At 38.2% G+C, this 66,036-nt stretch overlaps 2 protein-coding genes, 1 long non-coding RNA gene, 1 other non-coding gene and 2 pseudogenes across 6 annotated transcripts; 1 reads left to right on the top strand and 5 right to left on the bottom strand.

Moving 5' to 3' along the window:
• Positions 1–15,431: 15,431 nt before the first annotated feature.
• LOC143891097 (protein FAR1-RELATED SEQUENCE 5-like) lies at positions 15,432–16,403 on the bottom strand. Its single transcript, XM_077395745.1, has 2 exons — positions 15,800–16,403; positions 15,432–15,634 (listed from the first exon to the last, which is right to left on the bottom strand). The coding sequence occupies exons 1-2, from the start codon at positions 16,401–16,403 to the stop codon at positions 15,432–15,434; spliced, it is 807 nt and encodes a 268-aa protein (XP_077251860.1).
• Positions 16,404–16,457: 54 nt separating this feature from the next.
• On the bottom strand, positions 16,458–19,040 carry LOC143891096 (protein FAR1-RELATED SEQUENCE 5-like). The gene is made up of 3 exons (XM_077395744.1): positions 19,029–19,040; positions 17,324–17,372; positions 16,458–16,921 (listed from the first exon to the last, which is right to left on the bottom strand). The coding sequence occupies exons 1-3, from the start codon at positions 19,038–19,040 to the stop codon at positions 16,458–16,460; spliced, it is 525 nt and encodes a 174-aa protein (XP_077251859.1).
• A 4,543-nt stretch (positions 19,041–23,583) lies between these two features.
• On the bottom strand, positions 23,584–23,690 carry LOC143891507 (small nucleolar RNA R71). The gene has a single exon (XR_013255383.1). It is a non-coding gene; the product is annotated as a small nucleolar RNA R71 (small nucleolar RNA).
• A 7,430-nt stretch (positions 23,691–31,120) lies between these two features.
• Positions 31,121–35,490, bottom strand: LOC143889610 (uncharacterized). Its single transcript, XR_013254868.1, has 3 exons — positions 35,350–35,490; positions 31,601–31,699; positions 31,121–31,399 (listed from the first exon to the last, which is right to left on the bottom strand). It is a non-coding gene; the product is annotated as an uncharacterized LOC143889610 (long non-coding RNA).
• A 526-nt stretch (positions 35,491–36,016) lies between these two features.
• On the top strand, positions 36,017–42,317 carry LOC143889976 (SNAP25 homologous protein SNAP33-like; annotated as a pseudogene). The gene is made up of 6 exons (XR_013255070.1): positions 36,017–36,221; positions 37,162–37,752; positions 39,918–40,011; positions 40,094–40,227; positions 40,369–40,466; positions 42,017–42,317. The product of XR_013255070.1 is annotated as an SNAP25 homologous protein SNAP33-like (transcript).
• An 863-nt stretch (positions 42,318–43,180) lies between these two features.
• Positions 43,181–47,922, bottom strand: LOC143891376 (putative inactive purple acid phosphatase 2; annotated as a pseudogene). Its single transcript, XR_013255299.1, has 2 exons — positions 47,754–47,922; positions 43,181–45,663 (listed from the first exon to the last, which is right to left on the bottom strand). The product of XR_013255299.1 is annotated as a putative inactive purple acid phosphatase 2 (transcript).
• Positions 47,923–66,036: the final 18,114 nt, after the last annotated feature.

Raw genomic sequence — 66,036 nt, 5'->3', positions numbered from 1 at the left:
CGATTGGGAAACCCAAGGGAACCGCCAAAAAGCCGAAGCGCCATACTGAAAGACGTCGCTACCCCTGCCGCTAAGTGACTTCCCCAAGAAGCCATCCCTAAAAAACCCTCACCACGTACGATGGTAAAATGATCGGAACCCTCCACAAGGGCCCGGTATACAAATCCACAAGATGGAAAAGGCCACGTGCGATGGTAAAATCCTCGGAACCCTTCACAAGGGCTCGGCCTACAAATCCACAAGATGGAAAAGGCCACGTGCGATGGTAAAATCCTCGGAACCCTCCACAAGGGCCCGGTATACAAATCCACAAGATGGAAAAGGCCACGTGCGATGGTAAAAGCCTCGGAACCCTTCACGAGGGCCCGGCATACGAATCCATAAGATGGAAAATACCGCATACGGCAATACCACCAAACAAAAGATATGTCAAGCACAGCAAAAGAAAAGCGAACACAAGATACAAGTCATGAACCAAAAAAGAGCCATTCATAAATTACTTGCTTCTGGCCCACTGGCCTACAAAAGGGGGGAGTAAAAAGAAAAAGGCACGCAGGCCCGGGCCCCCAAGGCCCCAACAAAATGAGGCCTCCTCCAAAACCCTGCTCTTCCCGCCACCTCCAGCTCAGAGCGACTGGCCGCTAAAAGAGTTTTCCGCATTGAAGAGCTCCTTATCACTCTGCTCCCCCCTCCGAAGAACTCCCCCAACGGCGATTCTCAGCAAATCGGGCCTGGTCATTTCGCCAACGCACCCGATTCCTCAGCAAATCATTCTCCGCCCGCAAGGCCGCAATCTCCCGATCCATGTCGATCATCCGGCTGCAAACCGCAATTTCCCTATGATGGACATGGGAGGAGAACGACCGGTGGCGATGAACAAAAGCTTCATGGGACTCCCTCTCGTAAAGGGGAGGAAGGGGAGAGCGCAGGGAAAACCCTGGAGGCGGGTTCCTCTCAGGAATCGCTTGCCGGGACCCCAACCCGTCGGGGTTAGTCTCGGGACTGCCGGGAGGACTCCCCTCGGTAGTAACTCCCCCCCCCCCCCCATCACTTATAGAGAGACCCTAGAAAGACGACGACATCTACGACGAGCCCGAAGATAGGCCAAAAGAAAGCCAAAGAAGGAAAAAGAGACGAAGAGGTAATCTGCATACAAAGCAGAAGGACTCGCTCCTTATAAACCTTATGAAAGACCCATGGGCAGGAAGCCGAAGCAACTCGCCTACACGTGTCGGTTGCCCATTTGACGGCCAACCGGCACCACATAATGTCACCGCAGTTCCTCGGGAAGGAGCCGCCGGACGAAACGGCACGCCTTCTCGCACCCCAAGATTCCCATAAATGCTTTCGTCATGATATTCCTTAACCAGGTAAACAAGCTTGCCCCCCTTGGACCAATCAAGGGACCAAAGGTAGTATTATGACGAGACATAAAAAACGGCGCCGCTTTCAGTTTCCGCCGCATGTCACCCGTACACTCATGCAGCCAAACCTCACCACCTCGAAGCACCCCCGACTCTTCTCCACTAAAGGAGAGGGAGGGGCCCAGAGGCAGGAAGGCAAGCAGAAGGGCCCGACCCCAATCCCCCCAAATAAAAACGCGCGACCAGGACCCGGGCCCCGGCACGAGGCCACGACCCACACGGCTGGCAAAGGGAATTAAAAGCGCCAGGAACAGGTTCGAAATCCCCCGCAGGCCCGGACTGACCGTCACAGGTCCTCACGACCAAGATAATTCATATCAAACAAATGGGAAAAACAACACAGAGAGGCACAGCGCGAATTCATAAAGATTACCCATTCACATCATCCTGGCCCACAGGCCTACAAAAAGAAAGGAAAACAAGAAACAAAGCGCAGGGCACGCAGGCCCCGAAATCCCCGACAAGAAAGGGGAAATGCACTAAGAAAAACAAGAAAAGCCAGAGATTAATCGAAGGAAGACTCCTCTCCCGAAGGGTTCCCCTCCTCCTCCCAAGAGCTCTCCAGCAGGGGGTCCACCTCATATTCAAACAGCTGCTCATTGAGAAAGTGAACCTTTTTCTGCAAAGCCTCGTTCTCCCGCTTCAAGTCCTCGATCTCCTTGCCCATCTTCAAAACACGGCCACGCAGTTCCGTTCCCTGGGGATAGGCTCGGGAGAAAAAAGACCACTCCCTGGCGACATGGGACCGAGACGATTTGTCCTCCCTGTGCAAGGAGGAGAGGCGAAGGGGGGGAAGCCCGAGGAAGGGCCCGGGTCTCTCCTAGCCTTCTTCTGACGAGCCGCGAGATCCTCTCCCAGATCAAAGGACAAGTCAGGGTCACTCGACGATTCCTGGAAGAGGCGGGCCTTACCCCTAACTCGCGAAGGAAAACTAAACATGTTGTTGAAAAATGCACGAAAGGACGCCTACTACGAAGCGTCGGGGTAATCCCCCTTTTAAACTCAAGGAGGGAGCCCCGGTGCCTCGAAACAAGGCAACCCATCTAACGACGCCACCGTTTCCCGGGGACGGCCGCTGGATAAAACGGCACGCCTCCTCGCACCCCGAGGCCCTCATAAATATCCTCATCATGACTTCGCTTGAACAAAACGTTACTCCCTTGGCTCAATCAATGGACCAAAGGAGTAAGGGGAAGTTATGATAGGGCACAAATACTGCGTCGTTCTCAGATATCGCCACGTGTCGCCCATGCACGAGGAGAACCCAGCCATCATGAAGAAAGACGTTGGAAAATGATAAAGACCATGCAAACATGACACGCATCGCCATCCAGGCCTCATCATCACAAACTATGGAAGGAGACGGCCGGCGAAGCCACGCGCGCCGGCAAGGCAGGGGACGGCCCAATCCTACAAAGGAAGGCTTTCTCTTCATAATGATGAAAGGAACCGTGCGCCTCCCTTTAAAAAGGAGGGAAAGGAAGAAGAGAAGGATCCCATTTTTCTCTAAAAAAAGGACTTCCCCCATTCTCAGCTCCGCCAGGACAACCGGAAAAAGAGGCGAGGCAACAACAGAGGAAGCTAGGAACTCAATCCTATTCTCCCTGCTAGTCCCCTCCGACCCACTCATTCACAGACCCAAAAAAGAATCCGCACGCTGGCCCTGGTAACCCTGATTGAAACCCCTTTCCCCTCTCGTTGTTCTTTATATTGATTGGTCGAAGGATCTGACTTGGGTGTCGAAGTGGTCGTCCGGGACCCACCCCAGACCCCCTTTGTTTGTGATTGCAGACCCCGCGGAGGCCCTCTACCGACCGCGCGATCGCAGACCCGAATTCAGACGCCATCAGGGATCTCATCTAAAATCTAGGATTCTTGAGAGATTTAGAAAGAGACAAACCAGGAGGAGAAAATCTGAAACCCTAAAAAACCCTAACTTCTCTCCCATTTTTTGATCTTCTCCGATCCGATTCTGGCAAATCTCTGGTTAAGATCTTTCTTCTATCATTTTCCTACTTTTGCTTCTTGTGCTTCTCAAGCCATGTTTTGTCTATGAACCCTAGCACAAGTGAGGAATCTTAGATCCAAGGGTAAAATTTTAGATCCTTCCCTCTCTTTAACAGATCTAGCTTAGATTTAGCTTTTGTTACCTGAAATTCTAATTTGTCAAAGCAAGGTATAGATTGTAACGATCGAGGAAAAGTTGAAGAGTTCAGACAAGTAAGGAAAGAAGAAAAGAAGAGAAGAGGCCATCGATTCTTTGCAAAGTGTATTGATTTGTGAAGATCCTTGCTGATTTGAAGGTTTATTGAGAAGGAAAGGACTTTGAGGAAGGATCTCGGATTTTAGGTATTGTTCTTTTACAATTTGATCATATCTGCTTGGATCCTTAGTAATTACTTAAGGTCTTGTTAGTGATCGTTGCATTTATAGATCATCGTGTTTCAATTGAGCATTTTTTTAAGCTAGTTCTTGCATGTGTTGATTTAAGCTAATTCATGAATATGTGCTCCGATGATGAGATTATCGAGATTTCTTTGGTTCCATTCATGAATGTTAATTTCAAAATTTTAAAATAACATATTTGTATGTTTCGCTTCTGATTTTAGCCTATCATAGAGATGTCACTTGAATCATGCCCTTATCATTAATTTTGTTGAATTTTGGTGTTAATTTTATCCTCATGAGTATGTGATTGCTGATCTTCATAAGAGGGCTTTAATCTCATGATAATGATTTTTTAATTAGCTCCTAATAATTGAATTCTCTGAAGCCTGATGATGACTCATTTCTTTAAGCATGTGATGACTGATTCAAATGGTATTCCTTTGATTTCGTTTTTCAAATGGTATACTTTGTGATGGCTGTTTATTTGTTAATAGAAATAATTCCAAGTTTTTTTTATGGAGTCAAATTAAATATGTACGGTTTGTTATCTAATTTTCCCTTGTTTGTAAGCACAAATAGGAATATAAATGTTTAGGTTATCTAAGTCAGAAGATGTATATATAATTTTCTTTAGTTCAGCCATCATTTCCTCATGGTAGTTTGCAGAGCTTTAAGCTTAGTGTTATGTGTATGTGTGTGTAGGGTCGACTCGTGCATGGAATGCCATCCCGGCATCCAAGCTGCCTACGTACACAAGCCTCAGTGGGATCAAAGTCGACGTAATTCGGTGGCCTAAACAAAGCTACATGCCTAAGACGTCTAAGACACCGATCTAGACTGGAAGAATTGTTTCAACAGTTTAAGAGAAATTATTTAATTCAAGTTAAATAGATTTTATTATCCTAGGACTTCATCTAAAATGTTATATGGTCCTATCTAAGTGCAAGACAATCCTTTAGACTAATGCAGGTGGGCCCTACATCCTAGGTTAACTAGGTTTGTCCTATAAGGGAAAGTGATTGAATAGTGAAACTAATCTAAGCGTCAATTGTTAATAATAGCAACCGGCCGTGATGAAGCTAGACTCCTAACTCTAGGACTCTAACAAGGTAGGACCGCAATCCAACGGTTCCGATCAACTTGAATTTGGGTTGGCCCAACCCAAATTCATTAAATTAATGATTTTCAATTGTTTTAAGGTTTCATCTAAAACCTATGACTCTAAGGTTCCACCATTCTCGTGCTTGGGTTTCAATCATGACAAAGAATTATGCCCTCAACCCCTTAACAATTTAACATATAAGTTATAATATATTATTGCATGGCATATTCTCAGGATTTTAGTGGAGAAAGACCTCGGAGCCAATAATATATTATAATTTAGACGCTAAATCATCCAAGGATCGTTCGCAATGAATAATCAATCGTGAACTCAAACCTAGCACTTAAACAAACCTAAGATAGCAGTTTTACAGAGGAAGTATGTGACATTTAGGGTTTCTGTTTACGTTGCTTAAGAATTGAATATATGATGAAAAATTAAAGTATTCTAGAAATTTTCATGAGGTTTTGAATTGATTTCAATTTTTAAGTGAATTTATTAAAATCGGACCAGATTCATGATTTTACAAAGCAACTTAAAGCAAACTAAGTTCTATGTTTCAGAAACTTTAGTATATAATGTCTTGTGTACAATTACAACTTTCTTGATTTTTTCATGATTTTAGAGATTAAATTCAATTTTTATTGATTTTTTCCAAAATCAGACAAGAATCAAGACATTACAAAGACACTTATAGCAAATGAATTCCAACTCAAACAAAAATTTTACAGTGACATGGTGATTAGGGATAAAGTATACTGTAAAAATGTTATCCGATAATATTATGATTTACTATGTATTCCAGATTTAACAAATAATGGCAATTTCAGAAGAAGACATCAAAAGGCATGCATAATAGAATTCTAAAATCATGTTAAAATTAAAGTATACTGAATATGAATCATAATATTTTCTATCCAAATTTTAGAACTCGAAAGTTAATAGTTCTCCAGAAACTCAATTTTTAAGGGTATAAAAAGTAACCCCCAATCAGTTGTCGACACGTGACCCACAAGAGAGAGGGCCCACTAACAGGTTAACACCACTCCTAGGGGTAACTAGGTAATCTGCTAAGGGCAGGTAAAATTTGGCCCACTCATGGGCTGACACCTGTCCAGGGGCAGGTGATCCAACTACCCAAGGCCCTCACTATAAATAGCCTCAACAAATGCCAAGGTAGAGGACCGAATCCTTAAAAGACCATTCATAGCTTTGGTTTTCCCTTTTTGTGCCCATTACTGACTTGAGTGTCGAAGGTCCCATCCGGAGCTACGACACCGGGTTGGTCTTCTGACCTTGTGTTCTTCTGTGCAGGACTCAATTCTCTAATAAGTCAGCAACTTGGACCCACCAAATCAACTCCTCTGTCACTGCCTTATCTGTTACCAATTTTGGGCGAAACAGATTGGCACCATCCGTGGGACCCAGCACTAAAAGTCGTTTTAGGTCTCAAGAAAAATGGCACAGCGGAGGACTGCTCGAATACCCCCTGCGCGGGTGACCCGACCTGAGACGCAGCGCAGGGCTCGAAGTGAGCGAATTGCCTCATAGGTTGTAGCTCATTCAGCAGCTGCAGAACAGAGCCTAGCTCACTCGGAGCATCTGAATCCTGCTCCTACCCCCGAACAAATTCAAACTCATTTTCAACAAATGACAACCCTTGTTGATTAGTACCAAAACCTGATCCAGCAAGCGCCTCAACAACACCTCCCAAAGGTTTCCCGACCTGCGCAAGAAAGGTTGGACCCTCCTAGAGAAGAACCAGTACCTCTGCATCGTGATCAGATCCATCACTCCATTTCAAGACGAGTTCATCACTCTCGAACGAGGCACGCTCAAACAGAGCCTCACCACAGACGCCGATCTCAATCTCCTTTAGTGCATAGACACCTAGCTCGAGATGACAGTGCGGAGAGGACAAGATCTTGGCATCATCGAAGGAGCTCAGAGAGTCATTCAGGATCGGTAGCAAGTCCCCCTGAGGAAAGGAGAAACAAACCGCTCGCCCGTGAAAGAAGAGAAGCCGATTCAATGCTACGAAGGTTTGAAAAGATAGATCATCGAATCAAAGAGCTGGCCAAAGACCGTAATCGGCCCATCACAAAATCATTCTCGAGCAGACCACCCTTTACGGATGGAGTTCTGCGCGCACCCGCGCCCAAAGACTTTAAGATGCCATCGGTTCCGCAATATGATGGAACCACCGATCCCTTGGACAACTTAGAGACGTTCAGGACCATGATGCTCCTCCACGGTGCTTCTGATGGGTTCCTTTGCAGAGCCTTCCCAACCACTCTAATAGGAGCTGCAAGAGACTGGTACTCACGCCTTAAACCGAACTCTATGGACAAATTTGAAGAGTTCGGGGATGATCTGATCCGACACTTCATGAGTAGTCGAAGGCCACGGAAGACGGCGGCATCACTAATGGCCCTGAGACAAGGTGACAGCGAGTCACAAAAAATGTTCGTAAACCAGTTTAATAGAGAAGCTCTTCAGGTACCAAACCTTGACCCTTCCGTCGCCATGAATGCACTCCTCACAGGTGCTAAATCTAATGAATTTCAGCGATCGGTAGCCCATCAAAATCCGCACTCCTTAGCTGACCTGATGGCAGGAGCCGAGGAGTACATATCTATGGAAGAAACTCTAACTGCCCTGGACTCGAGCAGGAAGAGGACGTCAGAAGAAGAAAAAAACCTACCAAGCAGTGTAGGGATGATAAGCCTCCAAAAAGAGAAAGAAACGCCCCCCCCCCCCCAAGGAGAGAGAATTACACACCTTTGAACACATCTAGAATGTGTATCCTGGCCGCAATCCGAGAAGAAGGCTTCATTAGATGGCCGGCCAAAATGATTTCAAAGGGGAAGAGGGACAAGTCCAAATAATGCAGGTTCCACAGGGAGCACGGCCACAACACTAATGAATGCAGACACCTGAAAGAAGAAATCGAGTTGCTGATTAACAGAAGATACCTCAAGAAGTATGTTAAAGATGATGACCACAGAAGGGAATGCAAGGAGAGAAGCCCTCAGGACAGGAGCCCTCGGCGATCCCAGCCGTCCCCTGCGCAACATGAATCTCTTGCCCTGACAAGCCCGCATCCTGAAATGCGCCAACCCCAACCTAATGGGATCATAAACACCATCATTGGAGGGCTAGCGGCTGCAGGGACTTCATCGGTGGCTCATAAAGCTTACGCCCGTCGAATCAATGTCGTCCATACTGTGGGACCCGATCCCACGAGAGGGGCGGCGCAACCCGTCTCCCGCTCTCTTGATCTCTCGTACCCCCACGAATGACGTATGCTTTTTATTATTAATTTAATTCATCTTTTCCGTGAACTTTGGATCACTAAAGCAATCTGAATTTCACACAAAAGAGAATGACCAGAGTCGCCACCTAGGTAAGGGACCTAGGAACCATAAGTGACATTGCAATGATCTGCGGTCCTATAAGTCTAGATTCGTTACTTGATTACGAGAATGGAAGGTATAGGGAATTACCACCACATGCACCATTCTTGCCCGGTAATCTGGTCTTCAATTCCAAAAGTTAACTCTCTTGAATTTCTTTTAAATGGCTCATTTAAACTCTTTTGATGTGCGAACTATGTGACATGCATCCTAAAATCTAATTTCAATAAAATTCATAAATGTGGATCTTGATTTTCTTGATTTGTTGAGATTCAATATATGTGAAAGTTCACCTAAAATTCTAATTTGAGGAAAATCCTAAGTGATTTAATCAATTTAATTTAGGATTTTAAATGAGAAAAGTAATTAAAAAAAACTACCCTGAAACCCCCACTGTTTGTGTGTGGATCCGATTCGTGCGAGGAATGTCATCTAAACATCCAAGCTGCCTATGTACCCAAGCATGACTGGGATCAGAGTCGACGTAGTTCGGTGTCTGAACTAAGCTACATGCCTAAGACATCTAGGACACCAATCTAAACTGGATTGACTATTTCAACAATTTTCAAGAGATTATTTAATTCAAGTTGAGTCAATTTTATTATCCTAAGACTCCATCTAAGATGTTATATGGTCCTATCTAAGTGCAAGACATCCATTAGACTAATGCAGGTGAACCTACATCCTAGGTAACTAGGCTTGTCCTATGGGAAAAAGGGGTAACTAGTGTAACTAGATCTATGACTCAATTGCTAATAATAGCAATCGGTCATGATGAGGCTGAACTTCCTAACTCTAGGACACCCTAAAACCTAGAATGTGATGTAAGTGTTCATAATTGGTTCTAAAGGTTCCTACGAAGTGATACCTTTATTCAACGGGTTCCAAAAGCATGGATCAAATGAACTTAATTTGTTTAATTGCTGATTTTTAATTCGTTAAAGGTTCCTAATGTCTAAAATTTAAGAAAAACCTAAGACTCTAAGGGCTGACATATTCTTATGCTTAAGTTGCCTTCATGGAAGGGAATCGTACTTTCCACTCTTTCACAATTTAGCATATAAATTATAACACCTTGTTGTCTGGCATGTTCTCAAGATTTTCGTGGACGAAAGACATCGGATCCAACAATGTGCTATAGTTTAGATGCCTAAACTATACAAGATGAATGTAATTAATGAACGATTATGAACTCAACCTTTGCACTTAGAATAACCGAACACTCTAAATTCCAAAGGAAACTATTAACATATATTGCTTCTGTTTAAATGGTTTGAGAATCACATTCTTACTTAAAAGTTTAGATATTTTGAAAATTCTCATAGTTTTTGAACTAATTTCAATTTTCTTAAGGATTTTAAAGGTTTCAGTCCAGATTATAGATTTTCAAAGCAATCTATAGTAATTCTAATCCAATTAAGCTTAAATGTTTACAGTAGCTTTGTCTTGACCAGAGAAGGTTACTATAAAACTTTCATGAATTGTCAAGGTGATTTACTATCAATTTTCTAATTTTGAATATATCTGTCCAGATTATAAATTTACACAGTAACTTATAGCGAATCGAATCTAAATGATCTCAAAAATTTACAGTAGTTTCATCTTGACCATAGAAGATTACTTTAAACGTTTCATGAATTTTCTAGGTAATTTACTATCAATATTTGATCTCACAAAAATCAGACTATGTCGAAAGAAAAATCACACACATGATTGCTAATATCCTAAAATGATGGAAAAATCACTTGATATAAATGAATTATAAGATTTTATATCAAAATTTTAGAATCTAAAAATTAAAATTCCTCCATAAAATCAATTTTAAAAGGAAAAAAGATCAATATGTTTTCTTGGAATCAAAACCCGTTTATTATGAATAAATCAAAAACTATATCAAAACTTTGTAAAAACCTTTGAAACTTTTTATCTAATGTTCCAGTAACCTATGTTACTGGTTTGTAAAGAAAAAATTTGAAAATTATTTAATTTGATATAAAAAAATTTATGGCACGCAAAACTGAGCATTCGATTAGAAAACAGTAAAGAAAAAAAATATTCAAAGTTTTCTTTCATGAAAAATTCAATTTATCATTAAACTTAAACTTTGAAAATTTTCAATAATTTTCAAAATCATTTGATATTCATTAAAAATCCTAAAAAACCACTGGAAATAAAATTTTACGAACACTGTACTTAATTTGATATACTTTTGGTTTCATTCATCGAGAAATAACCCTTTTCAGGGTTATTTTTCGAAAAATAGAATGAAAGATGAAACGATCAAACCGTGGCTGAAAATTAAGTTTGCATTGTTTTTTTAATTTTATATTAAACTCAAAAAATATCATTTTTTTTAGAAAACCCATGTTTTCAAACACTTGCTTTGAAAACCCGATTCAAGTCCATATTGAATAAAGAATGAAAGAAAATCATATTAAATGGAGAAAAATTAATTTTCCCAATAAAATTCTGGATTTTGAAAACTTATTCTTTATTTTATAACATTCTGAAATTTCATTGAAAAATTCACTGATTTAAACCATATACAAAAATAAAAACCCTAGCATATTTTTCTACTTTTGATATTACAAAGCTGAAGGAACCTACCATTGATCGTGAATCCTTCTCTCTAGGGCTGGTATTCCGAGATATACGCTTTGTGCAGCCCTTATAATCACAAAAGAACCTCAAAGAATGATTGTATAACCTCAAATATGTTGAATCTATAAGAACTTAAAGAGATATTAGTACTCATTGGAGAAAATGATGTGTAAAACACCAAAAACCAAGAGGGAGGAATTATTAGACATTTTTTCAGAGGGACAGCAGGTTGGATGAATTTCAAGAGGAGAAAAGCCTTGGGTGGGTTTACTTTTATAGGCACAAGTCTAGGTTTGAGTGAATTTGGAAGTTTCCAATGTGAGCTCTCTCCTTTTGGCTTGTTTCCAATTTGTGCTTTGACTTTCTCATTCTTTGATTTTTCATATTGAACTTATTTTTAAACCCTTCCTCCCGTTGGTTTTTTCAAGCTTAATTTTGATGGTGCTTCTTTTGGGAATCCGGATGCAGCTGGAAATGGTGGTCTTCTTAGGAATGATAAAGGTGAAGTGGTTTGGGCTTTTTTTTATCCAATCGGTATAAGCGATTCTTCTGAAGCAGAAGTAAAAACGGCTTTTTCAAGAATATTTCATTTAGATAATCTCATCCTGGACAAGGTGATAATAGAAGGGGACTCGGCAAATGTGGTAAAGTGGCTTTCAGGTTCTGCTCCGGGAGATTCCTCGGTATTATGGATGAGATCTCTGATTATGTTTCTAATTCGGCTGCAGTTTTCTCACATATTTGGAGATCAGCAAATGGCGAATCTGATTCCCTGGCCAAATCTGGGGTTAGCAGGGCTAGTTTAGAGTGGTTTGATTATCTCCCTCCGTAAATTGTATTTTCGTTTTCCTTTTCTTTGTATTTTGTGGACCTTGTCGGTTCTTTCCTTCAATATATTAATATTTCAAAAAAAATAATATTTATATTTTGTGTAGGTTTGTTTCATCCCCTCATATTAAAAGATGCTAACCTTTCAAGAATATTTATATTTTTTGTTAGTTTTATTCATCCCCGTCATATTAAGATGAATGACAAATCTGGTCTCACCATCAGTTTCTTGTCTTATTTGCACTTTTTCTTCTGATACAGGGCTACATATCTTCCAATCAAAAAGGTACTCCATTGGATGACTGGGATCTTCAAGAAGTGGGGGTATCTGAAACGTCCGAGGTATTTTTCTTTCTTCTCCCACCATATTCTTACATTGTCATGCTTTTATAAGAAAATTCTACTAAATTTCTTTTCATAACCTTTCTAAATTTTCCTGCTAATTGATGTTGTTAAAATATGATAGTGCAATTGTTTGTTATCGTGTATTCCATTACATACTTACTCTGTGAGATTCAACTTATAACCTTATACTGAAACAACAAACTAGTAAAAGTCTAGTAAAAGTCTAATGGCTTTATACTCATGTCAGTTTTGGACACTGTTACTAAGCATCCAATGTATATTTTCCAAAATGTGCATTATGTGGATATTGTAGTGTATAAATCTATTGTTTGCTAGATATTATTATAGAAACTTCAAATAATTTACCCTGTGATTGAATGCTGGACATGCTCATCCAAATTGCTTTGTTTCCCTGTTTTGGCATATTTTGTTAATACAGCTATCTGACATATGGACCCTAAGTGGGCAAAGAGTCACCCCTTTAGAAATGTATTTCTTTCATGAGGTACTGTGCCATTTGGAATTTAGTGGCTCTTTAACTTATTTCTGGGAAAGAAGTTTTCTGTGACTAATCGAAAAGTTGTTTGAAATTTTACTGGTATAAAATATAAGATGTCTCAAAAAAAAACAAAAAAAACCATGGGTGTCAAATATGACTGTTGATAAGTGATGCCAACTATGATTACTCAAATATGTTGAGAAAGGGTTAGCTACGGATCACTTTAGGTCTGGACTTTACACTGTCATGTTTGCTGAATGACATCTGTGAAAACAGAGTGGAACTTCTAGATGTAGTTTCAGTATTTTTTTCCCCAAATGGTTGAAATAATTTCAGTGTTGGGAATAGGAAGAAAATAATTTCAGTGTTTAGAGAGCTCGGCACTGTTAAGGCAATTCCAATACCTAATAACGACTGCTTCACAGGAAAATTGGTCTCACAATCGAAACGGATCACAAAAAAAATCTAACAAAATCCAAAAAAACACAATATTGCAGATGAATCCAAAACAAATGTCTCAAAAAGGAAATTTTATTCATTAAACCCATCATCAAGTGTTCCTTAAGATTGACGAAACCTGTGTACATATATCAAATCTGAGAACAGGTCAGAGAAAGATGGGGTAGCAGATAAAGTGAGGCCATTAACACGACGAATAAAAGAAGGAAGTGATATTCACCCCCATTTTCTTCCCAGGGCCAGAGGGGAAAAATCATTACCAGCAAAAAGAAAAAAATCATCATCAATATAAAAACAGCAGAATTGAGAAGGTATAGATAGACTTAAGAGGCATGTATTCGTATCTTTGCCTAACTAGAAAATTAATAGCAACTAACACATATCTTCCAGAATAGAAGTCCCTTTTTTGGCGAACAAACATATCTAATGCAATCATGACATGTCAACATGTCTATAACAAGCATCTCTAAGCATACAGACCATTGAACGAGTGAAACATCATGGACGATGAGGAACAACATATACCCAAGAGTCTCAAAAGTCATTGCTCCAGAAGGATGAATCTCAGGATAATTTTGTTTTGTTAAGTTTGGGTTAATATTAGGAAAAAAAGAATTTTTTTAAATACATAAAAAATAAAAAATAAATTAAGAACAAAGTTTGGGATAATATCATGAATTTATCAGTAAACAATAAAATATAAAGATATCTTAAATGATTTTTCAAATTTTCAAGATTATGTGAGAGATGGTTGTGACTACACTAAAAGGAACTCTTGTCATCACTGAAAATCGAAACATGGATTCAAGTAATACGCATCTAGAGAGAAAATATCAGAAGTCAAGCAAAATCAAAGACAAATATCTCTTTCCAAAAGAGGAAAAATCCAATGTTGGACATGGGAAAATCCATCTTTCGATCAAGTATTGGAAGGATGAAATTCAAAGCACGGTAAATCACACACCTGGGAACAGAAAAGACAAAATAGGAAACGAGAAAAAATTAACATAAAAAGTGAACCCACATTATCATGAACAATAGAATTAAAGAATGAGAACATTACACGATATGATAACAATAGAATTAAAGAACAAGAACATTACGGGCTAAAGAGATAACCCCAAGCTATAAGGTGAGGCCACAACAGAAACAGAAACACATCGTCAAGATAAATAACAGAAGATTTGAAGAGTAAGAACCTATCAACCCTCGAGATACCAATCTTGCAGTCTTGAAGTTCAGCCCCTTCGTAAAGTAGCAGAAAACCGGGAAAACTGAAGAACATACTGATGAAATTCAACAAAATCCAATTCACCGTACAATGAGAAACAATAGCCATTAACAAACAACATCTGAGCATGTCCTTTGCAGAACAATATAATAAATCCAACTATGATCGGCAATGAATCATAACTGCCAACCTAAAAAACAAGACCTTTGCAAAGATTTTGTCACCCAATAGAATCAGACAACATCCGTGATCAGAGTCATGGCACACTTGGACATGTCAACTAAGAACACAATTCGAAGAAAATAAAGAACCCTATTAAACATAGTCATGACATGATCCAAACAAAATCAAGACAACTCAAAATTAGATTTCATATTCATCATCATCATGACAAGAGCCTTTGCCCATGGATATATATTCCTCATTCGAGATAAACAAATCTAAAACAGGAGAAATTATATGGTGCCCGACCGTGAAGTCCCGTCAAGGTGGTACATCACAGGTACCACCCTTAAGGAACAGAAACATCAACATAACTTAGAAGAGTTAAAAAAGAAATTCTCATAGACTCGAGATACCCCCCTTACATTCTTGACATCCTTCACAAATCAGCAACACTGGAAAACCGAGAGAGCCAAGAGAATATGAATATATATGGAGGAAAAGGATTGTACACTGGAGCAGTTTTCCTAAAAAGTCCCCTTTGCCTGTTGGGAAATAACAAGCCCCGAACACCGTCTAAAATTTCATGTGTTACTGTCACTCGTAATTCTCCTTAATAAACAACAAAAAATCCTTCACCAATTAATTATAAAGGGGAACCCAAAAAAAGAGTTGAAATAAAAACCTTCCCATGCATCCATCAGGCCATAAACCAGATAAGAGAAGGATTTTCATAAATCTATATTTTACCTCTTTGTTAAGTAATTCAGGTACCTGGTGCATAAAAAATAAATTTATAAGAAGTCTTTCAAATTTCATCCGTTGTTAGCAAAATGATATATTGCATTACACTGAAGTGTAAACTAAACTAAAATTCTATAAAATCTTCTTCGGCAGCTCTCACATGCAACAGCCCATTCATGAAATTTTTTTTGGTAGAAGACAGAATTCATATTGAATGAGTAAGAACTGCTTTTCAATTCTCTTCTTCCAATGGGCTATTCGTTTGCATCTTAGGAATTGAATATTTTGACTTGAAATCTTCTTCGGCTTCGGTTTTACGGCGTTGAACAAGTGCCCTTTCATAAGCATTCAAGAACTCATGTAACCCGGTGTTGTTGTTCACATATCCGTCGAAGAAGGAATTCATACTTTCGCTGCGCTGACTTGATTTCATGCCTGCAGTGAAAGTGGTTCTCCAATATGCCCGCATCCAATGCTTTTGTTGCTCCCACATCCTAGACAACCATTCATTCCCACAAATTTCATATTTGAAGACCAAATCTTGCCATTTGTCCTCACACTCCTCTATTTTTTTCGAATGAAAAAATCAATTATAATTACGGTAAAAATCACTATCGGTATCCCGCATTTGTACAACTTTCTCAACTAGATGCTTCCATATGTGCCACTCCCAAAACATATGACGTGTATCTGGAAAAACTCTTTTAATTGCATTTTTCATAGCCAAGTCCATATCAGTAATTATTACACCCGGAGCTCTAGTATGCATGCACGTTAACCACTGCTTAAATACCCAACAAAATGTCTCATCCGTCTCGTCGGCTAGCAGTGCAGATCCGAAAAGGGTTGACTGTTTGTGGTGGTTCAATCCTGTAAACGGTGCAAATGGCAGAGAGAGTCTATTTGTTTTATAGGTAACATAAAAAACAATGACATCGTTGAATGTCATGTACGCATCTCTCGCCCTAGCGTCAGCCCAGAACATGGATCGGAAGGTCCCATCCGTGTCTAACTCCATCGAGAAAAAGAAGTTTGGGTCTTCCGATCGTTTCTTTTGCAGATGGTTGGCCACTAAGACTGCTTCTTGCCCCAAATTGTTCTTCCTTTTTGCTCTCAAATGGGCAATAACTTGATTTGTTGAGAGCCCACTTGTTACTCCATCGTGGGTCGAATTAATGGCCTTTGCGATCTTAGATATAGGCATTTGTGTCTCATTGAGACAATCTATCAAAGCCTTAGTACATTCACTCTTATGAAATCAGTTATGGGAACGAAGCATTTTGGTTTTCAGTGGGGAGGTCAGCTCATGAGAATGGATGTCTTCAAAAGTTTTCACTATCCACTTCTCATCTCTATGTTTGATGATCATCCTAGCTTTACAATTTAGTCGCACAATGCAACGCTCCCTCATTTCCTTGCCATTATCTATCTTGCCCTTATTCCTTTCCCTTTTCACCCCCTCTCTGTCACATACAAACGCCCTCGATATGACCTCATTTGTCTTCATCGAAGAGGATGTACTAGACTTCCGTATCCCAAAGCCAGTGTCCAATCCATAAGCATTGTAAAAATGATACGCAGATTCCCATCTATCAAACGCATGTCCCACAAAAGGCGTATTCACAACACCCTTCTCACCATCAACCTTTTTGGGTGTACTAAATGTATCACTGCCAACCTCATCTATGTCATTCACATATGTCTCTGCCCATTCAAGATGATCTTCATCCAGATTTAACATCATCAACCATAAGTAAACCATGAGCATCAACTTCTTCAATAGCTAGGCCGCATGCTTGCGACAAAGCATCGTCAACCAAACCACAGGGTCTACCATCACCTCGCTCAATAGGTACCCCACTTGGTTGCGAAGAAGTTTGATACATTTTAGCTATCTAAAAACATGGAAATTTGATAAATATATCCGTCAAACAACATGAAAATTAATCAAAGATACATCAAAGAAAGCAACTTGAAACCTTAGATTTAAGAAACCCTCAAAATAGTAACATGATTTAAGAAATCAATTGGAAGAACCCTAAATCCATAAATCCATACAAGAATCTTTGAAAAACCATTGAAGGAAAAGAGAAAGAAAATGAGTAAGAAGAAGAATAAACGTACCTCTGTGGACAAGACCATGAGTAGAAGGCGTGAGCTTCGCAAAAGAAACCTAAAAAAAACACAAAAACGAAACCTTAGATCACAAAAGAAACAAATGAAACAGGTTTTGAATACCCTAAAAAAATTACAGACCTACATCCACAAAGAAACAGAAAAAAAAGCCCTAGAATAGTCCTAAAGAGCTTTTTGGGTTTTTTAGGTTTTCTATCCTCCACAGTTCAGATCTTTTTCTCCTCCTCCACAGTTCAGAGCTTTTTGGGTTTTTTGGGTTTGGGTTTAGGTTTGGGAGAGAGAGCTTCGGCGATCGTCGGAGAGAGGGAGAGAGCCCGCTGGAGCTTCTGTCGAGAGAGGGAGAGAGAGCTTCGTACAGGTTTTGGGTTTGGGTTTTTCTTCAAAAAAAAAATCAAAAACCCATACCTGTGAGGTGTACGAAGGCGGCGCCCGGAGAAGGAGGTGGCGGCGGCCCGGAGAAGGAGCCGGCAAGAAAAAACCCTTCGTGGGTTTTGGCTTTTGGCTTTTTTTTTTTCAAAACACCTTCTGTTTGGGTTTTTCTTCTTCAGAAAAAAAAAATTCAAAAACTCATACTTGTGAGGTGTACGAAGGTGGTGCCCTTCGTAGAAGGAGGTGGCGCCTGGAGAAGGAGGCGGCGGCGGCCCGGAGAAGGAGCCGGCAAGAAAAAACCCTTCGTGGGTTTTCGGTTTTGGGTTTTTTTTTTCAAGACACCTTCTGTTTCGACGAAGGGTTTTGGGTTTTTTTCTTTCAAAAACAGCTTCTGTTTGAACTCCTTTTATACCGCACCCATTTTTTTAACTCTACCGCACCAAATTTTTATACGCTCGACCGTCTAGTCCTTTTCCTCATATATATATATATATATATATATATATATATATATATGAGGAACCTGTTGGTGAGCTTAAGCTCACCAAACTTATGGTGAGCTAGCTTGCCCAATCACATGGGTCCCACATTTTGGGGAGTGATCCAAACCATTCATTTGCAAAATGGACAGACACAAATCTGCCCCATTTTTGTCCTCCATAAATGGAGGGGTTAGGATGATCCTATGGAGCTGATTTTTTGTACACCCCCCATCTATGTAAGGGACTTTCAAATGAATGCTTTGGATCATCCTAACAAAGTGGGCCCCCATGTGATTGGGCAAGCTAGCTCACCAACAGTTTCCTCATATATATATATATATATATATATATATATATATATATATATATATATATATATATATATATATATATATGAGAGAACGGTCCCTACACATATGTGTAGATAAGTTATCTACACACTAGCTTAAAATACAGTGGGGGCCACATTATTTGGGTGATCCAAACCATTCATTTTTAAGGCCCTCACATAGATAAGGTGTCCACAAAAAATCAGATCCATAGGATCATCCTAACAATTCGAACTGTGGAGGCAAAAAATGGACTAATTTGTGAAGGTTTAAAGACATCCATTTTACCTCCACAAATCGTAGGGTTGGGATGATCCTATGGATCTGATTTTTTGTAGACACCCTATCTATGTGAGGGCCTTTAAAATGGATGGCTTGGATCACCCAAACAATGTGGGCCCCCACTGTATTTTAAACTAGTGTGTAGAGAACTCTCTACACATATGTGTAGGAACCGTTTTCTCTATATATATATGAGAAAACGGTTCCTGCGGGTAACCTCAGGAAACTTACCTGCGGTTGCATGTAATAAGGATTCTCATTGGCTGTTAGATGTGGGCCCTGTTGCGCTGAAAATTCTTAACACAAAATTCGAAAATGACAGTCGAGCCCCCCTCTTTTACACTTAAAAATACAAAAAGACTTTCGTATCCTGTTTTTACATTTTCTCTTAATCGTGTCTCTCTCTCGCTCCGGAGAAAGAGAAAACCCAACGAAGGAGCTAGGGCTTCTTCCAAGGTTCTCCCTCTTCCCTCTTTCCTTCGCTGCTCACGAGCTTCTCTCCCCCATCGTCTCTCCCACACGAGCTTCTCTACCGATTTAGGAGAAAACAACCACAAAGGTCAGTCCTCTCTTCTTCAAACCTTTTGGATTTTGATTTTTTTCTTGGGTGGAAAGAGTGAACCCAGAAATCTAAGCATCTGGATTTCGATTTTTTCTTGGCTTTTATTTTGGGTTTCAATGAAATGTTGAGATTTTGGCTTTTATGTTGGGTTTCAATTCCAGCATAAGCTGAGATTGTGGTTTTCTCTTCCAAACGAAAAAACAATCTAGTTAAGCCGGTTGAAAGAGAAAACCCAACAAAGGAGCTAGGGTTTGTGCCTCTTCTTCAACCCAAACAGCAGATTCGTCCTCTTCTTCAACCCAAAAAGGTCAGTCCTCTCTTTCTTTACTCTATTTTGCTTTTTTTTTTACCTCTAGGGTTGGGTTTATTCCATTATTCCGTTTTTTTCCTCCCCTTTCCGTTATTCCAGATGTTACAAGAACAGTGAGAAGTCCATTTCTTAGGGGTTCGACTCTCATTTTCGTTTTGCGAGGTTTTCATCCTTTTTTCAGCTATTTTTCATCATATTCTTTTTTCGTTTTAGGCTTTAGGGCTTATGAACAGTGAGAAGTCCAAATCTTATTTTCGTTTTAGGCTTTAGGGCTTTATGGTTTTCAACATCATAAAAAAGGGTCGTTTTTTCATTGTGGTATTGGATTGTTCATTTGGCCGAGTGAAACATTGTTTTTTGGGTTAAAAAGAAAATAAGGCTGATCTTTTCTAATCTTAAGATGACATGAAAGGGACTAGACAAGATTTTAATTTTTTGCTGACCTATATTAGTTTTCTCCTATAAATCCCACTTCCTTTCATTTATCTTCAACACCATCTTTATGGTGAAGAGATGCATGCCAGTAACCCCTAATAGATGAAAACCCTACTTAATAAATGAAATAAGTAGGGTTACTCATTGTTTCTGTTTAATTGAGATACATGGATTTGGTCTGGAATGTAAGTGTCATTTCCTTTACCTTGGCTTAGTTTATTTCATAATGCTTTCTAAGGGATATATACATATGTTTTAATACAGGGAAAGAATGGTTGCAGTTATTTCAAATGGGTAGATGAAATGCAAAGAGGTGTGGGACGTGAAGTTGAAGACGATGGGGTAGCCGGTACCTATACCAAGAGCACGAGAAAATCAACACTCTGTGGAGAAGTACTTGATGAGAATCATATATTCCATCATGTTTCTTATGTTGATAATAATTATCTTTTTGTACTCGTTGATGAACACATTTATGTGTGAATGGTAGTGATAGGAAACACACATATTTTGTCCTTTAAAGCAGTGCTACTAAGGTATTTTCTTGTTTTTGGTGTTTCAGGGTTCTAAGTGGATTTTTGAAGGAATTGAAGCTAAAAGATGAAATATTGAAGAGAAATAACCAATTTCCAATGTTGGCTGAATTTCACAAGAGACCAAGAGGGTGGAAATTTTGACTATATATGATGATCCAGACCATTTGTTGGGCAACCCAACTGTTGGATTTGTTGATATATCCGGACAAGATCATATTATTGGAATTGTAATGTCCCAATAAAGTGAATGGTTTGGATCGGCCGTGGGAAATGATTTGAGGGGTTTTACTAACATTCATTAAAATTGATGGTTCGGATCAAGTTATGGAGATGAATTAGAGGAGTACAACCAATTTACATTATCGCCCACTATTTGGACGGTTAGATTGCTCTATGAAAACCACTATGGAGACTTTCATATTGGTGGTTTGGATCATGCCATGATGCGCAATTCATTTTCTCTAAAAGAGGGAACTACATTAGCATTTTTAGAAAGTGATGGAATTTTTAGAAAGTGATGGATCAAGAAAAAGTAAACATTCTCGAACATGGAAAATAGCATATCTATTCTTTGATAAATAGAAGCTTCACTTTTATAATTTGGGCCCACTTGAGGTTTGCCTCAATTCAGAAAACGTTGGGAAAAAGGGGTTGTGGTTACTAATTTGAAAATTCTAAAAACTTTGGAATTGTTGACCATGGCAGTGAGCAAGATGCCATGTATAGAATTTTCTTGTTCTATTCTTGCTTCAAGAAATCACATGCAGCCACTTTTTGGAAGGCAATATTTCCTAATTGCTACACATGCATACTCACGTGGGACCCACTTGGACATGGGTAAAAATATAGCATGCATGCAGCCCACGTTTTTGAATTTGTAAGAAAAGAAATACTTTGCAATTTTCTACATGCAATGGTGGGACCCACGTGTGGCTCTCTCTATTGGATTGGGAAAGCATCCCACGTTTTTGGTTTTTGGCTTGCAATATATATTATATAATATAAGTGGAACCCACCAAAGAAGGAAACAAAGAGTTGCCAAATTCTCCACCTTTCCCACGTATTTTCTAATTGCATGTAATTTATATATATTCAATTATGTGGGACCCACTTGCATTTGCTAAAATTCATTCCCTTTATGTATGAGATTTTATATGGTGTATAATATATGCATAATCATTCTATTTCGTCTTGTAGCAAAAATCTTAACCCATATTCCTACGTTGGAAGGTCAAAAAGGAAGAGACAACTTACCAAAAATGGGTGCTAAGTTGCTGAAATTGTGAAGAAAGAAAAGAGTAAGTTTGCTCTTACCAACAAATACTAAAAGTTTCAGAAATTGCCAAAGACAGGTGGGGTTGCCAAAAATACAAAAGATGCCAAGATTGTGTCTTTTCTTGGAGATAAAAATAGAAGGGGAAGAAAGCTACATATGGGAAAAAAGAAGACATTCTTTTCACTCTATTTTTTTCTCTTTTTCTCTCCACTACTCTCAAGCTCTCTCCCTTAGGTTTTCTTGTTCTTTTCTTTTTCTTTTTCTTTTCAACTCTCAATCCAAGGCATCATCACCACCATTCAAACTCAAGGTGACATTAAAGCTTGAAGGAGGAAGATGCAACCAAAGTTGGAGGAGAAAAAGACTAAGTTCTATTTAATTTTTGTTATTTATTTTAAGTTCAATTTCATGTAATTTTGTTTCAATTCAAGTTAGTGAAGAAGTAATTAGTTTTTGTTTAATTTTCTTTCAAGTTCTATATGGCAATTCTTCTCCCATCTATCTCGTTTATTTTTGTTTTTCTTCCCTTCTTCATGAGTAACTAAATCCTATTTACTTAGGGTTTAGTTGAAACCATGGGGAAGGAGAAATAACTACAATTAAATCAATCTACTCAATTGAAAAATTGTGTAGGAGTTTGTGTTTGGAAAATCCCAATCATTCATGCCATTGGCTTTTCCCTTTCGTATGAATAATTGTTGATTAACAAATATAAAGTTCTATATAATCAATGTAAATTGGAGAGTGGGTTTGATTAATTACTTATAAGGAATGACATCCCTTTGATCTTATTCTTTATTGACTAGTTAATCGAATTTTCAACCCAATTCAAGAGTTGTTTTAATTAATCAATTTAATCCAAACCCATGGTGGATTCTAACCCTAAGTAATCTTTTATATTGAATTAAGGTTTTTACACTATTCTAAATTACTTTTGCAATTTTTCAATTAACTTAGGCCTTTAGAATTTTAGTTTTCTAATTAGATTAGATAAGTAGTTAATCAAGATCATTAGAATTTTGGTACACTTTGCCTAAATTAAGATTTCCAAATCAAGATCATAGTTGAATTTGATTCTTAGATTGAATAGAATATAAGCTTATATATAGTGTTGGCTCCGAGGTCTAAGTCCACGGAAATCCTGAGTCTATTCCAGGCAACATTATATCATAGCTAGTATTCTAATCGGTAAAAGAATAGGATTGACAACTAGATTTCTCTTCCTTGAGTTCGACCCGTATTTACACGATCCGTGCACTTGCGGTTATTTAATATTTCAATCAAGTCTCTCTTCCCCGGCAGCGGCGCCAAAAAGTTTACGCGATCGCTTCTATCCGGCCCGAACCGCGCAACCTTCTTGCATTAGATTGCCAGTTGCGCAGGGCAATAATTTTGAGCTAAAATCGCAATTTATTTCTTTGCTTCCTCATTTTCATGGCCTCCCTTCGGAGGATGCTTATTTATTTTTGCGTGAGTTTGAAGATGTATGTGCTTTAATTAAGATGCAACAACTTACCGATGATGCGGTAAAGTTGCGGTTTATTACGTTTTCACTCAAGGAGGGAGCTAAAAAGTGGCTCTATGGCTTACCAACGAACTCCATCACCACTTGGGAGGAGTTCGCCGTCGCTTTCCTAAAAAAGTTTTTTCCATTACATAAAACTAATAAGCTTAGGAATGATATTTTACAATTCAAACAAAAGCCATTAGAGTCATTTTCTAAGTTTATGGAGAGGTTCAAGGACCTACTCCAAGAGTGTCCTCACCATGGAATTGATGTGTGGCATTTATGCCAAATTATTTATGAGGGCATAGATTACCAAACAAAGCAACTTCTTGAGTCCATGTGTCCTAACGGTTTTACATCTTTCACAGATGAGGCCGCGGCATGGAACTTCTTACTTGATTTGGCGGAAAAAACAAGAGAGTGGGAATCCACTCAAGAAGGTGAGAGAGCCAACACAGGTAAGGGATTTCTAATAGAGGGTGCCGTGGCTAAGGAGGCCCATCTTGATAGCCTAATCAAAAGGCTAGAAGCAATAGTTGTCAAAGGACCTTCACAGGTCCATCAAATTGCACATAGTGTTCCTATGTGCAATTGGTGTCAAGCCACGGACCATGTCATGGAAGAGTGCCCAACTCTTGCTAAATTTGGTAATTCTAATGAAAATGCAAGTGCCATGTTTTTAAATAATCCATATAGTAGCACATATAATCCGGGATGGAGGAATCATCCCAACTTTTCTTGGAATCAAGGGAATTATCAAGGAGGGCCATCAAATTTCCAAGGTCAAGGCCAATTTGGCCAACCTGGGCCCACCTTCCCTTCTATGAATGTTCGACCACCCCTAACCACACCTCCACCTTTTCAAAACCCAATTTTAAATAATGTTTCAAATCAGCAACCACCGGGTTTTCCAAAACAAGGGGAGTCGGCACGCATAACTTCCTTAGAAAAGAGCATAGAACTTCTCACTAGCACTTTCATGACAAGCCAACACAATATGGAGAAACAAATCTCCCAACTTGCCATGGCCTTGCATGAAAGGGAAAAGGGGAAGATGCCAAGTCAACCAGTTCCTAATCCAAGGAATGTGGCCATAAATGGGAATCAACAACCACAGGTAAATCAGTTGAATGCCATGCAACCAAACTTGCCGCAGCAGGAGCCCTCCGATCACTGTAACACTGTATTTGCTTTAAGGAGTGGCAGAGAATATCAAAGGGAGGAGGGCAGATCCGAACCTTCTAAAGATGCTCAAGAATCTCCACTTAAGGTAAGTAAAGAGTCATCCTCCATTGGTTCCGAAGAAGAGCCCGAACAGGTAAGTACAGAGCAGGCAGTTTCTCCACCTGAAAAAGAGTATGTGCCTAAAGCTCCTTTTCCAAGGAGACTTGCTAATAATAAAAATGTGGCTGCTAAGGAGAAAATTTTAAATATGTTTAAACAAGTGCAAATTAATATTCCATTGTTAGATGCGATTTCCGAAGTCCCGACTTATGCCAAAGTTTTAAAAGACTTGTGCACACAAAAGCGCAAGTCTAATGTACCCAAGAAGGCATTCTTGGCTGCAAACATTAGTTCCATCTTGTCTCAACAGATGGTGGCTAAGTACAAGGACCCGGGATGTCCTACCATTGCATGCACTATTGGAAATACTCATATTAATCATGCTCTTTTAGATTTAGGGGCCAGTGTGAATTTATTACCTCTTTCTGTTTTTAAACAATTAGGATTAGGAGAACTCAAACCCACCACCGTCACTCTTCAGTTGGCGGATAGATCAATGAAGAAACCGAAAGGGATGGTTGAGGATGTCTTAGTTAAAGTAGGAGAGTTCTTATTTCCTGTAGATTTCATTGTGCTAGAAACTGAGCCCGTTGCTAATATCAAGGATCAAATTCCTATAATTCTTGGTAGGCCTTTCCTTGCTACGAGCAACGCCTTAATTGATTGTAGAAATGGTTTAATGAAATTAACTTTTGGGAATGCTTCCATGGACTTTAATGTTTTTAGATTAGGTAAGCAACCTAATTTACAAGAAGAAATTAATATGTTGCACTCCTCTCCTGAGACTAATTGTGAAAATATTTTGAATGCAGGATTTGAAGAAGCTCTGGATGAAGAAGGCTTGGAGAATGTAAGAGATATAGGGGACTCCTTTTCTGATGACCTTAGCATCCAACAAATAGAATTTGGAGCATCCCTATTTCCGCCCCTTCCCAAGTCTCCACCCAAAAAGGCCCCACAGTTAAATTTGCCGCCTTTGCATTCAAATTTAAGAAAAGCATATTTGGGTAAGACTTGCACATCTCCTGTGACAATCAAAATGGACTTAAACTCGACCCAACAAGAAGAGTTAATTAATTTTTTAAAAGAAAATAAGGACTCTACTTGGAAGGACAAGTTTCATTTACTCAGATTGAAGTCCTTTGTTGAGTTACCAAGATCTAATTTAGAAGAGGTCATGGATCTTCATGAGCCTCTTTATTCAAATCTCTCTTAAAAGAAAAAGGTATGCCCCTCTCTTCTCTTTATTGTCCTTGTTTCTATTTTTGCATGCATTGAGGACACTGCATGATTCAAGTATGGGGGGGTAGCTTTTAGAAACTTTCTTTTCTAATCTTTTCTATAGTTAAAGTTAGAAAATTTCCTTTCTTTTTATTTTTGGTAATTTTTCGCAAATTAGAAAGAACTTGGTATTCTTAGAAAGAAAGTTGTTCTCTTATTTTAAGAAATAAAGTTAGTGGATATTTTAATTTTGGAATTTGAAAAATTAGAAAGAATACTTTCCTTTCTTAGTTTTGTTTTCTTTTGGAATCTTTCTTTTTAAAAGGATTTGAATAAGAAATAGAAATAGAAACTTGCTTTTTATATGGTATGGATAAAAAGGAAAGAAAGGTTGAAACAAAGAAAGAATGAATGATTTTTAGAAAGTTTGCTTCTTGATTATAGTTTTGATTTGTAGCCTTGTTGACTTGAGCTATTAAGTCTGAAGGGTTTTTATGCCTAGTTCCTTAAAGCCAACTGGCTTCAGAGCAACTGACTGAAAACTCCATACATGGGTCAATTAGAAAGCTTAATAAATCAAAGCATTGCACGTAATCAAAAGTAAAGCTTGAACTCATATGCATCAATGTCTATGACATATGCAAATCAAAGATTAGTCGGACACTGCTTAGTAGCCTGGGTGTCTGGTGCATGCCCTGCATGTCATTCACGCCAAAAGCAGTAGAGGATTACAAAAAAAAAAAAAAAAGAGTTCTATTCTTAGAAACTATGGGAAAAGTTGAAAGTATGGTGGACCATATAAATTTGTAAGTTTTCTACGAAGTTTCCGAATCAAATTTCTTTTATGGTACGATTACATTAGAGGCAAGTTTAAGGGAGCAAAGTATGACAAATTCAAAAGAGGATTCCTTGATTAAAATATTTTTCTAATTTTTTTCAACTTGGGATAGGATGCAAAGTTTAAGTATGGGGGTATTCTTGTTCTTCTATTTTGAGCAATTTATCAAAGAAAAAGGATTGAAATTTTTTTTTGGCTTTACTCTATAGTGGGATTTGAAAGAAAAGTTTATTTTTAGAATTTTGGGTGTATATTCACTGCAAACACTCACGAGACAAAACTCGTCCACTAGGGTAACCTAGGGGTTTAAAGGCTTATTGCACCTGCTAAGTGCAATCGTGATTCCTACGAAAGTGAGTTAGGATTTTATTTTATTCCTATTTTGTTTTAGTTTTTCTTTTTGTTTGCTTGAGGACAAGCAAAGCTCAAGTATGGGGGAATTTGATGAACACATTTATGTGTGAATGGTAGTGATAGGAAACACACATATTTTGTCCTTTAAAGCAGTGCTACTAAGGTATTTTCTTGTTTTTGGTGTTTCAGGGTTCTAAGTGGATTTTTGAAGGAATTGAAGCTAAAAGATGAAATATTGAAGAGAAATAACCAATTTCCAATGTTGGCTGAATTTCACAAGAGACCAAGAGGGTGGAAATTTTGACTATATATGATGATCCAGACCATTTGTTGGGCAACCCAACTGTTGGATTTGTTGATATATCCGGACAAGATCATATTATTGGAATTGTAATGTCCCAATAAAGTGAATGGTTTGGATCGGCCGTGGGAAATGATTTGAGGGGTTTTACTAACATTCATTAAAATTGATGGTTCGGATCAAGTTATGGAGATGAATTAGAGGAGTACAACCAATTTACATTATCGCCCACTATTTGGACGGTTAGATTGCTCTATGAAAACCACTATGGAGACTTTCATATTGGTGGTTTGGATCATGCCATGATGCGCAATTCATTTTCTCTAAAAGAGGGAACTACATTAGCATTTTTAGAAAGTGATGGAATTTTTAGAAAGTGATGGATCAAGAAAAAGTAAACATTCTCGAACATGGAAAATAGCATATCTATTCTTTGATAAATAGAAGCTTCACTTTTATAATTTGGGCCCACTTGAGGTTTGCCTCAATTCAGAAAACGTTGGGAAAAAGGGGTTGTGGTTACTAATTTGAAAATTCTAAAAACTTTGGAATTGTTGACCATGGCAGTGAGCAAGATGCCATGTATAGAATTTTCTTGTTCTATTCTTGCTTCAAGAAATCACATGCAGCCACTTTTTGGAAGGCAATATTTCCTAATTGCTACACATGCATACTCACGTGGGACCCACTTGGACATGGGTAAAAATATAGCATGCATGCAGCCCACGTTTTTGAATTTGTAAGAAAAGAAATACTTTGCAATTTTCTACATGCAATGGTGGGACCCACGTGTGGCTCTCTCTATTGGATTGGGAAAGCATCCCACGTTTTTGGTTTTTGGCTTGCAATATATATTATATAATATAAGTGGAACCCACCAAAGAAGGAAACAAAGAGTTGCCAAATTCTCCACCTTTCCCACGTATTTTCTAATTGCATGTAATTTATATATATTCAATTATGTGGGACCCACTTGCATTTGCTAAAATTCATTCCCTTTATGTATGAGATTTTATATGGTGTATAATATATGCATAATCATTCTATTTCGTCTTGTAGCAAAAATCTTAACCCATATTCCTACGTTGGAAGGTCAAAAAGGAAGAGACAACTTACCAAAAATGGGTGCTAAGTTGCTGAAATTGTGAAGAAAGAAAAGAGTAAGTTTGCTCTTACCAACAAATACTAAAAGTTTCAGAAATTGCCAAAGACAGGTGGGGTTGCCAAAAATACAAAAGATGCCAAGATTGTGTCTTTTCTTGGAGATAAAAATAGAAGGGGAAGAAAGCTACATATGGGAAAAAAGAAGACATTCTTTTCACTCTATTTTTTTCTCTTTTTCTCTCCACTACTCTCAAGCTCTCTCCCTTAGGTTTTCTTGTTCTTTTCTTTTTCTTTTTCTTTTCAACTCTCAATCCAAGGCATCATCACCACCATTCAAACTCAAGGTGACATTAAAGCTTGAAGGAGGAAGATGCAACCAAAGTTGGAGGAGAAAAAGACTAAGTTCTATTTAATTTTTGTTATTTATTTTAAGTTCAATTTCATGTAATTTTGTTTCAATTCAAGTTAGTGAAGAAGTAATTAGTTTTTGTTTAATTTTCTTTCAAGTTCTATATGGCAATTCTTCTCCCATCTATCTCGTTTATTTTTGTTTTTCTTCCCTTCTTCATGAGTAACTAAATCCTATTTACTTAGGGTTTAGTTGAAACCATGGGGAAGGAGAAATAACTACAATTAAATCAATCTACTCAATTGAAAAATTGTGTAGGAGTTTGTGTTTGGAAAATCCCAATCATTCATGCCATTGGCTTTTCCCTTTCGTATGAATAATTGTTGATTAACAAATATAAAGTTCTATATAATCAATGTAAATTGGAGAGTGGGTTTGATTAATTACTTATAAGGAATGACATCCCTTTGATCTTATTCTTTATTGACTAGTTAATCGAATTTTCAACCCAATTCAAGAGTTGTTTTAATTAATCAATTTAATCCAAACCCATGGTGGATTCTAACCCTAAGTAATCTTTTATATTGAATTAAGGTTTTTACACTATTCTAAATTACTTTTGCAATTTTTCAATTAACTTAGGCCTTTAGAATTTTAGTTTTCTAATTAGATTAGATAAGTAGTTAATCAAGATCATTAGAATTTTGGTACACTTTGCCTAAATTAAGATTTCCAAATCAAGATCATAGTTGAATTTGATTCTTAGATTGAATAGAATATAAGCTTATATATAGTGTTGGCTCCGAGGTCTAAGTCCACGGAAATCCTGAGTCTATTCCAGGCAACATTATATCATAGCTAGTATTCTAATCGGTAAAAGAATAGGATTGACAACTAGATTTCTCTTCCTTGAGTTCGACCCGTATTTACACGATCCGTGCACTTGCGGTTATTTAATATTTCAATCACTCGTTATTGTAAATTACGAATGAAGACTCAATGAGATGGATGAAATCTTTCCTGTACTTGTTGTATGAAGTGTTTGAAACTTTTGGAGATAGCTACTTGTCTTTAAAAACTTGGATCAATGTTTAATGTGGTGGATGAAATCTTATGTTTGAAGAAACTTTGTTTGTGTTTGTCATGGGGGATGCATGGTGTCTCTTACAGATATAATCTTTAAGGAGTTGAGATGCTACATGTTCGAATAAATTCCAGGTTCGAATATGTTTGCAATTATTCTTGGAATGATTTGTAGCAGCTCGGATGGGCCATAATATGCAAGTCATCTAATGTATTGAATATTTGCACTCAAATACTTGATTTTAAATGCCCCATCTGTTGGGTCCAACTCTGAATGACTAGCGACCTAGAAATTACCCTGTTTTGTCCATGTTACACTAGTCAGAATGGGTGGTGCTTGATTGTTGTCTACCAACAAGAAATGGTAACTAAAGACAGCATAAACACTGCAAGTGTGATGTGGCATCCAATTGAAGTGACAGTGGTGAAAGTGTAGTAAGGGACCCCCTGTCATGTGTTTATAAGATTCTGTTATCTGTTTTCTCAATATGGTGGGCCCTGCATATGAGGGACCATAGTCTTGCAAATCATACTTATTGGAAGATCTTAGCCATCAAATTAATAAGATTTTATTTAGTCCAGCTTAAAGAAAAAAGAAGAAAAGACTCACTCCATCAAACTTGGAATGCACATTAAAGACACCCATAACATAGAAACATGGTTAAGGCCATATAGTGACGAGAAGTCGAATTGGAAAGAAAATGATTCAGAGAAGAGTCCAATTGGAAAGAAAATGATACCTGTAAGGCTATACCAGAGAAATCCATCCCCGGCGTTTGGTAAACCATTTTTTTGGAGTGATTCTTTAATTCCGGAGTACCTTCTAGTGCATTATGGCCAATATTTTTGAAGCTATGTGGAGTCAATTCTGCACTATGTATGATTCTTCAAGTATTGTGGGGAACTTCAAATATTTGAGTCACCAAACAGGTGTCTATTTTCGAAACCACTCTGGAGAGTGCAAAATACATGCAAGTGATTCTAGAGTTTTAGAAACAGAGAGATAAGAATAGTTAGCAAATGCAATCTCAGATTTTAGAAATCCAATCTTTTCTCTCTCTTTTCTTTCTTTTTTTTAACCTGCTTCAAAAAAAGTTTGGAAGCTGATTCACCCCCAATCTCAAGAACATTAACTATAAGATGTAAAGGAATTAGAGGGCTTTCTCCTTGGATTGTTCAATATTTTCATGCAGTGCAACCCAATGGTAGGAAAATGTCAAATCCCAACAAGAAATGGTAACCTGTTGAAAGTTCAATTACAAAATGTCAAAAGATGTACAAATTGGATTCTCTCTACTCTAAATTATACAAAACAACTTGCTAATCCACTAATCCGAGTCATTTTCATTGAAATAGCCTTCAGATAGCCTTCAAGGAGCCTTCAAAACCAACCCTGAAACAGCCTTGGAGCTTCATCATCCATTCCATGCCACTTGTACTACCTGCATTGAGAAAAAAACCAGGAAAAAATATTATTACTCTCTAATGAACAGGTTGTACATTTCAATGGTTCTCAAATTCTAAAACATACAGGGACAGAAATCTAATAATGCACTGAAATTTACATTGTTCAATGGTTCTCAAAACCAAAACAAAGTAGGAATCAGAGAGCAATATCACATAACTAGAGCAATATCACATACCTAGCTAAATAAGCAATATTAGGATGCAATATCTTCTTCTTCCTCTTCCTCTTCCTCCTCCCCCTCCTCCCTTGTACTCATCTCCTCCATTATACGCATCTATAGGCAGTAATAAACATTAACTCACATGGTTTAAAATTTTACAACATAAAAGAAGACAATCTTTACATTTGTAAATTTTTTAAAAAAAAAGCCTCCAAACCTTCTGTTTCTTTCGTTTTTGTTCGTTCTTAACTTTATTCTCACAAGTTGTTAAATAATGACCCATTTTCCCACAATAAGAGCACTTCCATTTCTTTCGTTCTTCTTGGGAGGTCTCTATTGAAGATTTCATCCGTGAAGCAATCTTCGGGCGGCCCTTGGTCTTCACAACTGGTGGGTCTCGGATAGTTATCTCCGGTATTTGACTACAAACAAAGTTTGACTGCACTTGGCTGCCAATGATTTCTGACTGACTTTGCTTCTTTTTCTTCTTTTGATCGACTTCCGCCAACAATGCATCGCACATTTCTTCCATCTTGTTGAAAAGAGTCTCATCATTATAAGATTCCTCGTCCAGTCTTCGTTGTTTTGCCTTTAGACACCACCTCCTTAACGGGGTTACGCCACTTTCCCTACCTTCTTCCCTTGTAGGAACTTTACCCAACACTTGATATCGTGCATCAACTGTCCATCTCCTAACTATGTAACCCTCAGGAATAACAATTAAACACTTTTTCTCGAATATTTTAAGTATATGTCTGCATAATATGCCTGAAGTCTCGAACATCACGCAGTCACAAGTCGCATTTACACATTCAGCATCGCTATATAGAACAATATGTCCTTTTTTGGTTTCAAAATCACCATCCATGCGTACTACATTGTATGTTGTGACATTCCCATCCTTACTAGCTTCTTACACTAATAATCATAACTTCTCTTAAGCTCCACCTGAAATAGCCCAAAAATAGCCCTTGTATAGTATTTTCCAGCCTCCTTTTCCAATGGGCTTAATGTTATCATTGTAGCCTTTGAATTTTTCGACTTAAAATCTTCCTCTGTTTCCTTCCTACGACGGTCAGCAAGCGCTTTCTCGTATTGCTCTAGGAAATCATGCAGAGAAGTCTTTTGGTTTACAAAACCATCGAAGTAAGCATTCATGCTTTCACTGCGCTGACTAGAAGTCATGCCTGCAGTGAAAGTACCTCGCCAATATGCTGGCACCCAATGAATCCTAAGCTCCCACATCTTGGAAAGCCAATGTTTCTCATCAATCTTATGCTTCTCAACTAATTTAGCCCATTCAATCTCACATTCATTTATTTCATTTGAGTAAAACCAACGATTGTAGTCTTTCAAAAACTCACTCTCTGACTCTCTCATTGTTGCAACATTCTCAACTAAGTGCCTCCTAATGTGCCACGAACAGAATTGGTGACGAGTATTTGGGAATACAGTCTTAATCGCATTCCGCATTGCCCCTTCCATATCAGTAATGATAGCTCCTGGAGCTTTTCCATACATGCATGTGAGCCACTGCTCAAATAACCACGTGAATGTCTCCCCGGTCTCATCAGCTAGGAGTGCACATCCAAACAGGATAGACTGCCTATGATGGTTGACTCCTGTAAATGGTGCGAAAGGCATTAAATATCGGTTGGTCTTGTACGTCACATCAAACACAATAACATCACTGAAGGTAATGTAAGAATCTCTCGCCCTCGCATCTGCCCAGAACATGGACCTCATCGTCCCATCTATGTCTAACTCCATAGAAAAAAAGAAATCTGGGTCTTCAGCTCGTCTCCGCTGGAAATGGTTGGCCACATTGACAGCGTCTTGGCCCATATTGCTCTTCCTCTTTACTTTCAAATGGGATTGCACCTGGTTCGTTGAAAGAACACCTAGGTCTCTATCAGATACAACATTAACACTCTTCACAATACCAGCAGGCATCATCCCTATGCCATGGAAAGAATTTATCAAATTCTTAACAGTCTCTGTCTTATGGAGTTGGTTATGAGAACGATGTAGGGATCTTCTAAGAGGAGAGGTATGTTCATGGCAATGTTTGTCTTGAAAGGTTGTTACTAACCACTTCTTATCTCTTAATTTTATGACCATCCTCGCTTCACAACCAACTCTGAGAATGCGACGTTCTTTTACTTCCTTACCAGCACTTCGCTTGTCATTTGGATCTTTTTTTCCCTCCTTCTCACATACGTATAACCTAGAAATCACATCTCCTGTTACCTTTGACTTGGTTGTACTGGATTTTCGTACTCCAAAACCTTTAGCCAAACCATACGCATTATAATACTGATATGCATCCTCACATCTGTCAAATACCTGGCCAAGAAAAGGCTTATTTTTTACCGTCTCCTCGTCATTTCCATTGTTGTCAACATCTATTGCATTATCTTCACCCCCATCCTCTAAAATTAACCTATTTGCATCTATGTCACTGATAGTTAAGCCGCAAGATTGCGACACGATGTCATTGACAAAACATGAGGACGTAGCACCAACATCTTCACTATGAAACCCACAACCATGTGATGAAGAATCAGCCATTTTAGGTACCTTAAGACAACAATGCGCACAAGATTCTAATTAAAATTAACAACGAATTCAGCATTTATAGATCCATTTCCTACAACTAGGGGTGTCAATGGATCCAGACGGTCCGATGGATCATCCGAATCCAAACGTTAATGAACGGGATCTAAACATATGAATCGGATCCATGGGCATATTTCGGATCATCAAATATGAGATCTGAAGAACAATCCGACTCTAGCCCGACCGATAAGGAATTTGAATGGATTGTGACTGTGACATAGGTGGATCCGACCCGAAGTGGATCCGTTGACACCCCTACCTACAACGACAAGGAAACCAAAATCACGCAACAGAACCCCAGAATTCATATAACCAGCTAATTCAAAGAAGAAAAAAAATGATGAAACAAAATAGAGAAGAAAGAAGAAGAAAGAGAAACCCTCAGTCATCAATCAAGAAATCACAAATCAAAAGGGGAAAAACAACAGATAAAGAAATTAAGAGAGAAAAGAGAGAGACCTGAGAGATCAACCAGTCCGGATCCATGCGCTTAACAAAATTAGAAGAACTTTCATAAGAATCGACCATAGAAGCCCTAACACCACAGAAACCCTACAAACAGAAACCCTAGACATGGGAGACATAGTTCCGTGGATGCACTCACAATCTCAAGAAAAAACCAAGAAAAAATTGAAACCTAGAAATAAAAGCCAAGAAATAAATTGAAACCCACAAATTAAAAACAAGAAAAAAAATCAAGAAATCGTAACCCAAAATAACTTTTCATTGGAATTGAAACCTAGCTCCTTCGTTGGGTTTTCTCTTTCAACCGCATAAACCCTAGATTATTTTTTTCGTTTGGAAGAGAAACCCACAATCTCAGCTTATGCTGGAATTGAAACCCAACATAAAAGCCAAAATCTCAACTTTTCATTGAAACCCAAAATAAAAGCCAAGAAAAAATCGTTGGGTTTTCTCTTTCAACCGGCTTAACTAGATTGTTTTTTCGTTTGGAAGAGAAACCCACAATCTCAGCTTATGCTGGAATTGAAACCCAACATAAAAGCCAAAATCTCAACTTTTCATTGAAACCCAAAATAAAAGCCAAGAAAAAATCGAAATCCAGATGCTTAGATTTCTGGGTTCACTCTTTCCACCCAAGAAAAAAATCAAAATCCAAAAGGTTTGAAGAAGAGAGGACTGACCTTTGTGGTTGTTTTCTCCTAAATCGGTAGAGAAGCTCGTGTGGGAGAGACGATGGGGGAGAGAAGCTCGTGAGCAGCGAAGGAAAGAGGGAAGAGGGAGAACCTTGGAAGAAGCCCTAGCTCCTTCGTTGGGTTTTCTCTTTCTCCGGAGCGAGAGAGAGACACGATTAAGAGAAAAATGTAAAAACAGGATACGATAGTCTTTTTGTATTTTTAAGTGTAAAAGAGGGGGGCTCGACTGTCATTTTCGATTTTTGTGTTAAGAATTTTCAGCGCAACAGGGCCCACATCTAACAGCCAATGAGAATCCTTATTACATGCAACCGCAGGTAAGTTTCCTGAGGTTACCCGCAGGAATCGTTTTCTCTCTCTCTCTCTCTCTCTCTCTATATATATATATATATATATATATATATATATATATATAAAAGAAAGAATTCAATTAAAAAAAAAAGAGAAAACTGTTGGTGTGCTTAAGCTTACCATTTTTTTTGGTGCGCTTAAGTTGTTATAACGCCTCCCATTCGTTTAAATGTTTGGGTCCCGCGTAAGTGCACCGATGGGACGCGTTATAACAACAAAATGGTGCGCTCAAGCTCATCAACAGTTTTCTCAAAAAAATAAAAATAATAATAAATAAAAAATAAAAAAAATAATAGCCAGACGGTCCAATTCTTCTCACCGATAAATCTATGCTGTCCTCTCCCATGTTTCCTTTTACCTTCTCTCTTCCCACCATCTCATTTAATCCATAGGTAGGAAACTCTTTGAATTTCTGCCTAAAAAAGGAGAGCCCTCTTCCCCTTTTTCATTTCCCTCATCTCTCTCATTCTCTACTAATACTTACAATCCTCTCCTCTTGAGGATTTCAGGTACCCTTATTCTAAACCATCCTCTGTCATTTCAATTTTTCTGCTTCTGGGTTTTGATTTCACCCCTCTATCATCTTAGGTTTTTATGTTTTTTCGTATTGTTTTTTTTATCCCCACGCCTTTTATTTGTGGGTTTTTAGAGATTTTAATCTTTGCTTCCTCTTTTTCTTAATTTCCTTTGTGGGCTTCCAAATCTTTTGTTTTTGCAATCTAGTCCTTTTTTTGGGAAATTTAGGGTACTGTTTTTTGTCGCTCGATTGTTTTTGTTCTAGGAAGCATAAATTTCAATTCTGTTTGGTTTTTTAATCTTTGCATCCTTCTTTTTTCTTAATTGCCTTTGTGGGTTTCCAAATTTCTTTGATTTTTCTGCCTCTTGATTGTTTTTGTTCCTGCAATTCGGCCCTTTTTGGGAATTTTAGGGTTCCATTTTTTTGTTGTTTGATTGTTTTTGTTCTAGGAAGCATAAATTTCAATTTTGTTTTCTTATTTCTAGGTTTTGATTATTGTATTCTTTTATATTGGTTCTTGCAACTCTGTAATCTAGTACTAGTTGTATTTTTGCAATCTTTTAATTTTCAGTACTTTTGTATTTGTGCTCTTATCTCCTTATAGAAATCCACTTTCTCCTCTTTGTTAGGTCATTTATGCGTTTTTCTATCTTGACCGTTTGCGAATTTCAAGACTTCTTTTCTAATATCTCCATTCATTTCAGTTTTTCCTCTGGCTTTTCAATTTTACTATGGTATTCTTTTATGTTTATTTCTACAATTTATTTTTTAATTGTTCTTTTTGAGTTCCATCCCATTGGTTTTAGGTATATGCCCCCTGCTTCTTTTTTTCTTTTTCTGGTCTTCTCTTCATTATCTTTTGTGTTGATTCTTGAGCATTTTTTCTTCTTTTTGTTTATCCGCTGTTTAATTTAGATCATTGATATTCTTAGGTACCTTGAAGATTACTGCATTGGTTCAAGTTTCAGAATTGTAGGACTCCTATTTGATTTTTGCAATCTCTTCTTTTGACCATCACATGTCTAAAACTGGGATAATGAAAACAGCTATGAATAAAACCACAAATCAACAGTCTGCCAATCCCGGGTTAACTGGTTCTAACCCTTTTGATTCTGTGACTCTGATTCTGATCAGAACCAAACTTTAAAACCCACAAGAACATCTGCTCATGTTCCCAGTAAAGAAAATCTCAGAACAGTCTTCTTAGTTACAATGAAGAAGAGGAGAGAGGTGCTTATTCCTCTGCCTCATCGCCTTCACATTCAGTTTCTTTGGCTGCAAAAAACCAATACAAGAATGATTTTCGTGACTCGGGTGGGTTACAAAACCAAACTGTGACAGAACTGGAAGGTTTTGCAGTGTACAAGGCCGAAGAGACCACGAAGCAAGTTAACAGCTGCCTGAAGATTGCTGAAGATATTAGAGAAGATGCTACGAAGACTCTGATAACCTTGCATCAACAGGGTGAGCAAATTACGCGAACCCATATGGTTGCTGCCGACATGGATCAGGACCTCAGTAGGGTAATGTTCTCTTTCCTTAATTCAATCTTGTGTTATATATTTATAGCATGTTGAACAAGAAATTATGCAACCATGTATATCTATGTAACATGAAATTCCATATTTTGAAAGATTGCCAACTGGGACATGTATTGAGAATTTGACACAGCTTCTAGGGCAATGCTTTATTCTATCTTTCCTTTTTTCTAGTTTTTTTAGTATTGTTTAATGCATTTCTATTTATCTGGGTACACATCCATACTTCTTATTTATGTAATGTTTGATATAATTATCTCTTCCCTGATGACACTTCAGAGTTCAGATATTCTTATTTCTGTAATGTTTGATATAATATCTCTTCCAAGATAACACTTCAGAGTTCAGATGTCTGAGTGTGGTTAGTGAGATTGCCGAGAATGACACCTGCTGTCCATGTCTGATGCAGACCAATAAAGGGTGTACTGTTTGGTTAATATATTTTCTGTTTATTTTGTCTTTCCCTTTGTGCCTACAGTGTTAAGTGATTGACTAGAAGGTATTACTTGTTGTCCTTTGTTATTGTTTTGTGATTGTATTTTATTTTCATTTAAACTGAGAAATAGTTTCTTCCATTTTGATATGGGATTTGGGAGTTGTTTCAAATTTAAATCATCATTTTTCAACAGTAGATAATCATCCCCGCAGAAGTGGAGTGATAAATATTACAAGGATCATTCTCACAGGAATGGACTAATAAATGTTCACCGCTCATCAGTTTCTTAAGGAATGCTACTGTAGAAACTCCTATTTCTAAATATTGGGGTTCACTGTGATTTGTGACTTTGGTTCATGTGTTTTTTAAGCCAAACCAATCATGTTTATACCCTAAGTTATCATGATTACTTCCTAGCTCTTATGCTGTTGCGATCTGTGTCTGCGTGTTCTGCTATCCAAAATGTCAATTCACTCTGTGTAACCCCAATTTAAAAAGCACAGTCTTTCTATTGTTTTGGGTTCAAAAAGCACAGCTTCTAACCCAATGAATTCCCAAAATCCGTATCCTTTAAGAGCACAATGGAAGCTCCTCATCGGACTGCTCAGAAGTTGTTTCTCCCTATGTTTCAGGACCTTCTTTCTGAAAATGTGTAAATGAAATTTGATTTGATATTAGGGACCATACATCCTAGTTTCCTGTTGTCATGTTGACTTGAAGAGCCTGAAGATTGGCTCAAACTCGCAGCTTCTCGGGCTCATATGACATTAACTGGTATATGGATGCAGTGTGTAACTGTCTATTATGCTTTTCCAATGCTTTTGTTGTCCTACGATACCTTCTCTTCCATATATAGGAGCTTGAGCTTTTGGTTATCCCACCCTTAACTGTGAAAGTGCAGGGAGGTGCAGCATCATTGTCACTCCTTTTTAAATCGGAGGATTTTTCATGTTCCTCTTGTTCTCATGTAGCCATTGTAATTTTCCTGTGTACATGTGTTTCATTTGTCCTCTATATGGATAATGTGGATATCCATATTTATGTGTTCCACATTGTTAATTGATTCTGTATTGATCCATCATTTAGATCCGAAGTTATCATTATGTTTAAAAAGTCATTGACTCCAGGTGCTGGAAAATATTGAGATAAATTGAGAGAGCGGGAGAGTGGGAGAGGGAGAGAATTGAGACGGGAGTGAAAAGATGGTCTGAAGTGGTTAAAATATTAGGGATAAAAACTCTATTTTGAGTAGAGTTTTTCTTTTGCTTGTTTTCAGCCGTTTCTCATCCTCTCCTCACTCGTGTCCTCTCAATTCTCTCCCTCTCCCACCCTCCTTGTCCATCTGCTGTGACTGGATAAACTAATATTCAATGAAAAATAATTCATGGCTGCCAAACATGGCCTAAATGTTATGCATCATTTATAAAGTTTTATTGGATAGGCTGTTGTAGTTAGGCTGCAGAAGACGGATTCTGTTGTTTATTCATAAATGTGCTTGACTGCGCCTTTAAAAAAAAAAATAATGAATGTGCTTGTTTAGTTATGCGTTATTTGTAAAGTTTTATTGGATAGGCTGTTGTAGTTATGCTACAAAAGACAAAATTCTGTTGTTTATTGGCTTTCTAATAACAATACCCAGCATTTACACATGCAGACCTAGTAAGCTATAATTCATAACAGGGAACACCCTCCTGATTTTTTGATGTTATTTTAGGGTGAGAAACTTTTGGGAAGTCTTGGGGGCCTTTTCTCCAAGACTTGGAAGCCAAAGAAAACTCGTACAATTTCTGGCCCTGTGATGACACGAGGCAAGTTTATTAGAACTTTGGTTGGTGAATTTGTTTTACCTTATCTATGTCTGTATTTGATTTTCGGTTGATTGATTTGCAGATGATCCAATCCAAAGAAAAGGAAATCACTTAGAACAGAAGGAAAGGTTGGGAATAGGACGGAGTGCTCCTATGGGGCAATCTAATCCTTGACAATATGCTTCTGAACCATCGAATGCACTAGAGAAAGTTGAGGTCTGTGTTGGTATTTTTATTGATTAAATCAAATTTAGATCACTATCTATTTGTGCACTAGGGGACCATACAGGACAACAACATTTGTGCGATTTATCTGTTTCTCTTGTTTGTTTCTTTTTTATTTTTTTCTAATAACAGGTAGAGAAGGCAAAGCAAGATGATGCTCTTTCTGATTTAAGCAATGTGTTGGGGCAGCTGAAGGATATGGCTGTTGACATGGGATCTGAGATAGAAAGGTCATTCCCTTTGCATGACATGAAATCGCAACATCCTTTTCCATTTATTCATTTAACAAGTCACGAATCTCATGATAACGTGAAATTACCCTATCGATTCAAAGATGCTCCTGACCAAATAAACCTTTTTCATCCAATCAATACTGACGGTAGGAAGACTACTTGGAACAGAATGAAAGAAACAAAAACAGAACTCCGCAAAAAACTAAAAAAGAACACAATAAATAATGTTGTAGTTGAGATTTTGTGACCACTGACCACCATTGCTATTCTCATAATCCATAATATAGAATCATCATTTGTGATAAGCTATTTCCTAACTGCTGCTATTTTCATAATTCAAAATATAGAATCATCAGTTGTGAGCATGGTTTTAAATTTTGACCGAAATTCGAAATTTAGGATTTCAGTCAGCCCCGAAACCGAAATCAGCAATAACCGAAACATTACAGGTTTTCGACTGAATTTTCGAAATTTCGTCCAAAATTTAAGGAAGTTCAACCCAAAAATCTCGATTATTTAAATTGTATAATATTTTTCCCGAAATTTCGACCGAAAGTACTGAAATTTAGGCCGAAATTTTGTATTAAATAAAATATTGTTTTTAATGGTTTTGTCAGATTTCGGCCGAAATTTCGGTTTCGGTGAGGGCTGAAACGCATACAGAAACCGAAATTTAAAACCATGGTTGTGAGAAGCTATTACCCTTGAATACTGTGATAATCCTTGATCTGACTAGTGTATACATATCAGACATTCTAATTTATTGTTTTATTTATTCTTTTTGTGATTATGAATTTGAAGAAAATATTGATATTTTGCGATTTAAAAAAAGAAAAGAAAATATTGATACAATGCTGGATGTTCTCATCAACCCTTAGTTAAATACCCAAGGTTATATTTTTTTTATTGTTTTTCGTTGATTGATTCTGTAGACACCCAATTTTGTAAAAACCGGCTCCCACAGATTCATACACAAAATCAAGGGTTCGACTAATCAATGTCTCTACACATAGTGGAAATTCATTTTCTTAATCTGTATCTTCAATTTTTGCAAGTCATATAAAACAAGGTTAAAAGTTAAAAACACACAGAATGCAGAGGATTATATGACAGTATTTTGATTCTGTTGGTTTTAAGGAAACATCAGTTGGGTCCCTTTCTTTATGGAGGTACTAGAGAACTGGATCCATTGAGGGACTGGATCACCAAAACATGCATATGCTACACGTCGATTGGTTGTACCATCAAGAGAGAGGATCTCTTTAAAGTTTAATCGAGCTCGTGGTTTTTCTTTCTGTCAGTTTGATAATATCTTTCAGATTTGTGTCTCATTTTCTATAATTATTTTCTTTTCTTTTTTCCCAGAAAAAAACAAACCTTTAACTCAGCATACTATTTACAAAACTGTAGGGTGCCAATAAGAGCTTGTTATGAATTTGCTTCGCTTTGTTATATCTTCTTCAAAGTTGTATTCAGACACTGTTATTTGTTCATTTGTTTCATTTCTGATCCTGTTCTGAAATGTCTTGTTTCTTTTATAATTGCAGGCAGAACACAGGTCTGGATCCATGATGATGTGGAGGAATTGAACTTCAGAGTGAAAGGTGTAAACCAACGTGGGCGTCGTCTGCTCGGGAAATAGACCATTGATTGAAGAGCAGTAGCTGGTTTTCAGCTACTTTTGCTGAGCTTCACCTGATTTCTTTATGCTTCCCTTACATGTATTGATTGTCTAGAATTTGGTTATACTGGCATTTTAGATGGGTCTCATGATATTTTACAGGGTTCTTCCTTTTTCTGGCATACAGTAAACCAAATGGAATTGTCTTAGACATTTACATATTGGTTCCTCTTCTCTGGCAAACAGCAAACCAAGTGGAATTGTGCCTATTTGTGTGCATGAGAGAGAGAAAGAGAGAGATCATACCAACTGATCGATTACTGGTTTCAGGTCACGATTCAGGGAAAACTTTTCAATGTTTTAAGCTTTTAGGCCCTGTTTGGATTAAAAGAAAAAATTTTCTGAATCAAATTTTTTTTCCCTTTCACAATTTCGAGAGAAATAATATGATTATTTAGAGGGATATAATCATAAATTGAAGGACCCCCTAAATAAAAATTGATTAGGGTTGGTTAAAATTATCTCTCGACCTGTGCAAAACAAAAAGGAAATCTTGAAATCCAAACAGAGCCAAATTAGCAGCACATCCGAATTAGCAGCAATCAGTTGCCTAACAGGTGAAACAGAGCAGTATAAAGTGATCATCTTTATGCAGCTCACAATTCTGAAATCAGAGCGGGCAGAATGGGTCAGACTTACCAAACACCATTCTCTGTTTTCTCTTTCTCTGATATAGGAAAAGTGCAGAAGCACTACCAAGAAGGGTTAAAGAACAAGGCCTAAGACGATGCTCATCTTTCCAATCGGACTCTTATTGGCCGTTGACAGCTTGTAAAAGTGTGAGATAAAGGAGGCAGTGCCAATATCAGAACAGGATTCTAGACATAAGCGCCCATTTCTAACATAGAAATATGCAGATACTCCATTTTATAAATGAAAGAGACCCATAATATATCAAGGTGGGGAGAACTAAGTGTGTCCAAAAGCATATCATGGGGTCCCATCCCCCTTCCACCAACGAGAGTACACAAATCACAACAAATCCAATTTTCTGAAATAAAGCCACATATACACACAAATATACGTATATTTAGTATTTACAAAGCTCCTAGAGAGAGATCAAGCCCCAGCCACACAGCCAAGTTCAATCCAAGCTTTACCCAGATGATTAAAACTTCTGTATAGGACTAAGAAGCTTTTTTTTTTTTTTTTTTTGAAAGGTAACCAAACTTTATTAATAAGAAGATATGTACAAAAACAGGGGACAAGAGGTCCCCCCAAAAAAGAAATTACATCTCCACAAAAGAAAGGATCCAAGCTTCAGGGAGATTAACACCCTCCTTGGCTAAAGAATCTGCCACGTCGTTAGCCGATCTCCGCCTATGCTCGAAACAGGGTTTGATCTCCCTGATGAGGTCGCGACTCTCATCGAGCACACTCTGCAGATGCCAAGGTCCTGATTTGCGCCAAGTAGCCCACGCAATTGCATTGCTTGAGTCACCTTCGATGATAATAGGCCTCAGAAAATTTTGGACAAGCCATTTAAGGCCAAACAAGAGAGCCCTAGCCTCCGCTTCGTTTGCATTGCAAATGCCACACGGACCAGAATAGGACATGACATTGTTGCCAGAGGCCTTTCAGATGATTCCTCCAATACCTGCTCTTCCCGGGTTCCCAAACGAACTGCCATCAAAATTCAACCCATCTAGGTAAGATACAATTGACTCTCCTTCTTTCGGTTGCAACCGTACCCCAATGGCGCAGGGTCATCTCCACAGTGTATGGGATACCAGCTTTAGCGCGGCACCAAGAAATTAATGAGATACGGATGTCCAGGAGTAAATGCATCAGAGATTTGCGCTTATTCTGGAAAATACGACGATTGCGTTCAGCCCATAGGTGCCTGATAACTGAGAAAGGAAACGCCCTCCACATAGATTGACCCATACACCCGTTAAAAGCGCCTTTCCAGTTTAATAATATCTCAGAGATGTTTTCCTGCAAAACCCATTCAAAACCGAACGCCTTAAACATAGCCATCCAAATCCGATGCGCAAATGAACATGTGACGAATAGATGGTCAATGATTCCTCGGAAGAATAGCACATCACACACCAGCTAGCAAGATGCATTCCTCGGCGTTTGAGTCGATCACAGGTGTTAATACACCTATGCCCCACCGTCCAGGCAAAGGCTGAGACTCGAGGCGGGGGAATTTTATACCAAATACGTGATTGGGGAGATGCCGGCTCAGCAACTCCATTCAATTGACGAAAAAAGGAGCAAACAGAGAAACCCCCTTGAGAATTTCCACATGCTGAGTTAAATCAATTTGCATTAAGATCACTGACCAGACATCAGTTGCAGACTTATGCTTCGTCGATCTTCACCAGAATCCAATTCTTCCTCGAAGCAGCTTCTCTCCTGGAATGTGATATGAAGCCATGAACATAACCCAAAAAGGCTCCAAGCAACAAAACACTCCCTCCTTCAACATACCATGAGAATCCAAAAGCCTTGCCCCCTCCGAGGTAGGCCAGAAGGGATCTCCACCATGTCATGGACTTTGCCATCATGATTTCCTATATAGGTAAGCGTTAGCTTCTCTCGAGTTGCGACTATCCTAGTGTATCCAAACTCGCCCCCACTGTACATCAACCAATTGGGTTGGGGGTAGATTGGATCTGTTGGGTGATCGGGCCTCGGTTGCCAGATGGGTTGAAAGTCTTATCCCGCCATCCCAATCACAATGTGAACAGGTAGGCCCACGCCCATGTCCCCACAAGTGAAGTTGCTTACAGGGCAGAATCTCTCATACCTATGGACATGTCCCCACAGTGCAAGGGTCACCTTGTTCTTCACCAACAGAGGATCCAAGTGCTCAAGCATCTTCCCTCTCAATGGGGTATCCCAGATCTCATTGCTTGTCGTGTACATAGGACGGTGCCCTTGGACGACAACAAATGGGGTCTTCTTCCTATTGACACTCTCCAAATCATGCTTGAGAAAATTATACTGGTCACTTCCTATAAGGAAATTAGTTTCAGTCGATAAGTACACGAAATGGACGACCCCTGCATCGAACGAGTAGTAAAGGTTCCGGGTGTCGGGAGCCCCAGTTCCAGTTGGTAAAGATGAGTTTCCGGGCATGTTAAGTTTGAGACTATAAGGGACCCCACATTCCCCACCTCCATCTGTACAGTACGCAGCCCACGATGGTTTCCATGGCTGTGAAGGCCAGTCATATTCGTGATTGCCTATGCATACGTGGTATGGGACCTTGGAAGCGAGAGGTTCAATCTGAGTGAAGAAGGCGTCCCACAGCCATGAAAAGCCTCTTGCATAACTGATATCGCCGATGTGTGAAATAAAGGCGGGCTTATTACCAAGGGCTTCGATGTCACGGAGAATCCACTTCACTGTAGATATGCTTTCTTCTTGGGTATGGATAAAGGTCGCATATGGCACTGAAGTGCCCATATCTCCAAATAGAAATGCAACTGTCTCATCAGAGTCACTGTCCCGAGAAACAAAGCTATGAGTCGCACTCCAACCTCCTGCATTGCTACCAACCTGACAATACAAAAATGGAGAATATATAGTATTATGAAGTTAGGCCTTTTTTATGCTAATTACAAATATAAATGCAAATGAACAGGCTGTTTTTTAATCTTTAGATTACAGAAACCCGAATATAAGAATTGAAGGTGTGACGCATCAAACAAAAGAAGGATGCATAATATGATAAATTAACAAAGGTTGAATTTGGATATGGAAAAACAGATTTCTCTCATTCATAAGAACAGCATGATTAAATAGAGAAGCGATAACCTGGTTCTATTATGATAAAACCATTTAAACTAGTCTCAATGCAGCAGTATGAATGAAATAATATAACTTAAGACCGGCATTCTAAATCACAGACATGAGTGTGCCTTTACCCTGTCATAGATGAGGTTTACAAATCAAAACAAAAACAGATCAGAGTATTAAGGTACTTCCCGTATCCATTTTAGACTAAGGTAGCAAAGCCAAGATGAGTAGCAATGAGAATTCGAAAACCAAGGGTAAAATTGAGAAAAAAATCCCACGACAACAGCAAAACACTAGGAAGAATATACACATGAACACCCATATATACAAATGCAACACAAGTATGTGCACACAAATGACCAGCCAATTGCATACACATACTCTGCTGGTACAATGTCAAAAATTAGAGATAGAGCTAGGCAAGCAGCCTGCCAGTGAACTACGGATGAAGGCCCAACAGCATTGGATTTTGATTTTTAAAATTGTAGTGAACTAAAAGCAGGGAAGCTTACTCATAACCAAAAAGTAGCCACTTGTCTTGTCCGAAGGCAAGGCAAGAAGGGTGGCTGGTTTAACTATGGGTCTTGTCTGAAAGGAAAAACAAGGGAATAGATTGTCACAGGAAATACTACGTGGCTTGGTGGTAAGTTATAAGCCTCATTAACTTACTTAATATCAAGCTTGGGAGCAAATGACAAGAAGATGAATTGTGAGAAATGTTTGGGGAGCTTAGCAGTAAATATGAATCGCTAAAGGGTTCTCCGCATAGAAAAGATTTATAACAGTTAAGAATGTTTGTATATAAATTTAAAAGAAAAAAAGGATATACTGGTGATTCAAATTAAGTGACAACAGATGATAGGAAAGGTAACTTGCAATCCTATAATATGAACGGTCAACTTTTATGGAGAAAATCTCTCTATCAGAATTTACAGCAATAAAAAAGAAAACTGAAAAAAGACAGATCCAGAAACCTAAAGAGTAACTTTTAAAAAGTTATAGTATTTTGGATTTATTTTTCAGTTGCACTTTAGTAGTTGATGCCAACAATAGTGATAATTTGCGGGTTCTAGTTTGCATGACTATAAAACAGAAAAGTAATACATGTTGTTGTATGCCCATGCATGATAAATATATTGAGACATCCGAGTAGGTCAAAGGAGTAAGATTAAAGATGGTGTAACGAAGAGGAATTAAAAAATGCACAAGACTGGTCAGTCAAAGAAATAAGTAATACTTCATGAAATGAGCCCTTGACAGCTTGCTGGATCTTTGGAGCTAACTTTGAAAATCATTGGCAAGTGGTGAGTGATAACTAACTGAAATGTCCGGCTTGGTCAACTTTGGTGCCTGAGATTAATTCTTTCTAATCCAAAGACATGAAACCTACTTAAGGCGTGAGAAAGAGGGATATCCGACGCTATTATGAACCACTACCCACACAGAAAGCACTTTAAAAAAAAAAGACAAACAGCATCAACAAATCAAATAAAGACAATTAACTCCATCTGAAAAAAGTATTTTTTGAATGGCTAAGAGCAAACTATTATTCAAAACAAAGAGAAGGCCAGCGGGCGAGATTGTTGAGGCTACAAGAAAAGGAAATACATAAAACACGAGGAACTAACATCATGGCAGTAAAAAATCACAAAATCCCAACTCAGCCCTCCCGACCTAGCATGGGCCAACCTATCACCCTCTCCATTGGCTGATCTTTTAACATGAACCACCAATTCTCTCTTGAATCTCATCTATCAACTCAACGAATCTCCAAGCATGAGAATGACTTCCACACAACCACCAGATTACATTAAGGGAATCTCCCTCAACAGTCAGAGAACTAAGAATACCTTCATCCACTATTCTGGTAGCTTATACGACTGATCTTAATCCAGCTTCATTGGAGTTTGTAATCCCGATTGGCTCAGAGAAAGCCCACCTTTTCGACCCCCTGTCGTCCGTTTGAAACCCATTTCAAAAAGTAAAGGCTTTTTTTTACAAACAAATCCCTAATTTGAAGAAGAGGGATGCTAGATACACAGGCGCCCTTGCATAATTAAGAGGAAAGGGCGACTTCATTGGTCCACCTCATTTTAACGCAACTGGGATTACATAACAGCCGGTTATTTTTTTTCCCTTTAAGCGAGCATTAGAGCATTAATTACAGGATTCTAAGCTTATCGTTTTAGGAACCTCCCATTTAATTCATAACTCTCTCTTCAGATTTAGAGTAAAAAACTTGAAAAAACAGATGGAGAGCAACGGGTAGACGCAATCTCCTGGCAATATAATGTCGTGCCCCACTACAGCATAGTGGGTCACACCTTTCCAAACATCGACTTAATTGGCCTTGCTTTCTACCTCCTATGGCCTCAAAATGAACGGTCAAAACTACATGTTCACATTCAACAACAGTACACATTAGTGGATGTTATAAATGCATGATTTTGGGTCAGGAGGTCCAAAGCAAGGGCAATCAAATGAATGGTTGAGATCAATCAAAGGCAGATCAATCAATTGTGTTTAATTTTGCAAGGAATAATCAGTGTTGGCAGCAAAATCAGTTCTCAAAATCGAAAATAAAATGGGCAAAGTGATCCCGAAATGCCTTGCGTGTTTATCCGAGGATTAGTAATCCTCTAATGCCTTGGATTTTTACATAACATGTTTTCCTTTTAGATTTTCTCATACGATGTATTTACAAGCAGTCCATTTGTTCAGAAGATTGAAATTTTAGAAAATTAGCAGTCAAGTCATTAAACTTTGAGATTAAACAATAAAATTATGGACAAAATGTGACCCGGCAACCATTTACTTCTTCAATGGAGTAGGGTTTTAGTAAGTTGTGAATTCATGCATGTATTGTAATCGGAAAAGGAGAGAAGCTGACGAGGTTAAAAGACCTCAATTCACAGCTGTTTTATATTTTCTTGGTGGCTTAACCAATTGGGGAGAGAGAGAGAATTAAATGGGAGGTTACTAAAATGATGAGCTAGATTTTAATGGTATGGTTAAAATGCAATTAGAATCCCGTAATTAATGCTCGCTTAAAGAGAAACTATAACCTGCGGAACTTGTAATGCCGATTGCGTTAAAATGATGTGGACCAATGAAGTCGCCCTTTCCTCTTTATTATGCAAGGGCGCCTGTGTATCTAGCATCCCTCTTTGAAGAATATTTCCCAATTAGTCATTATGAAATGGACAAAAAGTTCGACCTTCTGAAAAATATTTCCAGAATGTCTATAAATAGAGCCCACTAACCCAATGACACGAAGGAGGCTTAAGGCGTGAGAGAGAGATCCCACGCTATTACAAATCCTAAGCACACACAAAAAAACTTAAATAAAAAAGAAAAGAAAATAGACAAACAGCATAAACAAATTAAACGAAGACAGCTAACTCCCTTTCGAAACTTAGGATTTTTTTTACCAAAAATATTCCTCAATTAGTCATTATGAAATGGACAGAAAGTTCAAGCTTTTGAAAAATAATTCCAAATTGCTCATAAACACTAAACCTTACCATTGTTGATCAAAATGCCTTCCATTGACATCTAAAATTGTGATATTTTCCCCTAAGATTTCTAGTCATAATGCTACTTATATTTAAAAAAATTCATATGAAAAAAAAAAAAATTTCATGGGAAAAAAGCATGCTTTTAGAGTTACACAAAGGACATTTTGTACAAAAAAAAAAAAAAAAACATAATTTCTAATGGTAACATAGTTAGATTTTAGTGGCTTTTTTTTAATGTTGAACGTTACGGCAAAATCATGATTCTTTGTGACATTGAAAAATGTTTTACAGGATAGGATTTATAGTACCAAAACCAAGGGCCACTTACCATTCAAATGAAAAAGACTAAGGACCTCTTTTAGGGGTGTAAACGAGCCGAGCCGACGGCTCGTTAAGCTCAAAAGCTCGGCTCGGGCTCAAACCAAGCTCGGCTCAGCTTGGCTCGGTCAGGCTCGCGAGCTTTATCGAGCTCGAATTATATTAATTTCACACCCCTCATCTTCCCTGGATAGCCCTATCTAGTGTTTTTTTACTACTCTTTTTACACTACGGGAGGTGGTCCAAGTAACAAATGGGGTTCCAAAAAAGAAGTGACATATTTTGCCTCCCCCTTTCACTCCCTAGACAACCCTTTTAGTGTATATATTAATATATAATATATATATTTAAATATATTAAATTCTTAACGAGCCTTAACAAGCCGAGCCGAGCCGAGCCTGGCCAACCGGCTCGGCTCGGCTCGTTAAGGATTCAAGCCGAGCTTTTTTCGAGCCGAGCTCGAGCGAGCTTCCGAGCCCGAGCCAAAATTGACACCCTTAACCTCTTTGGATGCCACCAAAATAGCTCTTTATTTGCAAATAAGATTATTTTAATTTAAACTTATTAGCAAATAGGACATTAAGGCATCTTTGGAAGCCAGTAAGTATTTTATTTCTAATGCATATTATAAGCATTATTTGTGAATGATCACATACAACCTCACAACCCTTCGCATGTAAGATTATATGAAAAATTGGAAATAATTTTAACACAAATTAATCCCAAACTATGAGACACAAGTAATGACTGAATATACACCCAATTCAAGAAATGAACAGGTTAACCCGAAGCACAACGACAAGCAACTTCTTTTTTATTCGAGGGAAGTTCAGAGGGAAGTTCTTATCAACGCCCGACCAGATTTTTCGGCACTTCAGATTTCAGACATTCTAGCCATGTGTTGTGAAGAGTTGTGTAATGGCTATTATGACATGAAATTCCTTTATACAACACAACATCTCAAAGCAACACATTAGTCCATAATTGCTAATCAATTTATGTTTCCTAGCATCAAAACAAGAGGTAAGGTGAATGATTAGACCCATGGAAACCCTTGGGCTTACACTCTTTCCCTTTTTTATGATTGCAAACAAATTGATTAGGGAGGAAGGAGATATCAAGATAATAAGACATTAAACATGAATATGATATAAACAATAGAGTAATACTCCCCTTTACTATATGCACAAGTATAATATATGAATGTAAAGCATGAGGTGCATATAACCATGGACTATCTAATCAATTCTCAAAACTCTCCCCCTTTTGACAACATAAAAAAAGAAGGAATACAACTTGTAAGAGTGCAAGTGGGCTGTCAAGGTGATTAATAGCTTGTCTAAGCTATGTGCCTAGTATATGATATATCATTCAAGCTTATATGATGCTTATCAAGGAGAAATTAAAGTAAAGTGTATGATAAGACATCATTCATTTTTTTTATCTAATGATTTGCTAGTTAAGCACAACTATAGGGGCAATAAACCATGTGAGAAATTACATTGGTCTATATAATCATGACTATATAACCATTTGGCTCTCTCCTTATGAATTTGTCAGTGGCCCTAGGTGAAACCTATGTAATATGGCATAACAGGGTGATGTGATTAAAAATAATGAATGATTTCAACACTTGGGTAACATTTCCATCCTTGAAGCAGACAAGTCTCGTCCTGAGCATGAGCATGAATATGCTCAGATCTATAACATAATTGTTTAAGTTCACAAGTTGCTTCATATAGGGGTTTACTTAGCAAAATGCAGACAAGTCACTTCCAGAGCATGAATATGCTCTGAACTATAATATAACTTTTGAGTTTAAGTTGCTTGCCATTTAAAAGTTTGCACATATGAAAGTGAATGCTCCCCCTAACTATGTTCATCTAATCTAAACGTAAAAAATCTAAGCACGTAGGCCCCATGATTTGAACGTAATCACTTTTAAACCACTCAATAGTTGCTCCATTCACAATTTGATAATCACAATTTGAATGTGAATGGATGATTATTAGACAAGACACGATAATAAAGAATAGAGCACAGTCTAAGAAACACATGGATACAGGAACATGACAAACAATAGAAGTGTACATCCATGGCAAAAAGAAAGATCATGTATATATAGATAGGGCAAAATGAGGCTCCATATACATGCATAGAGAATGGAAGAGACACCCTCTTCTCATCCTGTCAAATAATCATCAGAGATACATAAATGGGTGTGAAAAACAAGGACTCATCACCAAGGAGCAACTGAACTACTAGATACTCTGAAGATGATATAAAAAAGAAAACATAAAAGCCCCTTTGGGCAACTATCCTGTACATCCATAATTATGCCATACATGGCATATCCATCCACTTATAAAAGCAACCAAAAGCCCCTACTGGGGACCATCAACATCCATCAACAGAGAGTATAAAGCCCATACTAGACATCCAAAACAAAATATCCACAAGCCCATCCAGTGTAACATCCACAGTAGTCATAAAACCCATACTGGGCATATCCATCCAAGCATAAAGCTGACATCGGGCATGAACAGGATCCATGAAGACAAGAAAATATAAACATAGTCCCAAATCCCAAACTGGACAAGAGAAGAAATCACAAAGATGTAATCAACTGCAACTGCTACCGAGAAGGTGCTGGTCATCTATCTGTCTTGAGGAGGGCCCTCATCACGAGGTGGAGTTCTGGTATAGTATCTAGTGGTCTGACTCCTCTGATAAGCTCGCATCATCTCAGCATGCTGCTGTGCTTGAACTCGTAGCATCTCAGCATGTTCATCTGCTCGAGTTTGCCCTTGGGCAACTAGAAGCTCCATCATCTGAGTATGATCAATGGCTCTCTGACTCTCAGCAGTCGTGAATCCAGTAGAGAGGGTATCGAGTCCAGTGGAGAGGGTGTCGACTCTAGTGGTGAGATTTTCTAATCCAGTCCTCATGTTTCTAACATCTCTGACAAGCTCCTCATATGAGCCAGTGGTAGGACCATGGCGCTGCTGCTCATGAGATCGAGTCTGCTCCTGCGTCCTGGCCACTTCCTCAGCTTCTGTCATGGCCTCATCAATCTCATCTGGTGTGACCCCACTAGGACCATCTCCACGGGGTATAGGGATTGTCATAAGAGTAAGGGTGGTGTGGTTGAGTACAAGATAAGGGTTTTCAGAGAATGCATTTGCCAGGTTGATCTTATTACGTTTTAGGAGCTTAGTAATTTGGATCCCATAAGGAATACCACCTTGTCCTCTCTTGACCGCCTCATCCATATAACCCATCATAATGAAACCTAGGTTTAGCTTGATCTTGACTGCCCTGGGAGTGATGTTGTAGGCTACAATCTTGTGAATGACTTGGGCTGTATAATTCATTAGACTCACATTGATGCTAAGTTTGTCTTGAGGAGGAGGGATGGTTTCTAAGGTTTTATAAACATCCATCCTTAAAAAGTGTTTTTCTATCTCATCCTTTTTTCAAAAGAAAATCCTTCTCCCTTCATTCGGTACATCAAGGCAAGCACAAAAATTCTTCAAATTTAACCCAAATTTGTCTCCTTGAAGGTGGGGGTTCATTATTATTCCTCCATGAGAAATATCCAAATTGGCATAAAAATACCTAACCATCTCAGGATAAACCACGGCGCTATAAATGAGAAAGAAAGACAAACTTTGGAATTAAAAAAGTGGTAAAAGATCGAATCTATCAAAATCTTGAAAGATGACTTTTCTTCCAGAGATGACTATTCGATTCACGAATGCCTTGTAACGATCCTTGGCCTGCTTGTTGAAGAAGTATTCGATGGGGAACACCTCCTCCTCCGGTTCATTTGTAGCCCGTTTTCCCTTTTGCGTGGTGGTTTTTCTTGAAGTCAACATTTTCAGAAATAGGGTTTTGAGAGAAAGTGGAGGAATAAAGAAGAAACGTGAGATTATGATGAAGGGTGATGGTGTGGGACCCGATCCCGCGAGAGGGGTGGGGCGCGAGCCGCCACGATCTCTCTTGGTCTCTCGTACCCACGCGATTGGCGTGTGCATTTTTATTATTGATTTTAATTCATCTTTTATGTGAACTTGGGATCACTAAGGCAATCCGAATTCCACACAAAAGAGAGTGACAGAGTCGCCACCTAGATGTGGGATCTAGGACCCATAATTAACCAGAAATCTAGACTCGTTACCTGGTTACAAGAATGGAAGGTATGGGGAGTTATCCACCACATGCACCATTCCTGCCCGATAATCGGTCTCCAATTCCAGAAGTTAACTCTTTTAAATTTATTTTAAATGGCTCATTCAACTCTTTGTTAATGTGCGAACTATGTGACATGCATCCTATGATCTAATTTCAATGTAGATCCTAAATGTGTATCTTGACTTCTTAATTTGTTTGAATTCAATCTAAGTGAATGTTCTCCTAAAATTCTAATTTCATGGAAAATCCTAAGTGATTTAATTAAGAATTTACAAGAAAATTAATATACAAAACCCCACAATTTGTTGTGGAGCCGACTCGTGATTGGTATGCCATCAAGCATCCAACCTGCCTACGTACCCAACCCTCACTGGGATCAGAGTTGACGTAGTTCGGTGCACCTAAGCTAAGCTACTTATGCCTAACTCAACTAAGACACCGATCTAGACGGGATTGACTGTTTCAACAGTTTTAAAAGAAGTTATTTTAATTCAGTTGAGAATTTTACTATCCTAGGATTTCATCTAAGATGCTACATGATTCTTATCTAAATGCAAGTTGTTCCTTAGACTAATGCAGGTTAGCCTACATCCTAGTTTACTAGGCTTGTCCTAGGGAAAGATTGGGTGACTAGTGTAACTAAACCTATGGCACGGTTGCTATTCATAGCAAGCGTCGGTGATGAGGCTGGACTCCTAACTCTAGGACTCCCTAAAACCTAAGACTCCTTAAAACCTAGGACACGACCTGACACCAGTGTTCCTAAATTGGGCTCTAATGGTTCTTATGACGGAAACCGTAATCCAACGGTTCCGAAAGACACAAGACAAATCGATTTAAGTTCTCGAGGTTAATGAATTTCAGATTTCAAGGATTTTCAGTTTCTGGACATTTAAGGAATACCAATGGTTCTAGGGTTCACCAATTTCGGCCCATAATAGCATCCAAGGAAGGGAATTGTGCGCTCTTTCCTTGTGCAATTTAATACTTAGGTTATAACATCTTATTGCCTGTCATATCTCAGGATTTCCGTGGACAGTAACCTCGGAGCCAACAACATGCTATAGCTTAAATATTCAAATTGTCAAAGATCGGTTGCAATTGGGATACAATTATGGATGCACTGGCCATTTTTCCAGGGGAGTCTAAAGATCCTAAAATTTCCGTTTCAATGGATTAAGGAGTGAACATGTGACATAATTTTAAGGTTCTTTAGAAGCTTTATGATGATTTTTAATTAATTTCAGTTTTTTTTAATGGATTTTATCAATTTTAAACCATATGAGTGATTTTACAAGTGAAATTGTTGCAAACGAATTCGAAATGATTTGAAATTTCCGCAGCAATAAGATGTGATAGAATGTAGCTTACTGGAAGAGTTTTGCAGATTTTTACATTAAGCTCATATTTAATTTTGATTTAACAATAATAAGACCAGATTGCAAAAATAACACAGAAACTACTAGAAATAGAAATTTAAATTCATTGAAATTTCTACAGTAATAAGATATAAGTAAACATAGCATGCTGTGAGATTTTCATAAATTTTAAAGACTATTCACTACCAATTTTGGATTTTTTAATTTTAAGACCAGATTATGAATTAATACTACATCCCTTATGAAACAAGATCCAAATCACTTGAAACTTTTACAGAAGCAAGAAATATGAAATATAAGATTACTGTAAAACTTTTGAGAATTTTAATGGGGATCTGATGTCAGTAAAAATTCTCACAAAATCTGATAATTTTCAAAGCAAGCATTAAATAATATACCAAACAAAATCCAAAAATCTTTAAAAATTCATAGAATAATGTATCAGATTGTATTATTTTTTCACGAAATTTCATTAATTTTGGAATATGTTTAGTATATATTTTATTTTTCTTCGTCAAAAAGATGTTTTTGAAGAGTTTTCTATTTTTAAAACACGATTTTCGAGAAAATTACGACTCCGGAAAATGTCCTTTAATCTTGTTCTGATATGATGAACACAAGAAAATTTTAAAATTCCAAAGAATAGATCATCCTGAGATGGCTATTTTTTCGAATTTCGTAATTTCTCAGCCATTATTTTAAATAAAATTCCGCTCTTCACTCAAATTCTAAAAAACCTTTGATCCAATGTCCGATCCGATCCGATAGTTATTTTAGTCTATTTAACTAGATCATTGCATTAAATTTCGGGACGAAACAGAATTGAAACACCCATGCAGATCATGATTTTAAGCACATACATTTAATATTCAATTAAATTCAAATAAATGGTAAAAAATCATGCAAAAATATAAAAAAATACCAAATCATCCTGAAAAAATTTGAGAATTGAGCACCTATCTGTGATTGAGATCCTCGCCGAATCCAAGAACCGAAAACTCCGAAAAATCCCGCCGACGCTCGATCCGATACTCTTCCTTCTCTTTCTTTCTTTTGCTTTTTTTTTCTTTGTTGTTTCCACTGTGAATGAGAAGATAGAGATAGGGAGGGAGATTATTCGAGAGAGAGAGAGAGAGAGAGAGAGAGAGAGAGAGAGAGATAGAAAGATTAATGGATAAGGTGAGAGTGAGATAAAGAGTATAAGAGAGGTAGAGAGAGGTAGAAAGGCTATTGTGTTTGATAGAAAAATGAGGTGGAGATAGAAAAACGATCCTCTGTTTCTGTTCTTTTTCTTTTTTTTAATCTTCTATATGTGAGTGGGTTGAAGAGGGTGAGATTAATGGAGAAATAGTGGGAGAGTGGGAATGAGAACAAAGGAACAGAACGAGAGGGGGAGGACAGAAGGTGAGTGAGAGTACGTGAAAAACAGAGTGAGAGAAGGAGAGGGAACCGTGGGGAGGGTGATATGTGCGAAAAAACAACACTCTGTTTTTTTTTCACCACATGCACGAGTGAGAGAGGGAGAGAGATGAGATGAAACCGAAATGAATAAAGCAATACGCAGAGAGGGAGACCGTGAAAGAAAAAAAAAATAGAAACAGAGTATGAGATACTCTGTTTTGCTTCTTTCGTTCTTTTTTTTTTTTTTTTTTTTGTTGTTGTTTTTCTTTGGCTGTTTTTTTTTCTTTCTTAATGGGCTATTCAAGGTTGAGTGTAGATGAGAGGTAGAGATATGCTGTAGGGAGAAGATATGGGGAAGATGGGCAGAAAAATGGAGGGAGGGGAATCCTGCGAGAGTGATAGATAGAGGGATGGAAAAAACCGAGAGAGAGAGTCTGTGAAAGGGATTGATAGAGCGTGAGATCCATAGAGGGATGAGAGTGAAGGAGAATTACCAGAGAAGGGAGAAAGAATTGCTCTTTTCTTTTCTTTTCTTTTTTGTCCGTGAGAAAGAAAACCACCCTCTGTCCCCAAACCGAGAGAGCCCTCGTCACTTCTCTTTTCATCCAAACTTGCTCTTTTTCTTTCTTTTATTATAAATCTGTTGTGGGAAAGTTGCTGATATTTTTCATGAATTATCCTCCCCTTCCTTAAAACAGATTCCTTCCCCATCTTTTGTTTCTTTTTTCCTTTTATTGTGCTATATTTGTCTCATTCTGCAAATGGAATTGTTTCAAGACCGACAGCTTATAGAAGGTACAGCCGCTCCATTCGTTCCTTCTTTCTTCTCTTTTTTTTTTTTTAATAATTCCTAACATGTCCCTTTCAATTATAATATTATCCCCTTCTAAAGATAGAATTCTATTTGGGAAACCCAATCCCAAACGATTAGCTCATCATTTGGGAATATTCGAATAAGGCCCGGCCCACACATGGTGGCCCAACTTGGGACGAAGCCCATTTGGAATGATCCAAACAGTCTACTTAATTTAGCCGCCACGCAAATGAGTTGTACCCTTGAAATTAGCTCCATAAGATGATCTGCACTACTAAATTGATGGGTCACAACACAGATGGTCATACCCCACAAATCAGCCATTGGATGAGCCAATCCGCCCAATTAGTGTGTCGCAATACAAATGGGTTGGGCCCACAAATCATTTTTCATGGGATAATCCGAGCGACTATTGGATTGAGCTAAAACTAACATGGGTTAAACCCCAGATCATTCCCTTGGTTTAATCTGAATTGTCCAATTTGCTGGACATCTGTATGCATTAGATTGAAATAGGCTCAACACTCATTTTTCATTAAAACAATATGCGGGTCCCCTTAGTTGATCTAAATTTAAAAAAATATCCAATGCGGGCCCACCGACAGGTCCAAGCTTTCCCTTGCTCGGATTCTTGTAAATAACGCCTCTCAACACTTAGCAGAAAAATGCGAAACATGGCGGAAATGATTGAAAAGGTTGAGAAAATATAAGAGGTGAACACAGGAATGGGAAACACTGAAGAACCGATATAAAAAACATTAACTTCTTTGTTGATTAAAGCAGAGCAAAATGGGGTGTCTACAGATGGTAAATAGGTATATGAGATGAGAAATGAGAGGGATCGAAGGATTTATCAAGGATATGAGGAGAAATGTGTGGAGAATGAGCTATGTGGTGATTTAATGGAGAAAAAGAGAGAAAGAGGATGAAGGATGAAAAATCGAAGAAGGAAGATGAAGAAATCTTACTCAAATCACCCTAATCTTAAAGATCTTGGTCGAAAATCACTTAGGAGCAAAGGGGAGAGAAAACCCTAGGAGAGAAAATATACGGCGGAAGTTAAAACATGACTCGCGAAAGGGGTTTGAAACCTAGTTTTCGACCATCACGATCGACCTGGCTATTGCAGTCGCCCGCCGCGACCTGCCTGACTCTTTTTACTTTTGCCTTCTCGACTATCAGCGGTCGATCAGGTTCACGCGATCGCCCTCCGCAACTAACCTGTTTCTATTTATTTTTCTCCTATTTGCCTTCCGTGGTCGCCCTCCGAGGCTCGATCGACCGCCACACCCCTATTTTGGATTTTCAATACTTTTCAAGGGATTTTGTGGTTTAACCCATTTTCTCCTATTTTTCTCGCATCTATGGGATTCTAATGAATATGTAAACTTGATCCCTAGGCTATGCGAGGACATCTAAAAATTCATTTCTATTTTTATATCATTTAATGCTCAAGATATTGAATGGATATATGTTTTCAATGAAGTTCTTTGTGGATGTGTTTTTGATAGATTTTGCTAGATACAAAATATGATACATGTTTGATCTATGTCTAGCAAGGTTTGACATGTTGTTTCTTCTAGTTGTGGATGCTAAGTGCATATGTGTGTATGTTTATGCACTTAGATGAATTTTCCTAAAAGGTTTTCAAAAAGGTGCAAAATATAGTCTAAAAAGAATATACAAGTGTCTTACTTTTAGACCATAGAATAAAAATGATGTGATCATTGAGTACATAAGAGCATGGATACAAACTTAAATAAGTACAAGTATATGTATCCAAGTTCATGAATTGAAATGATATATCATTTAAGCACATGTCATCTAGATACAAAAAAATCAATATTTGAAATATAGTATTTAGAGAGCAAATTCATATAATATAGCAATTAAGGCGCAACCCCATATATCAATAATTTCAAACAATAATTTGAGTGGGGAATTTTGGAACCCAAATCACTTTGGCTCCAATCAAGTTTGTGTGTAGAAGTGAATCGCCTCTTACTCACACAAACTTGTTTGATTTCACAAATCTAAGCCTACACCTAGATTTATAATGCCCTAATCTACCACAATATGAACATGAGTAAGCATGGGTAAATGAGGAGCAACTAGAACCACAAGAATACACATGAGTACATGTATGTTTGTCTTTATCTTCTTGTAATCTTTGGTTCTTTAAAAAGAGTTCTTTATTTATTAACTCAATCTCATTTAATTGATTCTTAAGATGATCTATTTGGTGAGAAGAGTTAACTTTACATTTTTCTTCATTTTCACAAACCAAATTTACATTTTTCATTTAACTCCTTGTTTGTGTTTTCAAGGCATTTATTTTCTTTTCCAAGGACATTGCATTGTTTAATTAAGTCATCATTTTTGTTTATCAAAACTTTGCTCAATTGACTTAATTTTTTATTTCTTTTCAAATTTTCATTAACTTCTAATTTTAAATTTTCAATTTGACATTCAAAATTAGAAATTGAATGTTTGAAGGAATTTCATTTGCAAAAGATTTTCGTATAGTCTCCTTTTATTCAAGAACAATAGTTTTATCATTTGAAGAGAGACTATCATTATTCTCATAAAATTTTTCAAGATTAGTCCAAATATCTTTCGCATATATACATGATGAAATTTTCTCAAAAACATTGGGACATAGTCCACAACATATTTTAATAATAGCTTTTGAATTTAATAAAAATAATTTTACTTCATTTTTAGTACATTTTCTTGGAATAGAAAATCCCCTTTTAATGACATCTAAGATGTCAAAGTCTATGGATTTGAAATAGATAAGCATTTTCACTTTTCAAGCTCTAAAATTCGTTCCATCAAAGAATTGAGGAATTAGAGCGGATTGGCCTCTTTTAAAATCCATTTGGATTGTCACGGATCTTCCTCTTGTAGATTTTAAATTTAAAAAATCTTTTTAAGAGCCTTTGCTCTGATACCAAATGAAATACGGGTGTGACAACCCAAGAGGGGGGGTGAATTGGTCAATTAAAAATTCTTGGCTTAATCAGGTCAGTAATTAAAATTAAATTACTAATTAAGCATTTAGAGTCTAACCCTTGTTCAAATATTCAAGATGATGAAAGCTGGGGATTAGATGTTACTTTAAGCATGCATTCACTAACCCTTGTTCGATTAATACATAAACACAAGTTAGGTTAGAGATTACCAATCACCACACGTGCAAGAGAAGGAGAAGAGAGGCAACCACAAAGAACACATGATTTATAGTGGTTCGGTCTATCACAAGACCTACTCCACTCTTCCAAGTTTATCTCCTTGGGATCTCCACTAACACTTAAGATTCTTCAACGGGCGAATCTCAAAGCCGCGCACCAACTACTTCAACTCCAAAGGGGACACACCCTTTTTGCACGAAGCCTTGGTGAGGGATCACACCCTCCTACAATGATTCACCTTTCTTAATGGGCCGAATCGGAGACTCTCGGATACAAATGAAGAAATAAAAGATAAGAACTCTCAATGCCTCTTAATAGGCGGATTACAAACTTTGAAAACTAACATACTCTCCAAGGAATAGATACAAATATAAAGCCTATGGAGATCCTCTTGATAGAATGTAAAAATCCAAGTTCAAAGAGGTTTAACCTTTCATATAAAAGTTTAGGTTCAAGAAGATAGGATTTGATCTTGCAAAAGGTTGTTTAAAAAGGTCTTGATAGTGTATATATAGCCCACAAGGAAATATGACCATTTAGGGGTAAAACTGTAAAAAAGAGGGTTGAAAAAGTCAACTTGCGCAAGCCCCAACGGCTAGTTTTCCAAGCCGAGGCGGTAGACCGAGGCACGACGGTCGCCCGCCCTTATCAGGCTCTCCTTTTAAATTTCAAATTTCATACTGGCGCGGTCGACCGGCCCTATGGCGGTCGCCTAGCAAAGGCAATCTGTTTTGAATAAAATTTGGCTAAAAAACACTATCGCGGTCGACCGGCCCCATGGCGGTCGCCCTCCAAGACCAACTTTGAATGGTTCTGTTTCAACAAAACCATTTCCACGGTCGCCCGGATCACCCCGGTCGACCAGCCCGATAAATTTCGAGATGTTCTGGAATTCCAAGTTCCATCCCGCGGTCGCTTGACATAGCCCGGTCGACCGACCCTATGTGAAATTCAAGTTTTAAGTTTAAAATCCAGGGGCTTTGAGCCATGGTCTTTGGGCTTAAGTCATAGGTTTTCAAACACATTTTTGGGTGTTTGTATGGTTTTCAAAGATATATAAACTTAAGTATGAAAACCATTTGAAGACCTTTTGAAAGTGCCTTTAACATAAAATCAAGAGGACTCCAAATACATTCTAATAGTGTATACCATTACGTCTTCTTGGAATGTCTTTGCTCCTTTGCACTTCCTTGGACTTCTTCAGCTTGAGTGAACATCTTGAACTTTGTCTTGGCTCTAGTGACTTGTCCTCCAATCTTCAATGCACGTTGAGGTACATGAGGTGTCACCATGGCATGTTCAAGTCCAAGCTCCTTCTTGACACATGTTGGGTACTTGTGGAATCTTCATGATGAGCTTCTTGATTTAAACATCTTCAAATGAGGATGTCTTCACTGAAGGTGCAAGCTCTTAGTTCCTTTGCTCCTTGATCCACAAGCCATGTGTTGTGAAGAGTTGTGTAATGACGATTATGACATGAAATTTCTGTATACAACACAACATCTCAAAGCAACACATTAGTCCATAAATACTAATCAATTTGTGTTTGCTAGCATCAAAATATGGGGTAAGGTGAATGATTAGACCCATGGGAACCCTTGGGCTTACAGAAGAATATGACTGTTCTGAAAGGTAACCTAAGGTAAGACCTGAGAGGTCCAGTTGGTCAAAGGTCCCTCGGCCGGGGTGACGAGGTGTGTCGGGTTCAGAATTATCTGGCTCCTGTCAATGACGGCCACAGTCTGTGACCCTTCTTCAAAAAATGAGTTCAGAAGTTCAGACTCTAAAACGTCTGCCTAGTCGGTCTCTGTCTTTGTCTCTGTAGTCTGCAGGCTCAATGCTTCATCAACTAAATCACAATCAAAGAAAATTTCAATTCCGGGGAGTCTCTGCCTAGTCAACTCATCGACCCAAGTCTTAGTAAAGCCACAAAATGGAACATCTGCTCCCTCTTTACGAAAACAGCCATTCATGGTCAAGTCGAGCGGTGCCATTGGTAGGTCCAAACCTCTTCGGCGGCACTCTGCCCAGTTCAAAATATATCTCTTCATCTCTCTAACCTCTGCCTTTGTCGGTTTGTTTCCTAACCCAAACAGATCATTGAAAGTGTGAGAAAGCGGACATTCAGTTAAACCCTGATGGTACTTGTCCAAACCTATACCCGGGATGTAGCCTTGCAAGCGAATCATTCTGACTACATTAGAATTGGTACTGCTTAAGAAAAAGATTTCTTCATTCACTTCTTCTTCCAGAGTTATAGCTGTCACCTCTAAAGAGATACCAATCAAACTAACATCCCCTGATTTGCCAACAACTACTTTAATATTTTTTAAAGTTAGTATTTTACCTGAAGAAAGGACCAGGTTCGCAATTCCAGTGAGAGTCACCTTTGTTTCTGCTCCACTAGCCACTGTAACGGTCTCTTTCACTCCAACAGCATCGATAAGTAGTTTCTTCGAGTTGCAAATATGGCAGGTGGCTCTTGTATCTTACCACCAGTCTAAAGAAGTACTGGCCTTACCATTGCCTAACATGGCAACAAAACTATTAGGCTCAGCACTGCCCACCATCATATGAGCTTCCTTCTGTGGTGTGTCAGATTTAGCCTTCTCAAGTTATTTACACTCTGCAGCAAAGTGACCTATTTCCCACAGTTGTGGCACTTGCCCTTCTTTTTATGAAAGATAGTCTTTTTGGCCTCCAACTTGGGATGTTTACTTTTAGGTGACTTGAATTTCTGAGAAAATTTCTTAAGACTTGTTACCGCGTTAGTAGCAGATTGTTGCTGTCTAACCATCTCCAAGTTATTTGTAGCTCGATTCTCATCTTCGATAAGAATGAATCGTTTGAGATCATCTAGTCCCACTTCAACTTTTTTCCGATACATCTCGGTTTTGAAAAAGTGCCATGCATATGGTAACTTGTATATGATTGCACCCACAAGAAACGGATCACAGACAACTATTTTCTCATTATTCAACTTAGATCTCAAATTCTCCAGATCAGTTACTTGAGGAGTGATTTCCTTGTCCTCTTGAAACTTAAAATTCATGAATTTGTCCACAAGATGGGTCTTGGACAAATCCTCCTCCTTTTTGACTTGAGCATCTAAGTTGTCCCATATTTCTTTAGCAGTGTTATATTTGCTATAGGTTTCTGCAATATGGTCTGAAAGACAATTCAACAAGTAGTCTTTACAGATATCCTCATCTTTAAGCCATTGAGTTTCATCAACTTCTTCATTCGTCGCAGCAAAGGTACTCAAAACGGTGTAAAACCAATTCATATATTTTAGACAGAATTGAGTCTTTCGCTTCCATGAATTAAACTCAGATCCACCAAAGGATTGAAGTTTGACCATCTCAATTGGAATAGAATTATTTTCCAATGTATGATGTAGATGAAATAAAAGTTGGGAAGAGTGCACCTGATCTGTGAATCGCGAGAACCCAATCCAAGTTGAATCCAAGAACTGAATACAACTGTGAAAAACAAAACCAAATCGGTTTCAGCAATAGCAGAGAGAACCCTCTACAATTTCAGTCGAGAACCACCCTCTTTGCCGACGATCCTCTTTGCTCTGGAAAGGGATGTGCTCCGCGTTTTGCGGAGAGAACAAAGCCGAAATCTCATTTCTGTTGGTGTGAAGAAGACAATTAAGAGAAACCCCAAAAATGAGTTTTACTATGCTGGTTTCACCTAATAAGCGCTACAAGAGGAAAAATCCAAATCAATGAGAGTTTGAATTAGAGCCACGTCCAAGAAACGAATCGCAGAGAAAGAGAAAAACAGACGTTTCTTCACACCCAAATCAATTCTTGTGTTGGTATATGTGGACCCCGATCCTGAGGAGGCGGCGAGGGATACGAGATCCCCGTCAATCCTCTAAGATCTCCACAATGTGAAGGAGAGCTCTACCAAGGAACTCTCGAAATGATGCCACCCTCGTAGCATAGCACGAGTGGCGATAAAAATGAGTGAGATACCACTTGATCCGGAGCCAGGGCTCGAAACCAAGATGTACCTAAAACTAACTCTGAGTCGTCATCCATGGATACGCCATGGAACAAAAAACAAATGCTCTCCTTGCAACGGATAACCAGAGATACAAAAGGTCTGTGCCTGGTGACGAATGAGGAAGATTCGAAGAGCACCCCCAATTCGCCCAAGTGCAAGCACCTGGTCTCTTATGCCATTTATTTATTAACCTTGAAGAGTTTTGGGCAAAAATCAGATTAAATGGGAACGAATATCCCCGAGAAAATGTCTATCTAAGCATGCATGACCCGAGGATGGGCAAAAGAAAATAAACATCCAAATCTTAACTCATTGTATCTAGTCTTAACTCATCACATCTAGAAAAACAGTAACATCCGCATGCACAGCTACAGCTAAGCAAGTAATATAGTAGATATGATAAGCAGGAAAGCAGTAAATAACTACAGCTAAATATATGATCATGATAAGTAAGCAGATAAATGCTACAGCCAAGCATGTAAATAAGCATGTGAAACTGTACAAAAGATGAGCTAAAAGATGCTAGAAAATAGTAATCAATCACATGCTAACAAAGTAAGCAAGCTAAAAGTAACACATAATGAACCAAAGACAAACACACGATAAGCTAAAAGATGCAAGGAAAGAAAGGAATTAGAAAATCGACAGTATGCGAGAACCAAAACTGCCAGGGAAAAGAAAAGGGGCATATGATAGACTCAGGGAGCGATTCTAAAGGAATCGAGCTCAGTGATTTTGATCCGCCAAAGATCGGACAAGTCTCGCGGTCGTCATAGCCTATCGTTGGGCTCAGCGAGGACAATCCCTGTGAAGGGGCCACGCTACTCGTCACCCGTCCCAAAACCCGATAAAACGTAAGAAAATTGATGAAAATCGACAAACTGCGATCAAGATTGGAAATGGAATGAAAAGAGGGCTCCGAATGACCTGGCAATCACCATCCTTACCCATTTTGGTTTTGGATTTAAAAGGTTTGAAAGATTTTTTAGAAAAGTTTGACTGTACTTGGGATGCCGATCCCAAGCTGCCAACGTATCCTGTGGAAAGGGATCAAGCCAACGTAGTTCGAAACAGCTTTTCGAAAAATATTTTTAGTGTTTTTTAAGCTTTTCATTGTTTTTGTGTTTTTTATCCCTTTTGATTGAAAGGGGGTTTTGGCTTAGGAGGTTTCCGTCCGTTGTTGCCTGAACCCGAACGAGTGTTCCCGCTACCGAACGGATCCCGAAATGCGAAGAGAATCCCGAGGAACATGAAGAGACCCGAAAGAGAAGAAGGCATATCCTACACCTCGTAAAAAA

This window comes from Tasmannia lanceolata, unplaced genomic scaffold, assembly GCF_043159265.1.
Source record: "Tasmannia lanceolata isolate RefF3 unplaced genomic scaffold, GAP_Taslan_0.1 ptg000013l, whole genome shotgun sequence".
Classification (NCBI taxonomy): domain Eukaryota; kingdom Viridiplantae; phylum Streptophyta; class Magnoliopsida; order Canellales; family Winteraceae; genus Tasmannia; species Tasmannia lanceolata.
Note: the sequence above shows the minus strand (reverse complement) of the source record. Positions and strands in the feature narration are given on the sequence as shown.

What these genes read in the sequence shown, in the direction of transcription:
- LOC143891097 (XM_077395745.1), bottom strand. Translation starts at nt 16,403, where the DNA reads ATGCCTATATCTAAGATCGCAAAGGCCATTAATTCGACCCACGATGGA. An exon ending in TACCGATAGTGATTTTTACC is followed by an intron (nt 15,635 to 15,799) that starts GTAATTATAATT and finishes CTTTCACTGCAG; the next exon opens with GCATGAAATCAAGTCAGCGC.
- LOC143891096 (XM_077395744.1), bottom strand. An exon ending in TCATGGTCTTGTCCACAGAG is followed by an intron (nt 16,922 to 17,323) that starts GTACGTTTATTC and finishes ATCTGGATGAAG; the next exon opens with ATCATCTTGAATGGGCAGAG.